The sequence below is a fragment of the Zea mays genome, chromosome 1 (assembly GCF_902167145.1).
Source record: "Zea mays cultivar B73 chromosome 1, Zm-B73-REFERENCE-NAM-5.0, whole genome shotgun sequence".
NCBI classification, from domain to species: Eukaryota; Viridiplantae; Streptophyta; class Magnoliopsida; order Poales; family Poaceae; genus Zea; species Zea mays.
In genome coordinates, this window is record NC_050096.1 from 34,852,983 (window position 1) to 34,924,826 (window position 71,844).

General features: G+C 45.2%; 4 protein-coding genes across 4 annotated transcripts; 2 read left to right on the forward strand and 2 right to left on the reverse strand.

The window, feature by feature from the left end:
• Positions 1-15,980: 15,980 nt before the first annotated feature.
• LOC101060998 (phosphomevalonate kinase) lies at positions 15,981-25,750 on the reverse strand. Its single transcript, NM_001368240.1, has 10 exons — positions 25,576-25,750; positions 25,320-25,470; positions 25,130-25,227; positions 24,882-24,994; positions 24,708-24,760; positions 21,307-21,699; positions 21,105-21,206; positions 20,148-20,375; positions 19,749-19,871; positions 15,981-16,531 (listed from the first exon to the last, which is right to left on the reverse strand). Exons 1-10 carry the CDS (start codon positions 25,581-25,583, stop codon positions 16,265-16,267), a joined length of 1,536 nt encoding a protein of 511 aa, NP_001355169.1. The 5' UTR covers positions 25,584-25,750; the 3' UTR covers positions 15,981-16,264.
• A 9,994-nt stretch (positions 25,751-35,744) lies between these two features.
• LOC103633673 (serine/threonine-protein kinase WAG1) lies at positions 35,745-37,804 on the forward strand. Its single transcript, XM_008655386.2, has one exon. It carries the CDS (start codon positions 35,829-35,831, stop codon positions 37,416-37,418), a length of 1,590 nt encoding a protein of 529 aa, XP_008653608.1. The 5' UTR covers positions 35,745-35,828; the 3' UTR covers positions 37,419-37,804.
• A 7,841-nt stretch (positions 37,805-45,645) lies between these two features.
• Positions 45,646-47,296, forward strand: LOC109940890 (ADP-ribosylation factor 1). The gene is made up of 4 exons (XM_020541248.1): positions 45,646-45,806; positions 46,111-46,170; positions 46,252-46,380; positions 47,201-47,296. Exons 1-4 carry the CDS (start codon positions 45,657-45,659, stop codon positions 47,294-47,296), a joined length of 435 nt encoding a protein of 144 aa, XP_020396837.1. The 5' UTR covers positions 45,646-45,656.
• Positions 47,297-50,668: 3,372 nt separating this feature from the next.
• Positions 50,669-51,657, reverse strand: LOC100282472 (ufm1-conjugating enzyme 1). Its single transcript, NM_001155381.2, has 2 exons — positions 51,253-51,657; positions 50,669-51,143 (listed from the first exon to the last, which is right to left on the reverse strand). The coding sequence occupies exons 1-2, from the start codon at positions 51,583-51,585 to the stop codon at positions 50,928-50,930; spliced, it is 549 nt and encodes a 182-aa protein (NP_001148853.2). The 5' UTR covers positions 51,586-51,657; the 3' UTR covers positions 50,669-50,927.
• Between the last annotated feature and the right edge of the window lie 20,187 nt (positions 51,658-71,844).

The window sequence follows — 71,844 nt, forward strand, 5'->3', positions numbered from 1 at the left end:
TCGCCTTGCTCTCTCGCTCTTTCTAGAAGCTTGAGCATGACCGCCTTATCTTCTTGGCTTAGGCGAGCGTAGAGTTGCACAAAGCTTCTTTCTTCCTCCTCATCCTCATTTGTGCTTCCGCTATCATTTGCATTAGCCACACAACACATGTGGGAATCGAAATGGGAAGACAAACCTTTTGGAGAGGTGGATTCATCGCTTGGTCTCCACCGTTCATTTTCTTCTTCTTCCTTGCAAGGGTTAGTATCACAAATACTAAAGGAAGTAGAAGCACAAAATGAACTATCATGTTTGGACTTATTAAATTTGCTTTTAATTCTAGTCCAAATATCATGCGCATCATGGATTGATTCGTTATAATTTGATATGAAGGCACGATAATCTTCTTTGCTAATAGAATTAGTTAAGATGTCAAAAGCTAGATAGTTTAAGCGATAACATCTTTGATCCTCCTCGGAATTAATTTTTCCATTGAAATTAGAGGAAAAATACTCTTGTCTATAATTTGTTCTAATCGTGGATCTATGGTTCTAAAAGCATTTATCACACTAGTAGACCATGAGTCATAATTAGAACAATCATCAAATAATGTTTCAAGAGTTACCTCTTTTTGAGTTACGTTCGATGGAGGAGTCTTCTTGTTCTTTTGGGATCTTCTACGAGCCATCACTTCGAGTTGTTAGACTCAAGATGAAGTGCCTAGCTTTGATACCAATTGAAAGTCGCCTAGAGGGGGGGTGAATAGGCGGAACCTGAAAATTAAAACTTTATCCCCCAACTAGATTCGTTGATTAGTGGTTAGAACAAGATATACAAATATAGGAGTATATAAACTAAGTTCTTGCTTGAAAAGAGTATTGCTAAATAATGCGGGAGTGATAAATCAATACAACTAATAAGTTATAGAATAACAAAGCAAGAAGCCTTTAGATGAGAAGAGCACTAGGACAAGTTCTTTCTTGCAACGTGTTGCTTCACTAAATGGGAATTTAACTTGAAGCAACACCAAATGATATTAGCAAATAATGGTGCAAGAAAACTTAGAGCAAGGGAAAACAAACAAATCACAAGTAATAAACACAAAGGACACGGGTGATTTGTTTTACCGAGGTTCGGCCCTCGAAGGCCTAGTCCTCGTTGAGGAGTCCACTTAAGGACGGGTCTTTTTCAACCCTTTCCCTCTCTCCCCCGATCACACAAGGATCGGCGAGCTCTTCTTCTTCTCAAGGATCACTCTCGATCCCACAAGGACCACCACACTCTTTGGTGTCTCTTGCTAGCTTTTACAAGCCTCCAAAACTTTGGAGGAAGTCCGATGGGAGTCAATACTCCACGCACAAATGAACACAAAGATGTAGCACACACTATCTCTTAATGAATCTCACAAGGCGCTAGGGCTAAACTCAATTGAGTAGCTCTCAATTGCTTGCTCTCTCTTTTTTGTGGCACTTGTGTTGGTTGCAGTGGACTAAATCTTGTGTATAGGATGGATCAATGAATATATGTAGTTGGGAGGGCTTGAGTATGTCAACTAGATGACTTGGAATGTTGCTTGGGCTCCCACACCTTGAAGTGGCCGGTTGGGGTGGTATTTATAGCCACCTTCCAATTTTGTAGCCGTTGGAGAAGCTGCTGGCGATGGGCGCACCGGACAGTCCGGTGCACACCGGACATGTCCGGTGCGCCAGCCATGTCATCCTATCCGTTGAGATTGGAGCTGGTCGACCGTTGGAGGCTTTGTCCTCATGTGGCACCGGACAGTCCGGTGCAGCACCAGACAGTCCGGTGCCCCTCTGACTTCTGCTCTGACACTCTGAATTCAACTGTACACTTTGCAGAGTCGACCGTTGCGCGCAGATGACCGTTGCTCCGCTGGCACATCGGACAGTCCGGTGTACACCGGACAGTCCGGTGAATTATAGCGCGAGTGCCTCTGGAAATTCCCGAAGGTGGCGAGTTTGCGTTGGAGTCCTCTGGTGCACCGGACATGTCCAGTGGTGCACCGGACACTGTCCGGTGGCACACCGGACAGTCCGGTGCGCCAGACCAGAGGTGCCTTCGGTTGGCCCTTTGCTCCTTTGTTGAATCCAAAACGTGATCTTTTTGTTGGCTGAGTGTGAGCCTTTTACACCTGTATAATCTATACACTTGGGCAAACTAGTTAGTCCAATTATTTGTGTTGGGCAATTCAACCACCAAAATTATTTAGGAACTAGGTGTAAGCCTAATTCCCTTTCAGGCGGCTGTCGAACCCTTCGGGGGCCAGCCTACGAACCCCTGATCAGTAGTGGGCGCGGAGCCCGAGTGGCCTGAGGCGGCCGTTGAACCCTTCCGAGGGGCCGGCCTTCGAACCTCTGACCAATAGTGGGCGCGGAGCCCGAGTGCTCTGAGGCGACTGTTGAACCCTTCCGAGGGGCCAGCCTTCGAACCTCTGATCAGTAGGGGGGCTCGGGGCCCGCTTCCTTCGCGGAGAAGGATCCCTTTCGGAGTATCCCCTTTCACGATCCCTGAGGCAAGAGAGAGAAAGAGGAAGTGGAAAAGGATACGAAATCGAATGACGTGTCGCACCTTTTTGACTCGGTCATTATGGCGGAGGTGAAGCGTCGCCTGCTTCGCCCGCAAAAGGTGTTGCCTGTCCTGCCGCAGAGTTAATGCGACGGGACGAGTGGTTTGCGGGGCGGCCGTTGTGCGTTCGCGAGCCGTTCGAGGAACGGGCGTCTCGCATTGAGTTTTGAATCTCGCGGCGGGTTCGGGCGAAGCGTTGAACGGGTCTCGCCTGGGCCTCTATATATTCGGGAGAGGGACCGATGACGGTTCTTTACTCTGCTGCTCGCCTCCCACTTAGGTTTTCGCAACCCGAGGGAAAAGCCAGAGAAAGGAAACCGCACACCCAGTCCTTTCCGCCGCCACCTCTTCTGCTTGGTGATTGCCGACCGGGTGACCATCGTTTCGCCGCGCGACCCGTGGCCTTTCTCCACCGGTCTTGTTCCCCGTAGCCTGAGCTAGCTAGGGGTAGGGTAATGATGGCCCCCCTTGTGACGTGGTCGGTCCGAGCCCTAGGTCGGGCGAGGCGGAGACTGTCGTCCGAGGCCAAGGCTGGGTCCGAGCCCTGGGGTCGGGCGAGGCGGAGTTCGTCGTCTTCCGGGGCCGAGCCCGAGTCCGAGCCCTGGGGTCGGGCGAGGCGGAGATCGTCGTCTTCCGGAGCCGAGGCCGAGTCCGAGCCCTAGGGTCGGGCGAGGCTAAGTTCGTCGTCTTCCGGAGCCGAGGCCGAGTCCGAGCCCTGGGGTCGGGCGAGGTGGAGTTTCCTATGGCGCCCAAGGCCGGACTTGGCTGCTGTCAGCCTCACTCTGTCGAGTGGCACAACAGTCGGAGCGACGCAGGCGGCGCTGTCTTCTTGTCAGGCCGGTCAGTGGAGCGGCGAAGTGACTGCGGTCACTTCGGCTCTGTCGTCTGAAGGGCGCGCGTCAGGATAAGGTGTCAGGCCATCCTTGCATTAAATGCTCCTATGATACGGTCGGTCGGCGTGGCGATCTGGCCAAGGTTGCTTCTCGGCGAAGACTGGGCCTCGGGCGAGCCGAAGGTGTGTCCGTCGCTTAAGGGGGTCCTCGGGCGAGACGTGAATCCTCCGGGGTCGGCTGCCCTTGCCCGAGGCTGGGCTCGGGCGAGGCGAGATCGTGTCCCTTGAGTGGACCGAGCCTTGACTTAATCGCACCCATCAGGCCTTTGCAGCTTTGTGCTGATGGAGGTTATCAGCTGAGATTAGGAGTCTTGGGGGTACCCCTAATTATGGTCCCCGATAATAGAGGACACACTATTGTAGATGATATTGTTTATAAAGTAAAGTTTGAAATAAAGGATGAGATAGAGAATTAAATAGAGGATAGATGGCCTCATGGTTCAAGACTTGAAGCCATAGGCAGCTCTCATTTTTTTGTTGTCTATTTTGCTGGCCCAATGGAGAGTGATGGAGAGTGGCCACGCTGCGCATGCGGAGAGGCTCACGTTAATTGTTGGTGTGGCCGCGATGGCGTGGGGAATGGACGCGATTATTCTCGCTTAAATATAGTAGAGATTTTTAGCAATTTGTGTGTTGGCCTGTAAAAAACAGAAACTTGAAGCATTTCTCTTCGTATGCTTAAAATAAAAATGTTGCTTTTAGTTATCTTCGCATGTTCTATTTGTCACTTCTCATATCCAGTTTGGCAGAGCAGCTTTAAGGCTATGTCTAACAGAAGCTCTGTCAAACAGTTTTTACTAAGTTTTGTTTTGCTGATTTCCTGAAATAAACTAGGAAGCCAGGAGCTGAAAATATACCTTCTCTAGATTTGCTCCATGCTTAGAGTCACTGTATGCATAAAGTTTATTCTAAAGAATCAATTTTAGTCATAAAATCACTTCTCGCAAAGCATGAGATCATCCATAGGAAATCTAGAACACAAGGAGCTATAGCTCTACCAAATTACTGACCCTTGCCTACCAAACAATTATATGCTCTTTATACAACTTCATTTGCCTGTGTTGTCGTCAAGCCATGTATCCACAAAATATATATTATTGTGGATATATATGTCCTCTAAGCAACAATATACTCACGGCACTGCTGTTAAATATGTTGTAGGCACCTAGAGGACATTGTTGCCATTTCCATCCCACCGGACACAGGGTCTCGTCCAATCTTATGGTGGATACGCCCATGGCCATAGGCAGTAGCGCCTATCGGTTATTTGGAGGGGGTGATAATCGATCAGATACCGGCCCTAAAGGTTCCTTACATATATAGGTAAAGCATGGTAGGACAACTATCTAGTTAACATGTCCCATCAAAGTTAGACAAGAGTCTATTTTACTGTGGTGTAGCTTTATCTTGAGACTTGATACAACTTTTTAAAATTTGGTCTCCCATATATCAATATGATGGTTGTTAAATTGTGCGAGCGATGTGCTTGTTGTTTATCTCGAGTTGGTATGGGACACACATCAGAAAAATTACCAGGATCGTTTCATTTAAGGCGTGCTGGTCAGAGGACGGTGATCCGGTTTGATGAGCATATTTTAGATGATTCCGTACTAGAGGAGATTTTCAGAGTGCTACTAAATATTTAGGGCATGTTCGGTTTATACCTAATCCATATAGATTTGAGACAGGATTGAGTGAGATTAAATCCTAAATAAATTATAATCTTTTTATTTTTTAATCTCATTCAACCCATCTAGATTAGGAATAGCCCAAGAAGACCTTAGGAGGATTATTTCACTAGTACACAGAAGTTTTATATGACGATTGTGAACCTATTTTTACTGACGTTTCTTAGAACCGTCGGTGCTAGAGGCTAGTAGAAATCATCATTTTTACAAGCGAGTAACTGAGGACCGCCAGTGAAAATCGATTTCCACTGGCGATTGAGTTAATAAAACCACCAGTGAAAATCGATTTTCACTGGCGGTCAATATAATAAAACCAATAGTGAAAATTATTTTCAGAAACATTACACGGGTTTTAAAAACAGCAAAAAAATATTTAATTTAAGGAGAGGATTCACCTCACCCCACTCAACCCGTCTACATCTACATCGAAGTCGCAAGTCGCGGAACTTTTCGCACACTACGCGGTTGTTAGGAATCAAACCGCCGACCTCACCCTCGCACATACCCCCCGCTATCACTCAACTTATGCCATGCGTTGTGTCTAGTTTGTAGTTTTTTCTCCACATATTACAAACAACTTAGTGTAAATTGCTTGTTTGAGACTGTAAACGAATTTAAATAAAAAGTTGTTAACTACAAAGTTGAATAACTTTTGAAGTTCTACAACTTTCATTTTGACACTTTTTCATCCAAGATCGTTTACAAAATTTAAAATTTAAATTTGACATATTTAGATTCAATTTTTGAGAACCGAAATGAGTTCAAATAAAAAGTTGTCAACTACAAAGTTTCATAACTTTTAGAGATCTATATTTTTTATTTTGTGGTTTCATCATACGGTCTTTTGAAAAACTCAAAAAATTAAGGATAAAAATGATTTCTAGTGGCGGTTTTCTTAATAAACCGTCACTACAAATCATGGATTTTTATAGGCGATTTTGTTAAAAAACCGCCTGTAGAAATAATGATTTTTAGTGACGGTTTTTTAAAAAACCACCACTAAAAATAGTACATACGGTTGATAACCAAGGTTGATAACTGAATCCGACAGTAAAAAATATATTACCGCAGTCTTTGAGACTTTTTGTACTAGTGTTTGATGTTACGGTGCAGAGACAAAAATACGCACCAACATCTTTTATCCTTCGCGTTGGGCCCTGCCCTGACATGGGCATCCCGTTCAGCGAATTGTGACGTATCTTCGCCACAAGTCAGAAGACTCGAGGAACGAATCTACTCAGCTATTGGATTAATCATACGAAACATATATAATTATGACGCTGAAAGGTGGCGGCAGGCATGCTTTGGAAGCTCCTAGATAGAGAATTTCACTCTATATAGTTCACCTTCTGCATGTATGCTTGCTGGTACCATTTTGTAATTGTTCCACAACGCTATAGCTTTCTTTCTAATTCCGCCGAGTCGCCGAAAGATTATATGCTCCAATGCAACTTGTAGGATTTTGTGTATCGCATCATCGTTCACTGAATAACAGGATGAGCACACACTCAAAACGAGTGCTTCAGTCGGTTAAAATTATCGCAACCTCCCTCCCCCCCACACACACACACACCACCTTGTTCCTAGACTTTTCATATATTACACTATCCCCAGCACCATTCTGTACAGATTTCTCTAAAAGTATATCTCATTCTCCATACCTAAATACCTATTAGAGACATATTTTGCTTTAAATTCTTGTGTGTACGTACGTATGCCATATCCTCAAATCTTTTGTACATTAGTTTTACTAAATCTTTTGTTTAAAGTATTAAAATGAATAAAGCAAAAGAGAGATTAAACATGATTTACCTATAGTACATGGAGAAACATCATCTATATTGTAGATTACTGTTTAGAGAACGATGTTGAAGAAATAGATGAGGGGCCTCTAAATATAAAGTTCAGAACCCACATAAGTTGATAGATATAACTAAAGTTCCCACATAAGTTAATTGACTATAATGTATTTGACTCTATTCGTTTCTTCAATAAAAATGTTATGCTTATATTAAACTTCAAAATTATATATATATAATCCATCAGTTTAAATTTTACAAAAAAAAGCACACAACCAAATCACCAACACATTCATAATCTTCACTAAATCCAGCAAACAAATTGCACCCAAACTTACCACAGCATCATTCAGATCGCTGGATAACCTCCTATCCTTTACTCAAATTCAATGAACATTATTATTTGGATCATCTGTTATCCCTCCCCGCCCCCGCGACCCCACTGCCCCATCATGTCTCCCCCTCCCCAGACACCGCCGCCCATCCCCTCACTCAGCGTCGCCGCGTCGTCGACCCCTCCCCTTCCCTCTCCAGGATTGTAGTGTTAGCTCGTATGATATAATATTTCAATCAAGACATATAAATCCATCTAAAATAACAAACTAAATAATTTATTAACATGAAGTATCAAACATATCTTACAACTCTTTGTTAGTGTCATGTGTATCAGATTCATTGAAAAAATCGTAGTTAATAAACAACAAAAATATATACTTATCACTTCTGTGTGTATGTATATTTGCTTTGAAAATAATGGCACTATATTTACCTTGAGCTTGGATTTTATGTAGAGAAAGTTCATTTTTGGCTGATCAATGCTCGAGTTTGTTTTTTGCCTATGCAACTTAAAACTAGGAATATGTGAGCACTAACTATCAATATGGAACAAAGTTGCCCATATAGTAGTTGTTTTTTCAAAATAACAAAAATATATTTTACTCTCTAAAAATAATTCTAGCTCTTTGTGCTCTGTTTAGATATATTTATTTTTTATTCGTTTCAATTCCTAGTATTTTATTACTCGTTCTTGTGTTCCCAATTACTTATGTCGCTTTGCACTATACTATGTGTAATGTTAATCAAGAACTATAATATGACACCAACCTTGCAAGTGCTATGTTTTACCATTGTCACACTCGGATTTAAGAACAAATCTAGATGTATCTCTCATGTGTGTTAGGATCAAGTTTCACACATATGACGACAGTACAAAAAGCAATGTCACATCTTTATTAATTAATACAATTTCTGTACAAAATATCTAAATAGATTACACCATATGACAACAACGATCCTCCATAACCATAGTTGACTGGGAGACGATGATCTAGATCTCTCCGAACTTATCTTCCTAGCGATTCTCTTCTTAGCAGTACCTGTTCTTGACCTGGTGCGATTATATCAAGTGTGGAAAAAGTGTAGTGTAAGGCTTACCAAGAAAAATGGTTAAAGTTGAGCATTGCTTTCAAATTAAGTTCGTTGAAATTTTATTAGCAATTACTAAGTATAAGTAAATACCATCCCAATTAAATAAGAGATCATGAATAATAATAATTCCCACAATGCAATGCATGACCGGTAAATTTAATTCCATAAATTACTCATGTGAGGGTCCGAGCTACTCATAATCGTGAGTATGGTTGATATACCAGTTTTACAATATGCAGAGGTTGCACATCTTTACCCATAAGTCGTGTATCCTGTTTAGCTAGGGTTTGCAAGGCCCTAGATACTTCTGAGGTTATTGTCTAGGGATCCACTACGAGACCTTTACAAAGTTCTAGTAGCTCGAGAAAACCCTCTACAGTTTCAAACGGAGGCGGTATAGGAATCCCTCATCTGAAAAGCTATCACAGACAGTTCTGACCTGAGGACCTCCTATACTTGCGGAAACTCCTCCTCGCTTGCTCGTTTCAGGTAAGGTAATCTCTCACTAACTTTCCTAATTAATTGACCAAGGGCGTCCCGTTCCACCCTTGTAGTAGCACTATTGTCTCAAGTGCTCGCTCCATGTTCCAATTAACAAAATGATCTTACCATGAATAATAAATAATGCATTGACAATAATGATAAAGCATGATCATAATTTAGATATAATGTTGATCCCTCAACTAGGTAGAGCAATAGCAAGACTATCCAATAATTCATTTGTATATAAGGTGTGGGGTAAACAAGACTAGGTAACTGATTAGGTCCCATCAAGTTAACCTTACAGTGCAACGGTGATTAACAGAAACATAAATATTATTAGATTAAAGAATGTGATCAAGGACATAACTTGCCTTTTACTTGCAATTTCAACTACTCAGTTGTTTCTTCAAAAGTTGGGCTTTAGATTCCTCGTGACCTCACTTCTACTCATGGCAATACATACAATTAAGTAAATAATGGATACAATAACATTACACCAAATATAGAAACGAACCACACATTAGTATTCTACACGTTGCTATGAGATCGTAGCTTTGAATAATACTAAGACTAGGAAGAGGTAGAATTAAATATCATGCCTTATTTTTCAACTATACCTAAAATTTATCATGCATAGCTTGTCACCAAATGTGATATTCCATAGCAATACAATAATTTGTAGGCTCTACAAAATATTTAACAACAATATATGTTTCTTAAGTTGTTGAATGTTGTGTATTAGTCTAGTGCTATAAGAATGTGTATGTGGAGTAGGTTCCTAAGGAGCATCAACTAGATCCTAATCAGCAACATGTTCAGGAACCACATCATGCATGTGTAATGCATCAACATATATTGAGTGGGCCGAGAGGATGCGTTAGCAACAACCATGCTAGGAAAAATTTCTACAGGAGCAGGCGATTTTGGCTCATTTCACATTGGTGCGGGAGACCTAGAGGAAGCAACAAATGCACCAAGTGCATGGGAGCAAGTTAGGGCAGGCTTGGGCCCATGCAGTTTGGATGTGGATGTAGTGATACCCGACACAGATTACCACGACACAATCATTTTCTATCGTGGCCATTGTAGAGAGTGAGGCAATGTGGATCCCACTGATGAGTCGACCGATTTTTTGCATCAATGATATTAGCAGGCAATATATATGAAAACAATCATAGTTCTCATTAGTATTACTATTGTCCATCTACAACTTGCGCAACTCAGAAGAACAACCAAAATGAACCTAGGAGGGATGGGAAGATGAATTTGTGGAGATTGTAGAAGGAAAAATATTTTCATCAAAGACAATGTCTCGGGAGATATAAATGCGGCTAGAACCTATGTCTAGACACTTGTACCCTTTGTGAAGTAAACTATATCCAAGAAATACACATTCTTTACAGCAAAAAACAAGTTTGTGTTCATTATAAGCACGAAGATGTGGCCAGCATGCACACCCAAAAAAATTAAGCATGGAGTAATTTGGATGAATATTGGGTGAATGTTCTAATGAGCACTTGTTGTCTTTGATATGAGTAGGAAGACGATACATAAGATATGTAGCTGTAAGAAAAGCCTTAATCCTAAAATTTTAAAGGAACATGCGCATGACCAAGAAGAGCATGGCTGGTTACAACAATATGATGGTATCTGTGCTGGGTAGAACTATTATGTTGATGTGTTTGTGGACAAGGAACATGATGTGTGATGTCACGCGAGCGGGAAAAAGTGTTATGAATTTTCTAATATTCCCTCCCTAGTCAGATTGTATACATTTAATTTTGGTGGGAAAAAGACGTTCGACATGAGTTTGAAATTGAACAAAAATACGATAAACTTGAGAACAATCAACATCAAATAAATCCAGCAAAACTTACTAAAATCAATAAGAAAATTGATGAAGTATTTAAAACCTCCAACAGATTGAGGTGCAGGGCCCCAAATATCAAAAAAACATTTCTAGAGGAGAGGAGGACCAATAAATTGAACTAGTGTAGGGTAACTAATGACTTTTTGCTAATTGACACGTATTACATATGGATAGAGGAGACTTACTAGGACAAAATTCATTAAGGTGCTCATCGATGTTGAGAAGAAATCAAAGCCACATCTTGTTTCAAATCCTAGATCCAACTTTAGATTGGGGAGAAGGGGGTTTAGGGTTAGGATTTGCCTTGCCCTCCATGAAGCGGGGATGCAAGAACCAACGTTGGCCAAGGATGACCTCCAATCCATTGAAGTATCCTTTTGCCTAGGATCGGAGGATCCGTGTTATTATAGCATAGAGAGCTTCGCCTCCTCACCGCCTCCAAACTTGCCTGATATATCTGCCTCTGAAATCCCCACCCACCTCGTCTTATTCCTTGCGCGTCAACGGCGATGGCTTGGTCGAACTAGCTCCACTGAAGTGGACAAGATAGGTAATGTATGCGCTCCTCGGAATATAGGGGAATGTCTCCAGACCTAACGGGCGCCTGCTCGCTTGAGCCTAGCTAGCTTCACGACGACGATGGCCAGATCGCCCCTGTGTGTTTAAGCGGGCATGAGAGGGAGCGACTTGAGGGGGAAGACAGTGAGACCAACATACTCTCTTCAAGCAAGCGTGGGAGGGAGAGCGGACGTAGGCGGCGGAGAGGGAGCGCAAAGGAGACTCCACATTTACCGAACCACGATGAGCTCCTATATCGTAGAGGAGCCTTTAGGCTGAGTGCATTAACACCATAAACGTTCATGCTTGGTAAATTTTGGGGAGATTCATTCTTCTATCCCCTCCAACATGGTACTCTAAATATAGAGGATGTTCATCCATTCTATATAGAGAGAGTTTCTATCTACTCTCCTCTTTCTATTTTAATAATTTAAACAACAGATTAAGCAAAACTAAAATATGTATAAGATATTTGAGGGTACGATAAATACGTACCTACAAAAATCTAGATCAAAACATGTATTTAATATAAGTATTTATGTGTAGAGTTAGAGATATAGAGCACACTATTGGATAGACAGTGAGATATAAAGAAGAGAATCCTTTAGATGAGATCGTAAATGATAGATATAGATGAAATATAGAGGACGTTGTCGAAGATAGTCTTGCTTTGATGTTGCTGGAGAGAAAGAAGAGGCCAATATACGCTAAATTTAGGGTACCAGACGCTCGCTGGAGGCAGCCTATCGCTGCTCAACATCCTGCATACAATATATATACCTCGGAAACAATATGATAATCTACTTCGGTTGCATGAGTCAACTACGGAGGTCGCGTGAGGCTAGCTACCATCGCCTCCTTCCATGAGACGTTTTCTACGAAATAATACTCGCCATATATTCCTCTTGTACGTAAGCATATCTTTCATGCAGTGATACTCTTCAGGAAGCCAGCAAAAGATTTCCATGTAGTATTTAGTTCTCCTGGAACGACGAAAACGACGAGCACCACGTACGTCCCTTTTGATTCACCCAATCCAACAAGTGCTCCGAATGTACTTATAACGTACCATTCCCTTGTACCCATTCATATGCATATATCTTATACTTGGTGAAGGGTTGGCACCAAATATGCATGTTCCCCAACCTGCCGTCAGCTTAGTGAGTTCCACGTTTGCAAATAAAGACCCATCGTCTCTTATGCGTATTATTTGTTAAAAGAGCTTGACACGGCCGGCTTTCCTTCACCCTTTCTCTTCTAAAATACTCCCAAGTAAGTGTCAAACGTCGTAGCAAATGGTATGGTCACTACTCGCTCTAGGATACTGATTTAATTTCACCACCAATTATACTAGTTTGAATGTTTGTAAATTATAGCTGCTTTATATATGATTATATTTTGCAACCACTTCGGAAACACAAAATAGCATTATATACCACCAGAGAGTGACCACATGAAATTCTAGGTTATAGATTATATAGTCTGAATTATATATGAGATTAAATAATCTAGATTGTATAATCTAGATTAAATAATCTGGATGTAATTGGTTGGCAACTCAGCTTATTGGAACTTTGATTATTGATTTTAGTCATGTGTTGTGCCATTGTGTGGTAGGAGCAAGAAAAAAATAAATGATATATCTTGTGTAAGAAGTGATAATAGTGGGTAATTTCTTCTGAGTTCTGAAGTTGGTATGGATATTAAGTAGTGTGTATTTTTTACCAAATAAGGTAGAGTAAGCATCTGTTGAGCAGCGCTTATGGGATTTATGATTATCTGGCCTCCAAATTATATAAACTGGCCTAATAATCTTTCTGTTTAATTTGTTTCTCATCTAGATTATTAATGAATTATATAATCTAGACAATGGGTCTAGCCAACTGAATAAGGTCAAGCCAGACAATATGTAGCCTTAATCCTACCTTTCAACTCTAGACCGACCTTTGAGAGTTATTTTCCACCATCCTTTTTCCTCCTCCTCTCATTTCTCCTATGGTTCCACACACCTCCCCAGTTGGACCGTGAAGTATAATAAATTGCGTAGTTACAAGAGCATCACCATTTTTCCTTAAAAAACAGAAACTTGCCTCAGAATTTCACAGAACTATGCATCTCTTTTGATATGCCCGAATATGGTTTTAGAGTATAGACGTAGTGCCGTTTAGAACGCTGGTTCGTCAGGACCACAGATTCATGCAAAAAGAGCCACCCTAGTACTAACAGAAGTCACACATTTTAAAAACGAATTTCCATCGATTGGTGAATGGCGAATACCTGGCATTCCCTGGCCTTCAGCGTTTCCGAAAAGCCAAAGCCAGATTCATAGCCGACAAATAAACAAGCTGGCCTCCGAAAAGCCATAGATCTTCCGGATTTCCTCACCCAAATTAAGCCCAAAGCGAGCCCTATCCAAGCTAGGATAAGAACAAGCATGCCGACTCTAACATAGACATGCTGAACTGTTTTGGTACAGTTTCAGATACCCACCGTGTGCAGTGCAGATAATGCTGAACTGACGTTTAACGATAAAATATGATCTTGTCACATAAAAACTGGAGGGTCCGACCTTAAACTAAACATGATCAGTAACAATTATGTAAGTGGGGAAAGCTAATTAAGTAGATGAGCTAGCAGACCAGAGCTCGAGGATGCTGAAAGTGTCAACTTAGCTTGTAGCAAAGATCGGTATGTAGATGTAGCATATGAGTTCCCTCCACCGATTGAGCCCAAGAGGCTCCTCGTTGATAAATAGCCGAATAGGCAATCGTGCTGTTGAGCCAACCCCGCCCATGGATTAAGTGGATTTGAGCTACAACAATCGGGTCACGCATTACCCACAATTTTTTTTTGTTGCTTAAAATCTGACCCCAATATGGAAAACCCATAAGAAACTTGACCTGACCCGTCCAATGGGTAGGGTCTTTTTCCGCGTATGCCATTTTTCTCCATTACCGGGTAGCAGATGGCAAGACATGTCACTAGCTAGGTCGCGAGCACGAGAGTGTGCTTTGGTACCCTCGACTTCATCACCACCATCGAGGGGATGTTGGCGTAGGTGGAGACTTTCTTGCAGCCATGTCACCAACTTTGACACCATCACTGAGGCGCTTGGGTAACTACAGCTCCACACCTCGGAGACCCAAGCTTCCGGGAGCAAGTGGCTCCTGGACCTGAACAGTGAGTGCATGTGGCGCCAAGTTCACGCTTTTATGGGACCCCGACTGTCCTAGGAGGACATGTGCCTCATCCAAGTCTCGCTCGCCAATGCGTGAGCACAACTCTCCGACTGAGCACCGCTCTCCTCGAAGGTCCTTACGGGAAGCGTCCCAGCGCTACCGCACGGTATGCCAACTCCCACGAACATCGAGTTCGTGTCAGCGGCCAACTATGTGTCGGAGTCGATCCTCAACCTTCTTATGGAAGAATTGGGATCCTCTAACACGAACTCAAGTGAAAGGATCCATCACTCCTCACGCGAATGCTTTATGACCGAATCACGAGATGGCAATGTCACTCCCACGGACGGATCCTAGCTGCAGCTGAACCGGATGCAGGAGCGACAAAGGGAGCTCGATGACGCGCGCTGCCAAATTGAGCAATAGCGCGTGAAACTCGAGCGTGAGCTCAAGCATTGCCGAGACGGAGGGCACGCACGCACCATCGCCTGTGACGTCAATCAGCGGATCATAAAGGACACGCAAAGCCCCCACTCTTATCACGCGTAAGCCACAACGTTGCTACCGCGGCAGCCCTACTTCGGGGGCTCTCGTAGCCGGCTACGTCCGAGGAATGTAGAGCTCGTGAAGAGGTCTGCGCGCTTCCTGAGCACGCTGTGATGCAGCAGACAGACAGAGAGCTCCATGTGCAACGTGAGCCTGGCACAAGTCAACGCATGTCTATGCCGCTACATGACACGAGCACATCCCTGCAACAAGTCTCGAGGGCATCTCCCTAAATCCTGAACCCTAAAACTCTAAATGCATGAGAGACCAGTCCAAGTGGTGATACGAGGGCACCTCCCTAGATGCACGTCAACTCGTCCAACAGGACAAGAGAGAGAGAGGGCCTCTCATAGCTACCATCCCCAATGAGGTGGTCCCTACAACGGGCGAATACGAGCCCTGACTCTCCAATGGCCCAGGGTCTTTTCCTCCCACATTCGAAATTCGAAATGTGACTTCAACCATCATCTCCTCCGCCTCATCTCGTGCAGCTTATTTTGCCTGCATCATATTCATAATGTAGAGTGAAACTTATTGGAGGGTAGAAAGATAAACAGTGGTTTTTACTTAATAGATTTTATTTAGAGAAAAAAACTCTTGGTCGGATGCCAAATTGAGAAGGAATGTCTTAGCTATCTTAGGAATAAATCAAAGCAATTGATCAGTGAATAGTACTCCCTCCGTTTCTTTTTATAAGTCGTTTCCAACACACATTCTATAAATAGCGGCGACATCTAAAACGAAACGGAGGGAGTACTGGCATGAGGAAAGCATAGGCAGATTAAGCAACATTCCACCATGCTTGGTAGGTGGCCACTTCCAAAATCCAAAGCCAACTCAAGTTGTTTGTTTGGCTTTAATTCGAAACGGTTTCTATTGTTTTCACAATATTGTGTCGAAACAGTTGGCTACTGACCACTGACCACGGACAGACTTATAGCCGCGACCACTACCTATCATGGGATAAGGTCAGATATCAAACATTAACACATGCCGAATTATCATACAAACCGCAAAAGTTACAAATACAAGGTTTACAGTATGAGTTTGTTGGATACCTTGACATTTTCTCACGTACATTCCATAGCTATAACTACAAGCACTAATTCCATGGAAATCCATTGAATTCCTTATTTTCTACACTCATGAACAGTCATTGTAAACAACGTGCTAACTTGCTGCAAGTGCAGCACTTATTTTAACCACGTACCTCCTAGCATTCGGCACAATACATAAATAGAATATTAACAGTAGAATCAATTAATCTGAATGGACGATACAGCTGCCGATACCTCCCTTGTTCTTGGGTCAGCATCTTCCAATGAGACACCACGGCAGTCTTCTCGAACGAGAAGTGGCAGAACGCCAGCAGAGCTCCAAGCATTTGCTACAGCATTACTTGCATCCCCCAAAGTCACTGAGAATACTGCATCGAAGCCACCAGCTCCCGGAACTCCAGCAAGTAAAACACCCTCCATATTCATAGTGGCGTCAAGTAGCCGTGTTTGTGAATCTGGCTCAATCTACAAAATTAGGGCAAAGATATCAAACAAGGTTGAATAAGAATATTGACCCTATTATATCTACAATTTCATAACTTAGTGATCCATGTTGCTGTGATTATGCCCTGCGAATCAAGCTCCCTGCCCATTGATCCATTAAACAAGGCTGGGTCAATGGGGGCGTCGATCTCGCTCGTTCTGGGCCTTTGGCTCCCCCTCCGACAGGGACACGTTGTGGTGCATGGCCTCTCGAGCCTGAAGGGGACCTGGCGATCGATCCATGGATCCATCCATCCATCCAGCTGCATTATGAGCTGCAACCTCCAGCAGGCAGCCGGAGAGTAGGGCATCTGTTCTACCTGATGGATCGATCGGCCAACTCTCTATATGAAGAGAAAAGATACATATAGTATATATATATAACAAAAATGTACAAGTGGCTTGTCTGCTTGAGTCCTCCTTGTATATTGTCTGAACTGAACCACCGGTCACCTGATCCTTAGAACTTAGAAGGATGGGAGACTCATATTCTGCTGATGATGATTGTTGACACCTTTTTGGAGGCGCCAATCACTCAAAAGAACCAGCGGCGGTGCTCTCTGGTCAGGCGCGGACGGTCCGCGCGCAGGGGCCGGACGGTCCGCGGCCTGGCGCGAGGCGGTGGTGCTCCCTGGTCAGACGCGGACGGTCCGCGACACAGGGCCGGACGGTCCACGACCTGGTGCAGGGGCTGGCGATCCCTGCCTGACGGCCGGACGGTCCGCGCTCTAGGGCCGGACGGTCCGCGCGTGCGCAGGGACGGCGGAAGATCGCCGGCGGTGCCTGGATCTCGCTCCCGGGAGGGACCCCGTCGGGGAGAAGAGATCCTAGGAGTTGTCTAGGCTCGGGCCGGCCGACCTAGACTCCTCTAATCGACGTAGAGTCGAGGAGAGGCAGAGAATTTGGGGATTGGAATACTAAACTAGGGCTAAACTAGAACTAGACTAGAACTACTCCTAATTGTGCTGAAAATAAATGCGAGATAGAAGTTGTATTGGTTCGATTGTTGGGGGTTCAATCGGCCGTAGCCCTTCATCTATATAAAGGGGGAGGTCTGGATCCGTTTCCAACTGTTTCCCGAGTTAATCCCGCGGTTTTAGGTAACAAATCCCGCGAGAAACTAGGAACCCTAACTGACTCTGCGCGCGCGCGGACCGTCCGCGCCACCACCGCGGACAGTCCGGACCGCGGACCGTCCGGCCTCGGGGCCGGACCGTCCGCACTGCTCTTTTTAGAGCTCAACATATGCCCCCCTGCCTTTTGGTGAAGGTTGACGAACCAAAAGCATATGAACTAAACCTGATGTAGGTCACCGGCTTTTCGATATGGAGATTATTCAATAAAGCACCAATATAAAGGCCGTTTCGGATTGTATCTTTCTCGGCCATGACCATTTGATCAATGGATCAAAAGGAATAGAATGGAGGTGCCCCCCAGTCTGGATAGACGAAGGGACTATACATGTACCATGGATTCATCATCGTGCCATTCCATGTTTGAACAGGATAATATACCGACGATGAGTAAATAGGTGGAAAGTACCCTGGTCTCATAGAATGAATAGACGATGCTTGTTGTGTCGCCTTTCGGGTCGTTTCGTTTGACCGTTTTGTTTTAGCAGGTGACCGGGGTTTCTTTGTTGACCGATCACGTGGAACAGTCTTTTTGCTAGTATTTTTGGAGAGCAACTGATCAAAAGTAGGATCGGCTTTGATCAGCCGATTATATGTGCTTTGACCTTGCGTCTTTTTCCTTGCTTTGTGTAGAGGTTGACGCCTTTGGTCATAGGTGGACTGTCCGGCTGAGTTAGCCGGACCGTTTGTCTGAGCACCGGATTGTCCGCACGTAGGTGCCGGACCATCTACGATGCTAGGGCTAGACTGATGTGTTTGGTTTATTAACTGTGCCTGCCCCCCGGCGTCTTCGAACCTTTTAGCCTTCTCGTCCGAAGCCTTTCGAGTAATCTTCTTTTGTGATATATCTGACATGCGAGGATTGCTGATGACGATGCCCTTGCCTTTGCCTTTATCGGCCATTTCGGGCCGAACCAAGACCTTTTTGCATGTGAGTTCTATTGTATTAACAGGAAAGGGTTGTGTGTCTACTTGCATCTCCTGAAAAGCCAATCGACCCTCATTTATGGCCGATTGTATCTGTCGACGAAAAACATTACAATCATTGGTGGCATGAGAAAAAGAATTATGCCACTTACAATAAGCACGCCTCTTTAATTCATCAGGAGGAGGAATAGTATGAGTTAATTTAATGTTGCCGTTTTTCAGTAACTCGTCAAATATTTTATCACATTTGGCAACATTAAAAGTAAACTTAACTTCCTCTTGTCGATTCTTTCGAATCGACTGTAAAGCAGAACACGCTGAAGGTTTAGCCTGTCCCGGCCAAACCAGTTCGGCGGTGTAAACATCCGTGGATTCATCGTCCGAATTATCGTATCCCACTAGATGCATCTTATGGCTAGCCGATTTTGATGTTTCCTTACTTCGGCTTTCACAGGTCATAGCCCGCTGGTGTAAGTGCACTAGTGAGAAGAATTGGGTGCCATCTAATTTTTCTTTTAAGTAGGGTCGCAACCCATTGAAAGCTAGCCCTGTCAGTTGTTTTTCTGCGACATGAATCTGAAAGCATCGGTTTCTGGTGTCCCGGAATCTCCGGATATAGTCATTAACCGATTCTTCAGGCCCCTGTCGGACTGAAGCTAAGTCAGCCAATTCTAACTCATGTTCTCCTGAGAAGAAGTGTTCATGAAATTTCTGCTCTAATTCTTCCCAAGAGTTAATAGAATTTGGTGGCAAAGCTGCGTACCACGCAAATGCAGTATCAGTAAGGGACAACGAGAATAAACGAACGCGGTAGGCTTCCCCATCAGCCAATTCTCCCAAGTGTGCTATGAATTGGCTTATATGTTCGTGTGTGCTTTTCCCACTTTCACCAGAAAACTTAGAGAAGTCTGGTATTCTAGTTCCCTGTGGGTATGGCACGGTGTCGAATCGGTGGCTATAAGACTTCCGATACGATTGCCCTGTACCTGACACACTAACACCGAGTTTGTCCTTGAACATCCCAGCTACCTCGTCTCTGACCCTCCCATGTTGCTGTGATTATGCTAAACATCATACTGAATATACTTCTTTGAACATGCTATACTACAATACTTGCAGTTCTGTAAAGGAGACCTTACCGGAACACCGGCTGCTATGCCCATCTCTCGCATGTGAAGCCTTATCTCAAGGCAAGCATCCCTTGCAGCCAACAATGATTTAATAATTAATTCTTGATGTTGGTTAGTAGCCACCTCTGTCCACTGCAGAGAAGAAAAACAGAGAATTCAGTTAAAAATAATTAAAGATTAACGCTTCATTTTTCCACAGATACGAACATATCACGATACATGATGATTAAAAAATGGGAGGACTAGCTCTGGTCAACCCAAAACTAAAAGGCAAAATATTATGGTTTATCCTAACACTGCCTTTTCGTTGTTCATCAATCTATTACTACAAACAAATGCTAAGTTGTTTTCAGAAATTGGATAGTGTGATATAATAAATATAAGTATATAACCTAATTATGCAGTTACCTTCTCATAAGTGAGATGGCTACAGGATAGCACTACCGACTCATATGCCTCTCGGTGATTTTCAGAAAGTCCTTTTAAGATTCGCAGTTGGTTCTCCAGCGCTGAATTGGCAAAGGCCAGTTTACTCCATGTATCTTTGCATTTCTCAGAGTCAGACTTCTGCCACCGTTTCACAGATCCAACCATTGATGGAGTAGATGATCCTCCGGTTCCAGGTTCCCCAAGGAGCTAGCACAAAACAAAGAAACATAAGTAGAAAAAAATGATGATATGACACAAATTCCTCCGGAGGCTCACACATGTGTGGGGTCTGGTGAAAGCATAGACAGCATAAACCGACGCAAGTCTTTCTCCTGCAAATACGGAGAGGCTACTCCGAACCCAAGACCTGGTGACTCCGAGAGACAGCTCTCACCACTGCACCAAATCTACCCTTCTGACATCAATATTAGCATGGTAGGGGGGGGGGGGATTATGCAGGCATGATGTATAACGAAGGTCATGCAGCACCAGCTAGATAACATCCAAGGATGTTTGATGCTCTGATCCTTCTGTCTGATCTCCATGCAGCAATGGTCTATAGAGCTGTCCGGTCCAGCTGTTTCGAAAAGCTAGATCCATCAAGCCGCTCGCCCAGTGGGACGGACACGCATTGCTACGATGCAATTGTTGATGGACAGGAAGTGACATGCATCACACATGCATAGAATTTTTTCCAGCATGGTTGTGAGAGATAGATATGACATGAGGTTATAACAGCAGTTTCATCACACATACTAACACTATCAGCAAAGGCATGACCTAATGTCTATAGCCTATAAGCATCATAGCACTGCAGTATCTAGTAAATAAACTGTAAATCCTACACCACTAGTAGCAGACCAGTAGTTATGGTGACAAGTAAAATGATTTGATTGTCATTTTGGGGGAAACAGCCATTGAGGCTTGACGACTTACAAGGGTCATCAGAGGAGGTAATGAGAACTGTTTATTCTCATGATCCCACCTTTGTGTAACAATATCTGATACTACATCTGGGAGGAAAGTCCCACCTGTAGCCTGTAAATATTGTAGTCATAAATTACCAGCTCTTCAAATGTAGTGAGATATACTGACAAAATTCATGAGGTGCAAGCCATCTGCCATTGAGGTTTCTTACCTGAGACGAGAGTATTTCTGGAGAAAACCTTACATAGCGTTGACTCCCATAGACAGCAGCACTAACATCAAAACCACTGCCAATTTTCCCCTGTGCTATACAATGTGCACTTTGGGCAATAGAGTGAACCAAGTCAAGTTCTCGTGTAGTTGTATTATCACCAGAAGATTGTCCTGGACATGAGAGGCTAACGACACCAAGATAGTGAAGAAGAGCTGCAACAACTGATGTGGTCATGGCAGCTGATGACCCAAGTCCAGTTTTGGCTACTTCAGGTTTACATTTCTCTCCAGTCATTGTTCCATTAGCAACCTCTGAGTTAAATGTGATTGAAGAGAATGGAGGCAATGAAAGCAGTGCCTCTGGAGTAAGAGGGAGACCGCGTGCTTCAATCTGAAGAAACAACAGAAACCAATAAGATATAGTATTTTCTAGGTGAGCTCTAGTTGTAAACATGAACTAGATCAAACAAGGATATTATGTATGTGTATAAGAGATATTTAGTATGTAAAGAAGAATATATTCACATGCTGCGATTTACTAAATAATGCAAGGAGAATAACTTTTTTAATGTTTTACAATGCTATATATATCTGGCAGTCTAATCATCTATTTCAAAATTTTACAGTTTGTTATCCCTTTGAAGTTCATTGAACCTTAAGTTTTACATAAGAACGCTGTCATGAATGCATAGAGCATAAAGGAAAATAATAATCTTCAACTACGCAAATTTTATAAGAAAAATAAATCAAACATTGCATGCACACACATCGTATGTCATATAAATATGTACACCAACACATTAGCTTTGAGTTCTGCATCTCATTTCGTACTTTGTAGTAAGAAGTGCATTGTGCTAATTTTGGTCTAAACTAAGCTCTACTTTTATCACGAGTAAAGTGCATTGGCGGTCCACGAACTTAGTATGCTATGTCACTTAGGCCCCCAACTTAGAAAACCGGGGAAACAGGTCATCAAACTTTGTCGGTCCATACAAAACCGTCCAAAGCCGGGTTTACCAAACCGGATGCCGGTGTAGCATGCCACATCGTAGCCACTTGAGATCCCGAACTTAACATGTTGTGTCATGTAGGTCCCTAAACTTTCATTGGTGTGCTCTAGCGTGGTATGACACATGACTATTATGTTTTAAATGAGAGGTATACACAGTGACGGTCCTGACAAATCAGGGGCCCGGAGCCAGACTTAATATAGGGGACTTACTATAATATATATAATACATATTGATAATAAATATTTAAAAATACATCAAACAATTATTCATCGTAAGAAGAAAAAAAATACAAATATATGATTACCTTAAAATTGTCTTCTAACATGTCTCGAAGCGAAGTCATTAATGATAGCATCAATATCAATTTCATCTAATAATATTTTCTCGATGCATAAAATAGTCAAACTATTTAGTGTTTCTTGGGACATTTTAGACCTCAAATAATTCTTCAGCAACTTTAACTTTGAAAAACTTCTTTCAACTGATGCAACGGTGCTGAGCTGCTAGACGGATGAATACTTACAAGAATTAAAAAACAAAATTATAATTGAAGATACCAGGACGATGCTTAGTTATCAGGATGATGTTGCCGTGCTGGGCTGCTGGCGCCGGCTGCCCGGCTCTCTGCTGTGGTCCACCGTCTGCGGATGACGGATTGACGGTGATGCCGTGGTGTAGCCGGACGCCGATGCGGGCGTCGAGGTGCGCGCGCTGCCCACTAGGGCCGGCACCAGTGAGGCAGCGACGGCCGCCGGGCGGCGATAGAAGACTAAGCGCAGCCGCCAGCCGCAGGTACGGCCGTACAGAATTGAAGCGACGAAACGTTCTGCGTTTCCGTGATTTGTGCCTGTGATTTGTGCCTGCGCGTTCTGCTCTTGACGTTTTGTTTCCATGAGCCATATGGTGACATAGTCAGGGTGGGGCCCATCATTCCGGGGGGGCCGGGGCGACCGCCCCGCGCGCCCCCCTCAGGGCCGTCGCTGGGTATACATGTTACAAAGGTACATCTTTATCTTATACTCCCTCCGTTTCAAAATATAATTCGTTTGACTTTTTCAACCCCAACTTTGACCACTCGTATTATTCAAAAAAACATGAAAAAACGAAAAAATAAGTCTATATTTAATAATAAACAAAACTACAATGAATTTTTTGGTTTTTCCCATAATTTTTTGAATAAGACGAGTTGGTCAAACTTGTGATAAAAAAAACCAAACGAATTATAAATTGGGACGGAGAGAGTATACCTTAGCATCATTTAGTAGTGACAATCTTCCCACAAATTTCATACTCGTGCATGTGTGCAAGCTTGAATCTAAATCATTAAAGCGCACATGTAGAGGAATTATCACTACTAAATCAAGTTTTATGGTGCTTATTCAAATCAAATGGCAAAGCTTAAAAGTTGGATAAGCAACATAAAATCCAACCCAAGTTAGCACTTCACACTAGTGTGAAGTGTTACCATGCTTAGTTTCTCTATGTTTGTAGATTTGTCATCAATTACCAAGAAGAGGGAGATTGAAAGATCCTTGCTTTATTTTAGTGAATGAGTGACAATTTAGTCGGACTAATATGTTTTTATGTTGTGATACATAGGATTTAGTCTACATGTACACTAGGGTGAGCAACTCTAGCCATGGAGAAGAGATATTGAAAGATTGTCACTGCTAAATGATGCTAAGGTATATAAGATAAAGATGTACCTTTATAGCATGTAAACCGAATGTTAACGTCGTGTGCCATGTTAGAGCACATTAATGAAAGTTCGGTGACCCAAGTAACACAACATCCAAGTTCGAGGACCCATATGACACAACATGCCAAATTCAGGATCCCATGTGGCTCCGACGTGGCATCCGGTTTTGCAAACCAGGTTTTGAACGGTTTTGCATGGGTCGACAAAGTTCGAGGACCTATTTTTCCGGTTTTCTGAGTTGAGGACCTAAGTGACACAGGTTCGAGGACCACCAATGCACTTTACTCTTTTATCACAATAGCTATGATCATCGTCGAGGGAATAGAGAACCAAAGCACAGTACAAAAGAGTTCACACTTTAAGTTTTAAATTAAACTCTGGTAAGTGTTTTATTGTTTTAGTAGAATTTGTAAAAAAAGAGAGACAGACCCAGTGCCCAAGACTCCCGCATGAGTGGAGTCTGGAAAAGGGATAACCGACGCAAGCCTTACCCCGCAAATGCGGAGAGACTCCTTCGAACCAACGACCTAGTGACTTAGTGAGACAGCTCTCACAACTATACCGAGCATGTCCTTCTTTTAATATAATGTGTAGATATTAGAAAACATATTCAAGATTGACTAGTTCATTTTTTGCAAGAAGCTAAGATATACATCTGAGTATGCTTGTACAATTAAGAAGGTTCACCTGCTTTCTATAAGAATAGAAATCATTGCATCCAAGAATTGTAATGTTCAGACCTGCAACAAGAAGTTGAGACATATTACCCCAAAAAATGATATGCTCGAGTAGTATACATCAAGCAAGTAACCCGATGGGGTGATTAAGAGCAGCAAAAATAACTAAGAGAAGCTTCACAACCTTGCAGCAGCAACTTATCTACTACATCCTTCCTCTCCTTATCAATAATGGTCGCTTTAGCAGCTGCTACCGAGAATTGTATGGCCTGCTCCACAAAAGGGTTTGTAGATTCCCTGAGATGCAACAGTAACGCTGTCAGTGACATTACCACCAGACTCAAGAGTTTCAGAGATAGTATAAGAAAACAAGAGCACTTCACCGCCACGAGATTGCAAATTTGCAACCATTAAAAACGATGAGCAACTTGCCTCGCAGACGTCAATTGCAGCGTCGACTTCGTTAGGGACAGCTTGTATGTGGCCTCCCGTGAGAGCTGAGGGGAAGTCACTTTGACATCCGTCCACGCCTAGCATCGGTGCAGGGGTACACAGGGTGAGGAGCAAGAGCAACACGCTATAGCTTCTGAGACTAGAGGGATGGCAGTTGAAGAGCGCTCACCCAGGCCCAAGCGTCGGCGGGGAGGCTGTCGCGGAGGGGGCGGACGACGGCGTAGAAGCGGGCGGTGGTGCTGAGGACTAGGCCGGCGTTGGGGCGCTCCAGCACGAGGTATCCTCCCGCGATGAGCACCTTCCCCGGCGCCGACGCCACCCTGCGACAACGCCGTCAGATCGGAGCCCAGAGATAGGTAGGTAGATGCGGAACCTTAGCGTGCGAGCGGGACAGTGAAATGACGGTGCTAGCGAGTGCTCCTCACACTTCCATGGCCTTCGACTCCTCGGCGGCCGAGACTCGATCCGAAGGTCGCCTCTACTGGAAGCTTCGCGGGAGTGGACCGGCCGAACGGCTCGGCAGAGGAACGCTCTGGCGATCACGGCGACGGCTGGGCGCGGGGCAGCGGGTGGGAAGCGTGCGGGTGCGGAGGAAACGAGGAATCGGCGATGTGGTCGGGGCCGCGCCGCGCGGCGAGTCTGACGGCCCAGGTGGCCGTTCAACTGGACCAGACCTCACTTTCGTTGAGCACGTGGGCTGAAAGCGACTAGGCCGGCGCGGGGTTTTGGCAAACGTGCGAGTCGGCCGGTTTTGGCAGATCATGGTATGGGCCGTGCGAGTTGGCTTGGGCTGGACTTCCGCTAGTGTGTGCTTGTCACTGTGTCCGTTTCCGTCTGCTTTTTTATCGGAATCCTCGCATATGCTATTTTCCTTTCTATGATGAGGGGGGAAAAGGACTCATAAATTTCAGCTGCTTGAATGAATTTTCAGGTAAAAATTTTAGACAACCAACTAGTATAATTCAAATGACAACTCACAAGAATCAAATTACAATTTTTCTGTAGTCAGACGATCGATTAGAAAATTACATATTGCCTCGTAGTAGCAATGAACAACAAAAGATGAGGCACCTAACTATAGCAGTGAAGAGAAAGGACTGAAGTGTTGCGTGGCAGCAGATAGGCTGCCTGACACTGACGGAGCCCTATAGAGACAGATCCGATCCAAAGCAAACAGCTGCCTGGACTGGAGTAGGTACACCAATGTCTGGTTATGACGCAGTTAGTTAGAGGAGGAATCTCACAATCTCCCCTGCACGCGAACCACCAGCAGAGTCGGCCCCTCCTGCATGCCACCAATCCACCATCCAATTGGTCATGAACCATCTCATGCGTGGTCAGGTCGATCGTTAGCTGCGAATCAAGCTCCCTGCCCATTGATCCATTAAACAAGGCTCGGTCAATGGGGGCGTCGATCTCGCTCGTTCTGGGCCTTTGGCTCCCCTCCGACAGGGACACGTTGTGGTGCATGGCCTCTCGAGCCTGAAGGGGACCTGGTGATCGATCCATGGATCCATCCAGCTGCATTATGAGCTGCAACCTCCAGCAGGCAGCCGGAGAGCAGGGCATCTGTTCTACCTGATGGATCGATCGGCCAACTCTCTGAATGGAGAGAAAATATACATATATATAGTATATATATAACAAAAATGTACAAGTGGCTTGTCTGCTTGAGTCCTCCTTGTATATTGTCTGAACTGAACCACCGGTCACCTGATCCTTAGAACTTAGAAGGATGGGAGACTCATATTCTGATGATGATGATGATGGATTGATGGTGATTGGGGACGTTGCCATATTTTTTTTTTGTCGGGGAGCCTGTGGGGCTGGCTGGTGGAGTAAAATAGAATAGAAGGGCCATGGCATTGCCATGTGAGACAATGTGGCTTTGTTCCCAGTTGAATTATCGCTCTAACAAGTCCGTCCATCAGTGCCTTTATTAATTCAGAGTCAATCAACAACCGAAGTCCTTGGCTCTGTGTGCGGCTCTGTAGGCCGGAACTATTGAATTTACTTGGGAAAAAAACAATTGAAGTCCTGATTTAGAAACTGCAATTGGACTGCTGAATTAACCGTCTTCCGCTTATATATCCACGGGTAGTGAAAGAGTATTATTTTTTCCCCTGATATTTCAGTACGGATGCTAAGCGTGATAGTTTGGTAACCTCGTTTTTTTTTTCAAAGGGTTTTCATTTTTCCAAGAAAAATTAGTTCATTTTTCTTTAGAAAAAAAGAAATCCCTTAGGAAAGGCCAATTGCATGGTTCATGAACATAGGTCGACAACGATTGATTGGTTGTGCTCTTGTGCCGAGAGAGAGACGATCGATCGAAGAGTTGGCGCGGCCTGGGCGGGACGAGAAGGCTAGGGAATGATGGATGCTCTGAGCTTTCGTCGTCTCATCAAAGTTTGCGAAAGTGCTAAAGGATCCCTTGAACTAACCCTTTTTTCAAATTAATGCCCGCCGCTTTCGTTGCCGCTAGCTGCGTGCTAGACGAAGCAGATGAAAAGGAGCGCGCTCGTTGTTCGATCGGTTCACAAAGGTGCATGTGCGCTGCACTGCACTGCACCCACAGCTGTAAAAAAAATATACTATAGGCCTGGGCCGGCTCTGTCGCAGGAATGCCTGCACGTCGCCACTCGAGTCCACCGTCGTTTTTTTTTTCTGCTTGATGAAATAAAGCCACATTGAAGCCATGATGGGAAACCTGCTGGGATCTGCGAGTGTGAGTGTGCCTGGGCATGATGGTGTGGGCAATGATGGTTTGATCTTTGATTTATCACTGCGCTAGGTTACTAGCGAATCCTAGACACCGTTGATCGATCGATCGATCGATCGGTGACGGTCGGTCGGCAACAGCTGCTTGTGTTGAGGCCGTGGATGCCGGCTTTGTTAATAACCAAATCCACTGAATTGCGTGGAGCATCAGCTTGTACTACGCCTTCCCATCGAGCTCAGGCGGCCGGCCGGCCTGCCGATCCCATGCTCTTCATGCTATAGCGCGGCCGCGTACGTACAGGCCGGCCGGGGCGCGGGGGAGTGGAGGCAGGCACACGCCTGCACAGACGTACGCGCCGCGGTCGCCGGCCGGCCGATCGATCACATGTTCATGCTCATGCTGTAGCGTGGCCGCGTATGTACATGCCGGGGCGCGAGGGAGTGTGGAGGCAGGCACACGCCTGCACAGACGCGCCGCGGTCGCCGGACGGCCGGCGCGCGCGGCGCCGCGCGGAGGACAGGCGTGCGTGGCCGCGCGCGCTTCGGTGTCGACGCGCGCGGCTGGCCGGCCGGCCAACGTGCTCGTACGATACATCCCGGATGACCAGCTAGTCAGCTACCACAACATGCATGCACCGATGCACACGAGCGCGCCGAGTGGCTAGCTGGACTACTGGACGAGGTCGAATACGTGCGCTACACGACGTCGTCGTAGTCGGCCCGCGGCTTGCCGGAGACGCACGCATACGCGTTCGTCGCGTCGCATTCATAGAAAGCGCCACGTACGCAGCAACGCATGTGGTGTGCACGCGGCAGAGTCTGGCAGACGCGAGGAAGGCAGGCAGCGTCCGATGATCGAGCTGGGTGCACTGGTGCAGGTCGTCGCCTGGTGTATGAATGAGTGATCTATCGTCTCGAGCTGATCCTGAGAGAAGTTCTTACTAGTAAAACTCCAAGCGGTCTAGAGAGAGAGAGTGGCTCAAGTGTTCAGTACTTCGGTCTTCAGCAGACAGCAGCAGCTAGCTGGCTCTGTCCGGCAGGCGGGCGTGCATCTACAGGCGTTTGAACTCAGCACTAGAACAACACGATTTCGTGCAGGGATCGGAGAGATCGAGAGCTGCGCTGCTAACTCCAGTGACCAGTGCCCATCCTCCTAGCTATAGCTATAGCTGTAGGTCTTAAACCTTTCTTGCTTCACCGACAAGCTAAAGGCTCCGGCAGTCCGGCGTGTCCGCGTGTGTACGTGTACGTATCATCTACCGGTTGTAGCACACCAGGGTTTACCCGTTTCATATTCATTTACCGCCCACGGCCGCCCCAAGAATGGGAAACTCAAACTCTGGCGAGAAACCGCCGAATTTCGTCAAATCTCGAAATAATTGAAAATTTAAATTTTAAACCACCAGTTTCTCGGTCGGGAAACTGCTAATTAGCACCGAGAACCAGCCTTTTGTCACCGAGAAACTGCCTTATGTCATGGAGAAACCATTTTTTCGGTAAATTTCGGTGTACATATTTTTCAAATTTGAAAAAAAAAGAATTTCGGTGAGAAGCCGCCGTGAAACCAGTTTTTCCGATGAAATTCGCTGTTTTTACCAAAAAAATGATTGGTTTTTAAAAAAAACCCTAAATATAAGATATATATATATATTACTATATTAAGTACTAGTTTTAACGGTCGTCCCGTGTTAATAATTTTCAAAAAAAAACTCTTACATTTCTTTAGAATCAACCCGCACTACTATAATTTCTTTTCTATTACTATAATAGAATAGTTCATGTAAAAAAATAAGTTGAAATTATGTATAAGTGAGTGTTTAAAACTTGGTTGTTGGTGCCACTTTCACACTCACCTAATCAATATAAAACATATATTTTGTGTTTTATTAAAATAAAATTTATCATATTATATATATATATATATAAACTGTAGCAATGCACAAGTATATGACTAGTATGTGTATATATAAGAGTACTCAGAAAACATTTAGTATTTTATAACGATTTTTCTAGTATTTATATTTTTTCAAATTTATCAAAATATGAACCAATCTTTGGGAAAATTGGTCGAAAAATCCGACCTGGCCCGGCCGGAAACGAGAAACCGGCGATAAACCTTCCCGACGGTTTTGTAAAACCTTGAGCTATCTTCTTCTCACCATCTATTTGAAACTCTATTGTATAAATAGTGTCATTTAACATTACGTGTCTCCTATTTTACCCTATATCTACTAGAGACGGTCTTGCACACGCGGTCAGAACTCAGAAGGCATCCCTTTACGTTTAGGAGATGGGATCGAGGAGCAGATCCTGCGGCAGCTAGCGACACGTACTGCTATTACCTTACCGCAAGCTGGATGGCTGTGCTTGTGCTCGGCTGCGCTGACTCGCTGACTTGTGACTTGTGCGTGTGGAAGACGGAACTCGGAAGGATGAAGCAGCCAGCCTGACGAGTTCCATCTCTGCACGGATTCGCCTTCCCCCAACATCCTGCACGCGCGGATGCGCCGATCGACACAGGCAAAGTCATCCTCACATGTGTGGGTGACCTTGGGCTTTGGAAGCAGCAACGACTACAGACCTGAATCCGTGCGAGCCACCGCCATCGCTCTTGAATTTTGTGTTTAACCTCAGCTGCTCTTGCGTCACCCACCCACCACATGTACGTGTACCGGCATCTTTCTTTCTTTCTTTCTTTCACACAGAATTACTGTACAACGCTGCAGGTTCGGTTTTACCGGTACGCACGTACACGTGACGATTAGACTATACTCCGGGCTGAAATGATGCTATACGCGCGGCTTCCAAGCACATGTTACTGTACTAAAATATTACTAGACAGCAGGGCGGGCGGTTGACCCCCTCACCCTCACGCGGGCCAGTTGTTGGTGTGCATTGGTAACCCCGCATTATTAAGGTGCAGGCGTCGTGGCACGCTGGTGTGTGTGTGGGCTTCGGTAGCTGTTGCACGCACGCGGCGTGGCAAGATCGGAGATCGCGCTGCGGGGGGTAATTTTGGCTGTGATAAACCCGTTTGGTCGGTTGCGACTTGCAGGCCGGTACTACTGCTAGCTACTAGTACTAGCAGGCCCCAGCTAAGATCCCAACTGTCATCGTCCTGGATCATCCTCAATTAGAGGATCTGCATCAGAGCATGTACAGTTGTGTTTAATGTGGGGGCTCTTAAGGTGTTTTAGGGGGTTATTTGTAAAAAAATCTTAGAGCCGTCTCTCCGTGAAGAGACGTCTCTGGCTCGTAAACCAAGTAACAACAGACGCCTCACTTCCCACTGTACAAATTTGTCGTCTGTTCTATTGATCTGATGCTATAAAAATACATTTAATTCTGTATTTATTAATAGACTACGTTTATAGACACTCCATTGTACAATAGAGTCTCTTAGTTGTCTCCTGTGCTTGGAGAACCGTTTTGGTGTCTCTCCATTGTACATGCCCTCACTACTTCCACAGAGTATACTAATAGTCCGTCTGTCACTTCACGCTTCGGCGCCAGCTTGTCTGGCTATACGATCGATGCTCTGTAACAGTAGCAGCCAGTCTGATCGAGAGATTTCCTGTGGACATGCCCCCCCCCCCCCCCCCCCCTCCCCGGGATGTTGTACTTGCGCAGGGTTTTTCTTTCACCGCCTCGCATGCGGGAAGCGGAATAAAAATCAGGGAATCTTGCCGTCCAAACCCAACAGAAAATGGAGGGAGCAAGCTGCGCGTGCGCCATGCAAGCTGCAGGCAGGGTGGCGATCACGGAACGGAATCTCGAGGGCTGGACGGCGCCGGGAGATACTACTACCATGCATTGTCCAGGCATCATCCATTATTCGTCCATGCATGTCCGAGCGTAAATTGGGATGTGTGTTTCCAACGCGCGGTAAATTTGGTGTGTCTTTTTTAGTCTTATTTGGATATAGTCAAATCCGCATCATTCCACATATATGTTATTACAGTGGAACGTAAACTAAATTCTATCTCAATTCAACCGCAACACATATGGATTCAGGTACATTTGACAGTCACGACACGAAACACATACACTTACGTTGGCTACAGTAATTCTCGTCGGCTTGCACAAAAACAATAATTTATGCTCGTTAAAACAATACCAAAGTAAGTTAATTTAACTTTCGTCGGTTTCCGACCTAGACGGCGGAATTTAGCCATCTTTGATCCGCATTCGTGTTGTCGTCGTCGTCGTTGCCTCGCGGTCTATGCACCGCTGTGACTGCAGTTGCACGTGCCTCAAATGAGCTGTCACAGGCTCACAGCCCTAGATCGCCAAACTCAACACTATGAACAATTAACAGTTCAGACATACAATTCATTCTAGCGGCAAATGACGTCATTAAAACTAAACTTTGTGATGATTATAACATAACAAATTTTGTAGCTTGTTAATAGTAAGTTCTGCCATTGTGCCGTCGCATCCCCGCTACAGGTGCCGCTCTGCCCTCGCCTCTTCTTCTGACAAGAAGGTAACACGTGATCTTAACTATTTAAATTATGTGCATATAGATATTCAATTCCAGTGTTTCACCCAACATAGTTTATGTATGAGTGCTGATGGAAGTTATGCATGAATAACTCTTGCTTATGGTTACAGCATAATTACAAACAAACAGGGCCTAAAAGGTTTTTGAGCTCCTTAGAGCTTCGGAACACCACATAACAACAATGTCTATAAGAGCCCTATAAGGGCTACTAGTTGGGACTGGTAGGTTGCACCAGCTCTGGCGCAGCACAATTTCCGTCCTCGAGTTGTTTAGTCCCGACTCAAAGCTAGGAAGATGTAACTGCCAGCAGGTCTAAGTTATTAGAAGGGAAAGGACAAGCGAACGAGTTCATGCATCCACCACGCCCCTTGAAAGATGTCGTGTTTGGCTTTGGTAGACGGGGGGCATCATTTACTAGAATTGGGGCTTTTTACCTGCTTATCCCTGAAGCCTCACGTTAGGCGGGGAATAAAAGAATTATTAGATTGTTCATGAGTCTTGACACGTACGCACCGCAGTCAGAGCGAACGACGACCGACCAGGCGAGCATTGTGATGCATTGCACCATTGTATATTTTTCTATACACATGCATGCCGCCTCTAACCTAGCTATACAACTCGATGCATCTGCGTTATGATCGATGATGCACCATCGTATATATTCCGCGCGCGTACCGGAAGAAGTTGACTTCATCAGAGTCAGACTCAGAGTTAGAACGATACTAACGCAGAGAGTGTGGTGTGGTACACGTAGGCCGGCATTACCATGCACCATACATTTATGCTGCAGAGAATGAAATAGACCTCCCAAAGTAACACTGCTGCGTACGTAGTAGGGTAAAATTATAATACGATCGAGATCCTCGCGTATATGGCTTTGGAAGCTTCACCTCTTGCCTGGTTGGGACGTCAATCGATCCCACTTGAGGCCTCGAAACACGGATGGATCGGAGCTAGCTAGCAGCAGCTAGGTGTGGCCGATCATGTCGATGCGACGATGCCCCCATCTCACGGTCGCGCGCGGCCGCCGGGCCCCGGTCATCCCGTGCGAACTGCAAGCTCCGAACTATGCAACATGTCAATCATGCGTGTGCGACTGATCTCGATCTGCCATCCGAAACCCCATTCATGATCCGTTCCAAAGTGCAACCAAACCGGGCCCCCGGCCGTATATCTAGGCGATCGAGCCAGTCAGATCAAGATCACAGATCGATCGGCGTCGCCTGCCTGCCTCGTCCCATCGTCATCATGTGCACTTGTGCTCATCAGTTCAGCAGCGAATGACCGGCCGGCAGTTGATGCGTACGTGCAGATCGGCCGCGCCGCGCGCGGGAACGAGCCGGCCCGGCCGCCCGTCAGCATCTTATCTTCAAAAGAAGCTAGCGTGCTAGTAGCAGGCAGCAGCTTGCCTGACTGTACATCGTACGACTTCAGTTCTCAGCACGGCCCCGCTGGACGGATGTAGCGTGGAAGATCGGGCGGTCGTCGAGGTGAGAGGTGCGCAGTGTTGTTCTCATCCGGAAAAGTGGCCGGCCGGACAAGAGTTCCTGTGGCATGCATGTTCATGGCACACAACTGTGGTCGATTATGAGGACCGAGGGGCGGGCGACCAGAATCCCTATAGATATACCCCGCGCGCAGCAACAACAACGACGATGTTCAAAGCGCTATTTTGTACTAGATGTTGGTGCATCTTTTTTAGTCCACCATTTAAGGTGTGTTTAGCGGGTTAAAGCGGGTTAGAATGGGTTCAACCCACAACAACTCATGTTTGGTTCAAAAGGCTCACGATTAGATTGGTTCTACGTCGAAATACTTATTGAAAATATGGGTTATAGTGATTCCTAAAAAATAAGTGAACTATTTCAACCCACTCCTTCTCCACCCTCTGGTCACACATGCCTTATTCATTCGAGACCAGCACAGGAGCGTGTCGCCACTACCAACCTGCTGGGACGAGGGACCCTCGCCGGTCTACCCTCCGATGTTAATCCCCCGCCTGCCTCCCGTCGTCAGTCCCCCGCTGGCCTACCCTCCGATGCTGGCATGTTCTATAGTAGGCACAACCGCGAGACTTGCTAGTGCTGTCGTCGAAAAGGTAAAGGTCAGTGTTCGTCACCGTCTAGAAAAGTCTGCTAGTGATGGCAAATGTTATAAATTCACTTAAATGCATCTTGATGTTGTTGGGATGTTCTTTTAATTATGACTAAAATGTAACAGTGAGACCTCGTCACTAAAAATTTATGACTTAGTCAATAATGTCTTTAATTTATTTATATATTATCCTTATGGATTCCTCAAATATTAAAATAGTATCAGTTTCATTTATTTTGAATGATGTTATTTTATTGAATTGAAGATATCATCCTAAGTGTGGTAATATGACCAGGAAGGTGACCATATTCAGTTCATCCTTCATTACAAAATAAACAAGATATGGTGCAGCTCTAACCCACTTTAACTCTGTAATCAAACGAGAAACTAGGTTCAACCTATCACTGAAACCAAACAAGGAATGAGTCCGACCCAATCTAGAAAAATAAGTCGGCTCTGACCCAATCCATATCGTTCCGAAATCAAACACATACTTAAATTGTAAGGATCTGAGGACAATGAAGAGGAAATACGACTGCGTAAGCCTAGTTACGTGGACACCAGGAAAGAGGGTCACCTGAAGGTATAAATCTAAAGTTTGGATACTTCAAAGACATTAAACTCCTAAAGCTTTTAGTCCCTACAATTTCCTCCGGTTTTGTGGCCCCTAAACTAGCCCTAAGAAAAAATTATAGGCTCATACCAAATAAACTCCTAAAGCTGAAGAGCTAACGCTATATGTAAAGAAATTTATATCCATCTATAATAAAAAAAGAAGAGAGAACAAGTTTCACCAATATTCACTCTCTCGTGTATTTGTCTTCTACACGATATAGACAACCATCTACAGCATTTTTTTCACGGGAGCGAAGGGAACTGGATATGAGGCATTCAAGAGGGATCCGCAAGAGGGCCGTTTCTTGACACAGGGAACCTGGTTCGATAGGCTCATCGGCCAAAAAAAGGGAGATCGTTCCTGCGCCGACCCTGGTAGCTGCTTTCGGGCTTTGCTGTCGCTGCAAGCCTGCAAGTATCCAACTTTTAGACCAGCAAGCATAATCTGAAAATCACAGTCCAAGGAAAACATATGCCCAAAACGAGCTGTTCTCTCTCTGCAGTCTGCACCAAGACGGTGAAGTGCCGATCACCCACAGGCTTGCATGACATGGGCATCTGGCATCTCGAGACCGTTGCGGACCCGACCTCTGCAGCAGACGGCACGGCCCACGCGTCTCGCTCCCGTCCTTCTCACCGACGCCGGCCTTTATAAGCACCCCGCCCCGCTCTCACTCGACTCGGCCAGACTCGCATTCGCCCGTCCGTTCATTCCTCTCCTCCCCGCCTGTCTCACTCTGCAACTGCATGCACATGGAACTAGCGCCGCCGCCAATGGGGGACGTCGCCCACCACCACGTCCACGACCCCGCGTCCTTCTCCCCGCTCTCCTCCGACGCCGGCCTCTCCCCGCACTTCCCTCCCGCGCTCGCGGACGGCGGCGCCGGCGCGCTGGACCTGTCCTTCACCTCCACCGCCTCCGCCTCCACGTCCTCCTTCACCACCGCGACCACGTTCAGCGCGCGGAGCTCGCTGTCGCTGCCGTCCTTCTCCTCCTCCACCTCGCTCTCCCCGCGCCCGCACTCCTCCTCGGCGTCCCCGCACTGGGCGCACCTCGCCGCGGCGCGCGCCGCCACGCCCGACGGCGTCCTCCGCCTCGCGCACCTGCACCTCGTCCGCGAGCTGGGCCACGGCCACCTCGCGCGCGTCTTCCTCTGCCGCCTCAAGAGCTCCCCGCCCGCGTCCCCGCTCTTCGCGCTCAAGGTCGTCGACCTCCGCGACGACGACCCCTCCCGCGTCTCCCACGTCCTCGCCGAGTCGCGCGTCCTCTCGTGTCTCGACCACCCCTTCGTGCCCACGCTCTACGCGCGCCTCGACGCCGGCCGCTACGCCTGCTTCCTCATGGACTACTGCTCCGGAGGGGACCTGCACGCGGTGCTCCGCCGCCGGCCGGGCGGCCGCCTGCCCGTCGCCGCGGCCAGGTTCTACGCCGCGGAGGTGCTGCTCGCGATCGAGTACCTCCACGCGCTCGGCTTCGTGTACCGCGACCTCAAGCCCGAGAACGTCCTCCTCCGGGGCGACGGCCACGTCGTGCTCTCCGACTTCGACCTCGCGCTCCCGGCGTCCGTGGAGCCCGCCGTCCGCCTACGGCAGGTGCGGAAGCAGAGCCGCCGCAGGAGGATCGCCCTCCTCCTGTCGTGCTTCTCTGGCCCCAGCAATGGCGGCGGCGAAGACGAAGAGGAGATCGACGGCAAGGAGCGGTTCGAGTTCGTGGCCGAGCCGACGGCGGCGAGCTCCAAGGACTGCGTGGGCACGCACGAGTACCTCGCGCCGGAGCTCGTGAGCGGGAGCGGCCACGGCAACGGCGTCGACTGGTGGGCCTTCGGCGTCTTCCTCTACGAGCTCGTGTACGGCCGCACGCCCTTCAAGGGCCACACCAAGGAGGCCACCCTCAAGAACATCCTCTCCAAGCAGGCCACCTACCCTCAGCTGGACGGCGAGGCCGACGCCTCGCAGCTGCGGGACCTCGTGGGGCGGCTGCTGGAGCGCGACCCGCGCCGCCGCATGGGCGCCACGCGCGGCGCCGCCGAGATCAAGCGGCACCCGTTCTTCTCCGGCGTGGACTGGGCGCTCATCCGGTGCGTGGCGCCACCGGTGGTGCCGGACAGGGACGCCGCGGCCCCCGTGGGCGGCGGTGACAGGAAGGCGGCCAAGCTCGGGAGCTGGAGCAGCATGAGCAGCAACCGCGGCAGCAAGAAGCGGAAGAGCAGCAGCTTTGGGAGGAGATCCACATCCACCTGCGAAGAAAGGCAGGGGGTCTTCCGCAAGCTCATGAGCTGGAATCAGGAGAGCCGGTCCAGCAACAAGATCAAGACGACGACGAGCAAAGTAAAATGAACGAAACGAAGTGTTCTTAGCTTCTTGGTGTGATTATTCGGGGTTGTTTGATGGAGGGTTTTCGTTCGTTTAGTGTCCGGCCTTAGCTTACTTATTACTTTTTTTTTGTTAGTACTCTACTAGCAGAGTACATGCATAGAGTGGGTCAGTGGTGTGGCTGTGGCGTGGATCAGATTATTGATTTGGTCGAGCTGTACAAATAGCGAGGCGATGCATGTCACTGAGCTGATCAGTTGACAAGGTGGTTTGGACCATGTTCAGGCATGGAGAAACTTCATCCCTTGTTTAGTACTAGTATAAAAGAAAAAGTTTAGCTTCTTTTATGTTACGTATGCGTGCCGATATTATACTATATATGTGGGAACTGGAAACCAAAGTTGTCATAATTTGACTGATTGAGTCGTAAATATTTTCAACAGATCGCTGTCATGCTAAGAAACAAACTCGATCGGACAGAAGCGTGGTTCAGTAATTTCAGGATTCGGAGCTATAGCGGATTGCTACTCTCTCAGAGTCTCAGTCCACATAAAAAGGACAATCTAATGTGGGCAGAGGGATTAGCTTATTTATGAACCAGATCCAGGCAGGCCTGCAAATGGGGTGTGTATAAATGGGTATTTTAGGTGGGTTTAAGAAATGGTTTTGTTTTGGTGGGTTGTGATGGGTTTTAATTATTAACGGGTTGGGTTGGGTGGGTTTATTTTATATTGCGAGTCAAAATGGTGGATACCCATGGGTATAGATGGATTTGTATAGGTATGGGTTTCCATGGGTATTCACCAATCAGACTACCACCTTAATCAGTACAATTTTATTTCAGGTTTAGAGAAGTCTTTGATTTATTTAGTCACACACAACACACTATACTATACCATTTTATCAGTACCATTTTATTTAAAAATGTGACCAACTATAAAGTTGCATAACTTTTTGATATCTACAAATTCTATTTTAATAGTTTCTACATCCGAGACCGTTTACAAAATTTGAATTTTAAATTTGAAAACTTCACACGAATTTTTCAATGATAAGATGATTTCAAATTAAAAAAGTTGACAATTACAAAGTTTCATTACATTTCAAGACCTACAACTTTTATTTTAGTGGTTTTTCCATCCGAGGTAGTTTGAAAAATTTAAAATTCAAAATTCAAACATAGTTTTGCATGGCAAGATGATTTCAAACCAAAACATTGTCAACTACAAAGTTTCATAACTCTTCAATACCTACAACTTTCATGTTGGTGGTTTTTTCTTTCGAGGTTGTTTTCAAAATTCAAATTTTAAATTTTTTAAATTCAGGCATAGTTTTCGTTGACAATATGACTTTAAATGAAAAAGTTGTCAACTACAAACTTTTATAACTTTTCAAGATCTACAAAGTTTATTTTGGTTGTTTGATCATTTGTTCATCTCACATGATAGTTCTAACAATATGCACAAATTCTATACATATCTCTCGTAGTTCCATAAACTATGAGAGAGATATAGGTTTTATGAACAAATTTATTTTTAGTTTATCATATGAAAAAATGTTCAAAATATAAAATGTACATCATGATGAGTTATACAAATTTGTAGTTGAAAACTTTTTCATTTGAATTAATTTACTGCTTTAAAATATGATTTTTAAAATTTGTATGCAGTTGGCTTGATGTGAGGCAATAAGCTAAACCCACGGGTTTTCCATGGGTTTCCACTCAATTACGAGTTAGTTTGGGATCAATAATGTTATTGGATGGGTTGAGTTTAACTTTCCTCTAGTATTTTTGGTTGGGCGTGGGATGGATATCAAAGTAATTAGATTTGGGTTGGGTGGGAGTAGATTGGATTTTTTGCCATTAACAGGCCTAGATCCAGGTGGGTGAGCGTGGCTTCCAAGGACGGAATTGAAACGAGGGCGTCGTCACTTGGCGGCCGCGCGCCTCGACGGCTCGGTATGGGACGACGGTCCACCAGCGCAAGAAAGCTACGAACTCAGTCCAAAAGGCAAAAAGCACAGAAAACCACACTACTAGCTTTGTTGAATTCCATCGCGACGCCCAAATAAGCAAATCATTGGCGACGGGCTCGTGCATGAACGCAGTGGGGCGCGGGGCACTGCACTGCACTGAACCACCCACCCCATTAATATGCATGTCCGATGGATCCCATCCCATCCAGCGAGAAGGCAGGCACGGCGCGTCTGCCGTTCACGTTTACATGTCGTCCGGTCGCTGCAGGCGCGCTGTATAGCGAGTGAGGGGAGGCGGCGCATGGCTAGGAGGACTAGGCGCACGAATCGCAGCGCCTGCGGGGCGCCACGTCGCCGCGAGGTCCCAGCGGCCAGCGGCATGGCATCGGTCGGTCGGCCGGCCGACGCGGGAGTTGGGCGAGAATGCGAGATGCGATGCGAATAGAACTTGGGACGGGAGAAAAAAAAGGTGGCTTGGCTTGCCATGACCGGGAGGAATGCGGAATGCCATTGCCATGCCAGGGGGAGCATGCATGCGGACATTACAAGGGAAAAAAAAAGGCTCGAAAAGGGGACGGGGGCGCGCACTTTTGCTCGCTTCTATGCGAGGGAATGCATGCAGTGGAGTGGCCGTATCTATCTACTACTACTAGTATCCTCTACTTATTACCACCTTTGTCTTCGCCTGCTGGCTCCCTTTTTCGTCTTCACAGCCGCCCCTAACGAAGCACGCGCGGCCTCAGATTCGTGCGAGTCAGTGAAGGAATATATGACGCGGTTCCACTCCTGTTACATTACATTACTCGGGAGAGGCTGAGGCGCGAGCGAGAGGGGGGTGCTGCCAAACTCACAATCGTTGCCACATGAATGCTAGCTTGTAGGATGGCTTGCTATATGCTGTATCGGAGATGGGGAGCAGCAGGGTTGGGTTGGGTTGGGTCAGCCCGCCCGCCCGCCGGAATTGACAGTCACCCGGTGCCAGAGACGACGACAGTTGGAATCTGAACGTACCGTTGGAAAAACAAAAAAAAACTTACAGTACGTACCGGTTCTAGCTGCTCCCAGCCACTAGACTGTGAGTAGGAGGAGTGAGAAACAAACAATAAATCGCGCCCTCGACTCACAAAGTCCAGTTCGGATGCATGGTTTCTGTCCATCGACTTCCTAAAATACAGATTTTCGGATTTTCTTATCACACGGACGTACAGGCGCCGCGCAGATGAGGCGAGGCCTGTCGAAATCCAGGTGCATGCATTGATGCATGTATGCATGCGCCCTATGGATCGTCGGATGGAGTCAAATAGATCGTCGGATGGGGCGGGCCGGCACCGCGCTTTATTCCGGGCGAAGCGAAAGAGAGCAAGCTCGCGCTCGCGCGTGACGTGCACTCCGTTTAACAACAAACGCGGCACGGAATGGACGTCTGCCTCCTGCCCTTTCTCTCTCTCTCTATCTCTTTTTTCTTTCTTCTCAGCCCGGAATGTCGTCGTCTTTTACCGGCACCACATTCCGCCGCCTTTTGGACCAATGCAGTGCAGGCCGGGCTGCCTTTATATACCTCCGTCTCGGTCGGTCCTCATGCTTTACCACGTACTACTACGTCGTATGCTATTACTCACCTGTCATCATCACAAAGTAATTTCACAAGGCCCGGCGGCGGCAGCGGGGTGAGGGAGGGAGTCCGCGGCGGCTCAGGCAACTGGCGCCGGCATGGTCTGCGCGCCCACATGGGCTTGCATAGCAACTAGCCCAAGCCGTTTTGAAGGAAACTGGTTAACAAATTCAGCACCGTTAAGCACGAGGCATGCAGCAGCGCCACGATCTACCAATAATTCAGCGCGCAATTATGATAAGCCGATCGACGACGACGACTAATGCATCCATTCTATATTCTATCTAGTACTCTCTCTCTCTCTCTGGCTGGGATGCGCTAGCTGCTACCTGCAAGCGGAGAGCGCAGCTAGGGCCACTGCCAATCTGCCATCGAGCTGCGCAGGCATGAGGGAGGCACGGCGATCCGAGACGCGAGATTTCCCCCTCTCGCTAGTTTGGCACATTAGTAAAATTCATCTGATCATTTCTCGTGGGACTGCGCCAACTTGCCTTAAACATGTCGCGCGCCCCTGTCTTGGCGCAGGGCGGCACCACGACGTGCTGCCTTTGTGCGGGTTAGTTGAGCCAGTTCGTTTTGCGACCGGTTTGTTTATTCGGATCGGTAGACTTGGATGCATCAACGGTTCTGCATATGGCGCTGAAACAATGCAAGGCACGTCTGCGCTGGTCAGGTTTATCTGTGTGATCAATCTAGGCCGATGATGAGACGATGGGCGTAAAACTCAGCCACCTCTGCACCGAATTATTAGTACGTACGTACCTGTGCTTGCTTTGTAAGCATACATAGCGATGGTTCTGTAACTACAGCTACACGACGTACGTACACGTACGACCTTATTTTCTCTTGCTTGTTTCCTTGCATTGTGTCACGCTAACAACCAGATTAATTGGCCATCGATCCCGCAGCAGCAGCAACAGAAAAGGTGCAAGTTGAAATTAACGACCGACCACCAATGTTATGAGCTTGCGCCCCTAATAACTGTACAGCGAGTTAGGTAGTGTTTGGTTACTAAGGACTAATTTTTAGTCCCTCCATTTTATTCCACTTTAGTCTATAAATTGTAAAATATGGAAACTATAACTCTATTTTAATTTCCATATTTGACAAGTTAGTGACTAAAGTGGAATAAATTAGAGGGACTAAAAATTAGTCTCTGAAACCAAACACCCCCTTAGTTGAGCGAGCTGCTGGGGGGAAACATGCATAATTAGCTCGCTCGCAACCGTAAGGATTATTATATATATGTGCTGCGGCGGCAGGTGTAACTGAAGTTGCCATCCGCCCGTCGCTCTCAGCGCCATGCATCTGTGCGCGCCTAACCGGACAGGCAGGTCTCTGGTGACCACCCACCACTACCGGAATTCGAGGTTTTGCCGAGTGTCTTTTGTTGGGCATTCGACAAAGCAGGCTTTGCCGAGAACCGTACTCGGTAAAGTTAGGCTCTCGGCAACGAGCCTCTTTACCGAGTGCTGGACACTCGACACAAGACCCCACTCGGCAACGACACATTTGCCAAGGGTCAAACACTTGGTAAAGGTAGCGCTCGGCAAAGGGCCGTTAGCGGTCGTCCTAAAGCTGACAGCCGTCGGTCTTCACCGAGAGCCGAGGATTGGCACTCGGCAAAGAGACTTCTTTGTCGAGTGCCAAAACTCTTTGCCGAGTGTCCGAAAAAAAGTACTCAGCAAAAAAGGTTTTACCGATGCACTGTTTGCCGAACTCTGTTTGCCGAATGTTTTTAATGATTTGACGAGTACCGTTTCCGGTAGTGCACTAGGCGCGGTGCAGCGCCGAGGACAGGCAGGCAGTACATGCATGGTTCAGCTCGTGCGAAAGCCAGCCTCATCAAGGGTGAAGACTGACTGCCACGCGGGAGCGCGAGACGCACAAACCATGCATGTCAGGATGACCGGTGAAGCTGAGCTGTAAATAGCTGCCAACAAACAAGGCCCAATAGTCAGTTAGTGATGAGAAACCACTTATTTAGGGCCCAATAGAAGCTTTTCTAAGCCTACGGTCTAATAATTTTTAAAAAAATCATTAGAGTCGGGGTATGCTTTCAATTCTAAAAATAGTAAAGCGGACAAAAAACATACAAACACGTTAATAATTGAGACACGACAATCCAATAAACGTGGAAATATTTGAAAGCATCTAGGCTTTTGGTGGTTTCGTTGATTAATGATGATACAAATTTATTAGGACTAACGTGTGTTTTTATAGACATTTAAAGTTAGAATGCAATGATGGTGATTGTTTACAAAATCAATGTTTTTCATGCCCTTAAGTATTTAACTCGTTTCGACAAGATTGACGAACTAGTATTAAGTGTCGGTTGGAATTGAGAAACTTAGAGTAGTTTACTATTTTGTTTTTCCTTTAATCATACTATAAAGAAGGTATGAACTAGTAGGGACGTTGGGGGCCGGGGACGTGAGAGGCCTAGGCATGAGATGTACTTAGATAGTTTTTGGTTGAAGAGCTAAGTAGAACGGAGTCGTTTTGTCACAGTTTTGTTGTTGTTTGGTTACAAAGTAATTAGACTGAATGACTCCAATTAGAGAATATTCTCCTCAGATCCGGAACCATTCCGCTCCAAAAAATCAACCGAACGGAGCCGCTCTGTTCCCATCCCGCTCTCACAGTCACGCTCCGTTCCGTTCACTCTGCAACCAAACAAAAAACAGAACCGCTCTGTTCCAGATTACCAAACAAAGAACATAGCGGCTCCATTCCTAGAATCAGGGATGGAACGACTCCGTTCTACTTACTCCTCAACCAAACACTACCTTAAAGGGGAGCGAGATGCCCTGGGGATTTATACTGTTTGGTGCCTCGAGGGCCTAGACAGTCAGGTGCCTCAGAACGTGAGGGGCCTACCGACTTGCAGTGTATATACTACCATTGCAGGGTTGAAGAGTGTTTGACTTGCGCATAGACTCCAGCTTCCGTAATACAATTAATTTATGTGAGCTTCCGTAATACAATTAATTTATGTGAGTTTCCTAAATTAACAGTGTGCTTTTTATTTGATTAATTATATAATCAGATGTATTTATATTCTAGTAAAATGATGTGTTTCTTGTCTGTGTTATCTCTACTACTAATTATGTACTTACTGTAGGCGTCCACACCCGGATGTGGTGCACGTTCTGCCGCACCCCGCATCCCGCCCGCGGCCGCACCCCGCCCCGCATCCCGCCGGCAGCCGCACCCCGCCCCGCATCCCGCGACGACAACCTTCTGCACGCGGCCTTCCTTGAACGCCCGGACGCGCGACCATCCTTCAACGCCCGCACGCGATCCAATCAACGTCTGCGCCCGATCTGCCGGATCCACTCTCCATGGAAGGTCGCAGATTTACTCCCATGGCGTTGCGCCCGCATCCTGCCCCGCATTCCCCGAGCGCGAGGCGCGACGTCGAGCTGGAGGAGCGGCTGGCGCGCATCCGTGGCGAGGTAGCGGCCTGGCAGGCCAAGGCTCTCTCCGAGTAGCGGCTTGTCGCCCTGCACGCGTAGCTGCAGCAGACCGCGGCCACGGCGCGGGCGACGGTCGAGGAGCTCGTCGCCGCTGCGGGCGACGCCGGCTAGGCGGAGTCGTCGACGTTCGTGGACACGAACATGCAACAGCTCCTGCGTGGTAACCTGATACCCAGAGTGACCTCCATTGGTAAATTACAGATCTCTCATCCGGCTAAACATCTAAATGACACTGTGATTGTTTCACAGTTCAAAATTTTCTGTACGGTGAACTGCTATCTGAAATATAAACTTCGTAATTTAGTCAGAAAATGTATTTTAGCCTCTTCTGAGTTTGATATTCGGCATGTCTGGTCTCACTTTGTAACCCAAGGCCAAACTGATTCATCGATGTATTGTAGCCCGAGAAGTCTAACTTATTCGGCCACGCGTGCGATAGAACACGCGGTAAACCATGCCTCTATGCCTTGCACACGCATGTCTCACTATCGCTATTTCTGCAACCTTTTCGTTTCTCTTCTCTGGTCTGTTCATGAGAAATGGAATATCGTCGCATCGAGTTTGTCCATCCTAACAATGTTTTCACTTTGCAGGCAAGTCTGACTTTGAAAGGATCTTCAAGGAAGTCTTCGAGGACCTGTCAGACAAGAACACGGGGATCCTGGACATCAACTCCCGCCACGTCGCTACCCTCATGGTTTACAAGTGAGAATTTCGTTTCTTATTAACTGCTTTGCTTCAGTGTTGGATCAATGACCTGTATGTGATGTATGTGTTGACTACGCTTCCCCTTTCTCAATTATGGCTTTCACCAGTTCAATCATCAGGCAGTTGGTTGGACCTCACAAGGACCCTCCTTACATGAACACCATCACCGAGAAATAGATGTAAAATTGCCCATGCTTCGTACACATTTTCTTTGGGGGCTATGTTCCATTTTCAATTTCCTTATCACAAATGGGAGCCATGGACATCATGGTCGATCAGTTCGAGCACTGTGCATCTGCCAAAATATTCCAGATATTGCACCTAACTGAATTCATTTCCATTTTTTCTTAAAACATTGTCCTCAAGTATTTTTATGCCATTTGTCCTTGTTTAACCTGACAAAATCATCTGCCAAAATTTAAGCTGGCAGTCTAACCTGGGAAATTTTCAGAGTGCATAATAATGTTTCACTTTGCCTGCAAATTCATGTGTGATGATATCTCTCTGATGCTACTACTAGGTTTCAATGTCGAGAAAGTTCAATACAAGAATGTGATGTTTACTGTTTGGGATGTTGGTGGCCAAGAAAAGTTGAGGCCCTTGTGGAGGCACTACTTCAACAATACTGATGGCTTGGTATGTTTATTATTCTTTTAAGACCTTTATAAAATGATATTGATTGTTTGTAATTGTTCTGCTTGACGGGTTGGGTTATTTATTCTTCACTTCTTGAGTTTGTGGGGATACTCCTCAAATTATTTTGTTTGTCAATCTCATCACTGGTAATCTTCAGGGGCAGTTACTGTTTCCCTTCAGTGAAACATTATTATGCATCCATTGCTACTTTTCTTCCTCCAGATACCGTTTCAAATTCCAGAGTTTTTTCGGGTTTATGATTACGACATACACGGTGACTCTTTATGCATGTTCGGTGTTGCAGATCTATGTAGTTGATTCATTGGATCGGGAGAGGATTGGAAAAGCTAAAGCTGAATTTCATGTCTGTAGATTGTCGGTCAGAGCTGCTTATCGCTGAATTTAATTTCTTCAACCAAGTTAATATTGAACAATTCTGTTGCAGGCAATAATCAATGATCCTTTGATGCTTAACAGTGTCATATTGGTATTTGCCAATAAACAAGATATGGTGAGGCAACAATACGTGGTGTGGGAAACTTCATGTCTATTATCAAACAAGCTGGCATACATGGTAAACTCCCATTTTGGTTGTATCATATTGTCTATTACTATAGGGGCCGTTTGGATCTGTTCATTTTGGAGGAATTGGAATTTACTTAATAAAGTAGTCTATTTAGCTTGAAATTTGACATTCCACACCTCTCCAAAGCTCAGATATAAATCTATCTCAAATTCATGTATGATAAATAATTTTATGTACCAATAAAATGTGTTTCTACTCTTCAACTTATAAGATTCTCTTCAGCTCACTCCTCTATATTAAAGTTTGCTTTCACTCAATAATTGCTTCTACACTTCTAATTCGACCCTGCGATGTTCTGTATTCTACTATTCTGTATGCTGCTTAGAAACCCTCTGCTCGGGGGTTAGGTAATAGGTGACATTCCAACTCTGACGAATAATTTTTTTCAATACTCGATCTGTAATAGTATTTATTTTTGAATTCACAATTCTGGTTTGATCATAGTAGCACATGCTCTGTTCAAGTTTGGGGTTTAAATCTGCTTTAATTCCAACAGTATAATTCCCTGTTAAAAAATTTCAAATAGATGAGTATAATTTCCTTTAGCTAGGTTTTCTGCTTTCTAACTACATTTCAGCATCCACCATAGCTGCACACTTATACACACAGTACCTTCTCCAGCACGGGAATTGAATTTCCATGTCCCATCTTCTTCGTGTACTTGATCAGTAGTAGCCTCAGCATAGTGGCAACGAAAGGTTTGTGGGTGGCATTTAGAGGTAGGTTGCTTCACAGGAACTTTTCTTTATGGGATTTTATTATGTCATTCTTGTTTTTGTAATGACTACTTGAAATTGGTTTCGTTTAGGGTCGTATACTCATTTCTGTAATTTCAAAAACATCAGATGCTGATGAGATGCTGATGAGATGTGAATGGCTGACCTCTGCTTCAGGAGGTGCATAACTGGCGCTCCAATGTAGAGACGTAGGTCAAGACATGCCAGAATGTGAGTTCTCTGCTCTGCCCTTTTTCACTCACCTTGGTAATTCAAGGCTGCTGCTTGTAGTAATGAACACCCCATACCACCGGTGAATTGAATTGTGTTGCTTACAGGAACTCCAGGGTCTCAAGAAAGGACTTGACTCTGAAGTGGAACAACTGAAATCGGTGCGCCCTCCCATTCTGTCGACTTCTATTCCTTTTTACCTTTGATCTAGTCTAGCAGGAGAAGCACACCATCCTGTCATTTTGCTCGTAGGAATGAAGGCGATTAGGTCTGCGGTACAGGAAGAGAAGGGCAATCTACCTGCACAAAATACGACTTTAGAGACAGCTAGTTTTGTGTGAAAAAAGATCTATGTGATTACGCTCTACTGAGCCATGCTGTCGTGCAAGAAACTGCAACGATTTTCTTGTTTTGTAGAACAATAACAATACAGAACAAGCTTGGCAAACACCAGGCCAAGCACTGAAGGTTGCAAGTGCATAGGTCCCTATTTCACACACACTCTCTCACTGCTTCTTTTCATACTTCTCCTTTGGATGTACCATTGTATGTTTTTCGTATGATGCAAGTGCATAGGTTCCTATTTCACACACTCTCTCTCACCGCTTCTTTTCATACTTCTCCTTTGAATGTATCATTGTATGTTTTTCGTACGATACAAGTGCATAGGTTCCTATTTCACACACACACTCTCTCACCGCTTCTTTTCATACTTCTCCTTTGGATGTACCATTGTAATATTTAGTGTTACAGTGATATTATGCTACACGGATTTTGCATAACATAGTGATGCTTATTGTCTCGTATCTATGTTTTACACTAAGATTTTACTTCTGTGACAACGCACGGGCACGCACCTAGTATAAAAAATCTGTAAAAAAACTGATACAGCGTTCAAATGGTTATAGACTAATGATAAAGATTGTGAACTAAAACCCTCCAGTAAATAAATACCGATGATGACCAATAGCAGGTTTGATAGTACAGTGCTGACTGATATGACATGACGTAACGATAAATAGAAAACCACACGGTTAAAACCAGCCTCAGCAATCAGCACACACAAGCGAGATAGCTCGCTTCGATTACATGTCCAGTGAAGGATCAGACATTCAAGATAATGAGCATGGCATATCTAGAGGAATCATTGAACGCCTGTACAATAAACATGCAATTTAGGGCACGAGCCATCATCATGTATGCTTACAGCAAACAAGCTTTTGTCCATTGTTCCTTTATTTGATGATTTATAACAAGCGAACTCAGACCACGCAGACATTTGGCCTACTACAAAATGTCCATGATTGCCATATGAAATCTTCATCGCTAAATGGACCGTAGCACAAGGGCAACAAAACCGGAAATGGGCTCTGAGGGGTACTGACTGTACAAGTGCTAGTGAAGTACCTGCAGGCTGCAGCTTTGAAACCTTGTCGACAGCTTCGAGCTTCAGCATAACACTCCACATCAGCATAATTGGCGTCTAAATAGACATGGAACCTACTATAGCAAATCGGCGTATGAGACCTTCACTGGGACTGTGAAGTTCAGCCTCTGGAAACGTATATGGAAGACCTAGGCCCCTTTAAAATGCAAGTTTTTCATTTGTCTGGCCATAAAAAAAAACCGGTGTTAGACAGCGGACAATCTTACTAAAAGAAGGCTGCCCCATCCTGCAGCTTGTCCCATATGTGACCAGGCTGAAGAAACCATTCAACATTGCCTGGTAACCTGTGTTTTTGCTAGAGAAGTATGGACTCTTTCATTCAACAATGTTCAGTGGACGACTCTCTCACCTCAGCCTAATGACAGATTCCTAAGCTGGTAGAGAAGATCTCTTAGGACAGTTCTTAAGGAGCATAGAAAAGGATTCAATTCTATCATTGTTTTGGTTGCTTGGAAAATTTGGAAACACCGAAATGCCTGTGCTTGAGGGGAGGAAGCCTTCTGTTCTTGTTCTTCAGGAAGTTGCATATGAAGGTGCTCTTTGGTGTATGGCAGGTGCTGGTGCTCTTCAGGAGCTCCAGGCATGAAAATTCAATCTTGGAAATTAGTTTGTGGTGCTAGTGGTTGAGTGGTAGTTGTGTAGCCTGTGGCAGTTTGTTTGGTTTGGTGGCCCTGGGCCCGTCTCTTAAGCTCCATCTTCACAGGGATGGTTGACTAGGGTACATATGCCTTAGCATATGTATAACTCTCCATGAAACTCACTGCATCCACTATCTGGTACTCATTCAATTAATTTATAAAAAAATGAAAAGCCACACTTTTCTATAAGTAAATGTTGTGCAAACTTAAACTAATCTTGGAAAGTTTTATATAAATATCAAAACCATGGTTCTTAAGGCGGTAAGGCGAGATAAGGCGCCGGACCACCGCCTAGACGCCTAGGCGACGCCTAAGGCGAGCAAGGCGACGCCTTATCAACCTGAGAATCAGCAAAACAGCCCCATGGAGGAGGAAGAAAAAGAAAAAAAAAAGAAAAAAGGAGAAGGAAGGGGTAGGAGACCCAGCCCACCAGCCAGCCCATATAATCCTTCCTCTGGCAACCCTAGGTTGCCTCTCTCCCCCACCATTCAGCTGCCGCTGCCCCCGATTGAGCCGCCGCCGCCTTAGATTCGCCGTCGCCGCCTCAGATTCGCCGCCGCCGCCTTAGATTCGCCGTCGCCGCCTCAGATTCGCCGCCGCCGCCGACGATTTGGACGCTGCCGCCGCCGATTCAGCCTCCGCCTCCCTGGATTTGTTCTCTGCCGCCCTGGATTTGGCCTCCGCCGCTCCCGATTCGGCGCTGCCACCCTGAAACAGTGCCGCCCCTTTCCTTTCCCCTCTGCCCTATGCCCTCTTGCTGCTTCTTACCTAGGCGACGGGGACGCCTTGGATCTTTCGGGCACCTGGACGCCTAGGCGACGCCTAGGCATCGCCTTTAAAACAAGGATCAAAACCATTGTTTATATTAAGCGTTTTCTATTTACATCCCAAAATTGGAAATTTTGGGGCATGACAAAATCTCAAAGACAGCTAAGCACTGTGTCAAATCAAAAACAGAAGTTTTTAGGGAAATTGCACACAAACTTGTAGGGGTGTTTGGTTTGAACAATCAATCCATTCTAGATGATGTGGTGCATCATGAGTCCATTCCACAAATTTAGTGGAACGAACTCATTCCTCATATTATTACTAATTATTAGCCTATGAGGAATGAAATGGTGATGGAATAACTCATTCCATTCCACAAACCAAATAAGAAAGTGAGAAATGAAAAGGTGATGGACTACCTCATTCCTTGAACCAAACACGCTAGTAATCGATGAACAAATTCTATAACCGACCAATCAGAAAATCTGCACTAGTTTTATTAAGCAATTATGTTACCTTATGGTATTAGTCAAGTGTACCATAAAAATCTGCGAACACAATTTAGAAGTTGGATAGAAATTAGTACGCAGACAGCAATCAGCAGGTATGGAACATGTTTCACATGATGTTTAGATTTGCAGGTATCTCTCTTATTTGGCGGTTCACGGTTCACCGCCGAGTTGATTTCCGATATCGCCCTTAGCTCACCGGACACTCAGTTGTTGCAAGTGGCAACTACGAAGGAGGAGCAGCAGAGGCAGATGCCTCAGCCGGAGCCGCCTCGTCATCCTTGTGCTTCACCATGCCCGAGTCGACCAGAATCGGGACTTCCGCCGCGAGCCACGGCGCGAGGCCGAGGCACAGCGCGTGCGCCAGGCCGAACCTCGGGCAGTTCTTGGCCCACAGCGGCTTGAAGTGCACGGTGAGGCAGATCTTCCCACCGCGGTACATCTGCGCAAGCCAGCAACCATCCGTCACAGCGCAAGTCAACAACCCTCGGCGAAATCCAGCAAACAAGCATACATGCAGTATCGCAGTAATCAGTTGGTAGATTAGCTACCTTGTGAGTCTTGCCGTCGAGGGTGGGGAGCTCGATCTCGGGGGCGACCTGGGGGTAGGCGACGGGCATGTCGAACTGGAGAGGGAACTCATAGCGGCGGAGGTTGTGGACGTACCAGCAGGTCCCCTCCCAGCGGGTTCCCTCCGGGTTGGCGGCGGCGATGCGGAACCAGTCGTTGTCCTTGGCCTTGTTCACCGACGTGTAGGCGATGAGCGCGCGGTACTCCTCCTTGAGCCTCTGCCGCCACGCCTCGCCGTCCCGCGGACCCGCGCGCGTCGACAGCAGCGGGATCTCGCCCACCGTGCTCTTGGTCCCCTTGTCCCAGCCCTCCATCGATCCGATGCTGATGTTCGGCGGCGACGCGGCGGAGAAGAGAAGGTGCGCTGCGTGGGTCTGACGCGTGACGGCCGCGGCTTCTGAGAAATCTGTCTACTAGTGCAGGCAAATGGGTTGATGCCCACTAACCTGAGCCGGCCCATCTTAAAGTAATGATGTGTTTCGGGCTTCTTTTTCCTGGCGGACGGGCCCGCATTAGATGAATGTGCGATCTGCTCGGGCACCGACAAATCCACAAAGTTATGTGCACGCACTTCAAAAGAAAAGTGCACGCAATTAGTAATAGGCAACGACTGCTGTGCAAGCAGTCCTTCTGCAAGCGTGCAAGCAAACCATCTGATCCGTTAGATTACGATTCAACTACAGATACAACCATGGTTTGTTATGGAGTTTTTTATATAGATTATTAAGCTGGTGGTGGAAGAGTTTAAGTGTTAAATATGACCTACAGTTGGATCACGATCTAACGGATCAGATGGTTTGCTTGCACGCTTGCACGGAAAGACTGCTTCCACAACAGTCGTTGCCTTAGTAATAAGGGTCAATGGGAAACATGTCACCATGGGCGGACCCAGGCCCATGGCCACATAGGCCACGGCCCGGGGCGCAGGCAAAAAAAAAGAAATAGAAATTCTACGCAGACGTAGCCCACCGTGAAGACCCCGTCCTCCCGCCAGCTCACAGACATTAGAACCCTAGCCGCTAGCCCACCCGGCCGCCACCTCTGCCATCGCCGAGTCGCCGGCCACCGCCATGCGTACTCCCGACCTCCCATGACTCCGTCCTCGCCCGAGCCCGGCCAAGCATCGTGCGCTGTCGACGTCGCGCACTCGCGCCCTGCGGGCTGCGGCGGTGGCGCGGTGAAAGGGAAATAGGCTTTAAACCTTTTCCTAAATGATTTTGGTGGTTGAATGTCCAACACAAACAATTGGACTAATTAGTTTGCTCTAGATTACATGTTCTACAGGTGCCAAAGATTCAACTCAAAACCAATAAAAAGAACAAGACAAGGTTAAAAAGAAAGGAGCAAAGAGAAACCGAAGTGCTCCCTGGTATGGCGCACCGGACTGTCCGGTGTGCCACCGGACAGTGTCCGGTGCACCACCGGACCGTGTCCGGTGCACCAGGGAGGATTGCCTTCAAACTCTTCACCTTCGGGTTTCTCAGGCGCAGCCCACTATAATTCACCGGACTGTCCGGTGCACCACCGGACAGTGTCCGGTGCTCCAGAGTGAAGCGACTCTGAACTGGCCAGCTTCGGGAAAGTGGGAGGTCGCTCCGCTAAAATTCACCGGACTGTCCGGTGTACACCGGACTGTCCGGTGTGCCAGCGGAGCAACGGTCATCTGCGCGCAACGGTCGACTCTGCAAAGTGTACAGTTGAACTCAGAGTGTCAGAGCAGAAGTCAGAGGGGCACCGGACTGTCCGGTGCTGCACCGGACTGTCCGGTGCCACATGAGGACAAAGCCTCCAACGGTCGACCAACTCCAATCTCAACGGATAGGATGACGTGGCTGGCGCACCGGACATGTCTGGTGTGCACCGGACTGTCCGGTGCGCCCATCGCCAGCAGCTTCTCCAACGGCTACAAAATTGGATGGTGGCTATAAATACCACCCCAACCGGCCACTTCAAGGTGTGGGAGCCCAAGCAACATTCCAAGTCATCTAGTTGACATACTCAAGCCCTCCCAACCACCTATATTCATTGATACATCATATACACAAGATCTAGCCCACTACAACCAACACAAGTGCCACAAAAGAGAGAGCGAGCAATTGAGAGCTACTCAATTGAGTTTAGCCCTAGTGCCTTGTGAGATACATTGAGAGATAGTGTGTGCTTCATCCTTGTGTTCATTTGTGCTTGGAGTTTTGACTCCCATTCAAACTTCCTCCAAAGTGTTGGAGGCTTGTAAAAGCTAGCAAGAGACACCAAAGAGTGTGGTGGTCCTTGCGGGATCGAGAGTGATCCTTGAGAAGAAGAAGAGCTCACTGATCCTTGTGTGATCGGTGGAGAGAGGGAAAGGGTTGAAAAAGACCCGTCCTTGAGTGGACTCCTCAACGGGGACTAGGCCTTCGAGGGCCGAACCTCGGTAAAACAAATCACCCGTGTTCATTGTGTTTCTTGCTTGTGATTTGTTTGCTTTCCCTTCTCTAAGTTTTCTTGCGCCATTCTCCGCTAACATCTTTTGGTGTTGCTTCAAGTTTAATTCTCATTTGGTGGAGCAACCCTTCGCAAGAAAGAACTTTACTTATTGCTCTTCTCATCTAAGCCTTCTTGCTTTACTATCCATATATCTAGTAGTTGTATTGTTTATCAATTCCGCATTATTTCATAGCAACTTTGGTTACAAGCAAAGGACTTAGTTCTTATACTCCGATAATCATATTTCTTGTTCTAACCACTAATCAAAGGATCTAGTTGGGGATAAAGTTTTAATCTACAGGCTTCGCCTATTCACCCCCCCTCTAGGCGACTTTCAATTGGTATCGGAGCTAGGCACTTCATCTTGAGTCTAACAACTCGAAGTGATGGCTCGTAAAAGATCCCAAAAGAACAAGAAGACCCAGGAGACCAAGGAGGTAACTCTTGAGATATTACTTTCCAATTGTTCTAATTATGATTCATGGTCTACTAGAGTAATAAATGCTTTTAGAGCGGTAGATCCTCAATTAGAACAAATTTTAGTCAAGAGTATTATTCCTCCTAACTATGCTAGGGAAAATGCCTCCGAAGAAGATTTAAGATGTATACGGTTAAATTATCTAGCTTATGACATCTTAAGTAAATCCCTTAGCAAAGAAGATTATCATGCCTTCATAATAAAATATGACAAACCCATTTGTGATGTGCACGATATTTGGACTAGAATTAAAAGCAAATTTAATAAGTCCAAACATGGTAGTTCATTTTGTGCTTCTACTTCCTTTGGTCTTTGTAATACTAACCCTTGCAAGGAAGAAGAAGAAAATGATCGATGGAGACCAAACGATGAATCCACCTCTCCAAAAGGTTTGTCTTCCCATTTCAATTCCCACATGTGTTGTGTGGCTAATACAAATGATAGAGGAAGCACAAATGAGGATGAGGAGGAAGAAAGAAGCTTTGTGCAACTCTACGCTCGCCTAAGCCAAGAAGATAAGGCGGTCATGCTCAAACTTGTAGAAAGAGCGAGAGAGCAAGGCGAAGCTCGTCAAAGGCTAGAAAGTATTCTCTCCATGAAGATGCAACACTTTGACGAGTTGACTAAAGAACATGAGGAGCTAAAGTGCTCTCATGTTGATTTGGTCCAAAGGTATGAAACTATTTCAATTGAGCAAGATAACGCTTTACATTGTATCGCTCAATTAGTAAATAGGAATACCTTGCTTAAGGACCAAGTAGAAAAGCTAAAAATTGAAAATCTAGCTTTTCAAGATAAATATGATATGCTCCTATGCTCTCATGAAAATCTTAGAGATGATCATATCATATTAAACATTGCTCACGAGGTTGTGATAGAAAACTTAAAATCCCAACAACCTCACTCGTGCACATGTATTCAAATTGATACTATATTACCATGTGCTAATGCTTGTTGTTTGTCGACAAGCAAATCTTCCTTTGAGCTAGAATTTGCAGGAACAAATGATGATTCATATCAAAAGCTCAAAGAAGAAAATGAGAGGCTAAAGAAGAGCTTGACACAACTAAAAGGGAAATGCATTGCCCAACCTTCTCAAGATAACCGTGATCACATGGTGAAGAAGCTTGAGACAGGAACAACCGTGGCATGCACTACATCCCTTGAAGAAAATGTCAAGGATTTGAGGATTGCCAAGAGGAAGAAACAAAAGATGAAATTCAACACCTCCTCCAAAAGCCTCAACCACGCCTCCACAAAAGGTAACATCCAAGGTAATGATCAAGCCACACTTCACATTAAGAAGTGTAGTGAATGCTTTGAAGAGGGGCACTTGATTAGGTCATGTCCCTACATTAAAAACGGCTTGATTATTAACAAGGATAATAGACTCTGTTTTAAATGCTCCAAGAAGGGACACTTGCTTAGATCTTGTCCCCATTTAAAATAAAAAGACATAGGGTTAGAAAAGAAAGTTTTTACTAACCATGTAGCAAGCAACAAACAAGGAAAGAAGAAAACTTCAAAACTTGAAAAACGCCTATGCTACACATGCCAAAAGAAGGGACATCAATGCAAGGATTGTCCCATTGGTAACAATTCCACTCCTAACTTGTCAATTGATTTTCATGTAACTAGGCAACCCAAAATTGCAACTTGTGCTAGAAAGGTAATGAGTTTACCTAGTGCTAACACAAAGGACTTTTGGGTTCCTAGATCTTTGTCGACTAACCTTAACGGACCCATCAAGCGATGGGTACCAAAATGTGCTTGATAAGCTTTGTAGGAGAAGGAGATGGTATGAAGCCTTGGGGTGCTTAAGAGAGTCAATTCAATTTTTGTTGACTCAAGCTACCGATATCCAAGATTGACCCAAGGTTATTTTAAATTGTTATACCTTAAACTCATATCATCTCGAGGGAAGTTGTTGATGTTGTAGGAAATAAAGAATTATCCTATGCCGAAAAGTCAAAGCCTACAATATGGAGGAATGCCAAAGGATGGTAACATCTATGCTTTTAAGTGCAAGTATCTTAACTTATCATTTCTCATGTGCCTTGTGTAGTCACATAGAAAAAGGAAGCACTTAAGATATTTTTAAATTTATGACACCATTCTTTGAAGAAATTCCTCCCATATGGTAGATTGCATATTCTTCATTTCTATATTATGACAATCTACATGCTTTAAAATTGTTGCTATTTCCCATGGCAAGGTTTACACTAATTATTCTATTATTGCCTTGTTCTAGGTATAGAGAGATATTTCATATTCTTAAAAGAGTAAAGTGTCATGTAAGGAATTCAAATACTTAGGACACTTATAAAAGGAAAATTCTCTCTATAGCTAGAAAAGTGAGACTAATGTTTTTATCTAAGTAATTTAAGTAGTCTCACTTATAGGAATAAATTTCTCTTTGGGGATGCGTAATTTATCATGTCAAGAAAAATCAATTCAATAATTTATGTTGTATGTTTTATTGCTTAAATTGGATATGATTCTTCTTCATTTATCGCTCTCCATGTTATGGATTAGATTTATTCCCATAGTATCAAGAATTTAACCATGCTTGTTTTATGAGTTAAAACTTAGCATACTTATTGGAATAATCTAGTTCATATTATAAAGTTTCCATGCTTTAGTAATCCACTTTTCATTCCTTATCAAAATGATTACAAAAGGGGAAACTAGTGCTTGTGCTGCTTTTAACATTTCTCTTGAGTCTACTTATGAAAATCTACAAGAGAGTAAGTGCAAGGTTAAAGCCACAAGCCTCAAAGGGTACTCTTCACCAAAAAGGAAGAAAGGTAAGAGCAAAGGTATGGGAACTCATCTCTTTAATATAGTTCCCTTCAATGGTTATTCTGCCTAAATTATCATTCTTGAAGAATAGATTCTTTGGAGTACTAAATTTGTCTTGATGTGCATTCAATCACATTCTCATAAATGCAATTATCCATTAGAATCTATTTCATACCTTTGCTATAAATGTTCTCATATTGACTTGCTTTTAAGTAATAATTAATAAAATTCAATATGAAGAAGCAAAATCCTATGTTTGATCAAATAGTTAAATAGTGCATATTCCTTTTTAGTAATAAGCACAAATGTTAAGGATTTTACTTCTTGTCTGTGTGACTTATGAATGATGAATTGTTCATATTTATTTTCTAAAAGTAATCATCTTTCATCATATACTCCCTTGCGCTATTAACATCTCTCTTGAGTATTTTCAATAAGCTTGGAAGGAAAAAGAGACAACTACAAAGGGAGGACACTCAAATGAAAAAGGAAGAACATCAAGGACAATAACACCTACTTGGACAATAAGGTCTTCACAACAACAATCGATGGTGTGGTTGTAAGCATTCCAAATCCTTTTCATTATGGAATTACCAGGCTTAAGTTGATTATTGCAAATTTTATAAGCCTCGATCAAGGTGTGTAATGGGTCTCCCTTTGTGTCTTTAAAGGTGAATGCATCAAAATCAATTCTTTCAATTTCTTGATGCATATCTTTAGGGGGAGTTCATTCTTATATTTTGATTATGTTGAGACTATTGCTTTATCTTAGTAATTTCATATAGTCTCTTGCATAAGAATAGTGTTTCTCATGAGGTATGCTACTACACATCAATCCATCTTGTTAAAATAATGTTGCTTTTATCAAGGATTGTTGCTCTCATTACTAAAGTAGCATGCTTATTGGATTCTCCTATTTTAAGCTTAATTCCTATATGTTACTCTCTTGATCGCATCCATTGTTTGTTTGATCATAGAATAACATCAAATGACACTTAGTGCCTCATATTCTTTCCAATTGATACCTCTCTTGATATGCACTAAGTTAAAAAGAGAATTCATGATTCATTTATACAATTTGTGATCCACTTAATATATGTTAACCATGACTTAGAAAAGGATCACCAGTTGTAAGAACTCTCTCTTGTGCAAAATATTTTCACACATTGTCATTGAGCATAGGTCTTAAGCAAACAAGACTAAGGACAAAAGCACAATGAAGAGAGCGTCTACAAGTAAAGGTACAAAACAGGTAAAACTATTCTTGTACCTAAATCTTCCTTTTCTATACTCTCTTTACATATCTTGTTTAAAAGGAAGAGAAAGCATGTCCATGCATATCCCTGCTTCATATCTAGTTTAACTTCTCAAAAATTCATTCATGCTTTAATGCATCTTTGTTGAAACTAGATAAAGTGATTTAATTGTCAAAGAGCTTAAAGCTTAACCTTGTAACGAGGATAAGCTGCCTTTATTCCAAAGGTGGATGGTCCTTAAGCCTCTTTGAAATCCTTAAGGGAAAATGCTTGAAATGTTTACAACATGCTTTCATAAGTGCATAAACTGTTATGAGCATCACACTTATACTATGACACAATGCACTTCACATTCCGTATAATATAGATATGTTCTCATTAACCTAATTATGTGCAATTATCATTTAAGGCCAAAATATATGTTCCTCTCCATGCACATATTTAGGGGGAGCAATCTATGTTATATAGAATTATGATCATGCTTAATTTGACATATCCTTTTGATCATATCTCTTTTATGTCTACGACTAATGTGTTTTCCAGTATATTCTCATGCTTAGTCATAGGATTGAAAGGGAAATGGAGTATTCGGCAAAGACGCCGCTTCCACTCAACTCCATCGGTATTATCCACTCTTTGCCGGTATTCCGCATAGTTCTTCACTTTGGTATAATCTTCACTCATATCTCTATTTCAATTGAATATTTCAATTGTTTGCCAAAGGGGGAGAGAAAGAAGAGGGCCTATATTTCATTACAAGTATCCGTTTTTGGCGATTCATGCCAAAGGGGGAGAAAGTATTGGCCCAAAGCAAAAGGACCGCACCACCACCCTAATTTTTACAATAAACAACTTAATCCTAGTATTCTCATAATCCTAGTATTGGCCCAAAGCAAAAGGTTCACCCTCAGCCAATAAAAAGACCAAGTTTTGGATTCAATAAAGGAGCAAAGGGGCAACCGAAGGCACCCCTGGTCTGGCGCACCGGACTGTCCGGTGTGCCACCGGACAGTGAACAGTACCTGTCCGGTGCACCAGGGGACTCAGACTCAAACTCGCCACCTTCGGGAATTTCCAGGGCGACTCGGCTATAATTCACCGGACTGTCCGGTGTACACCGGACAGTGTCCGGTGCGCCAAGGGAGGTCGGCCTCAGGAACTCGCCAGCTTCGGGAAACGCCAACGGCTAGCCCGCTAAAATTCACCGGACTGTCCGGTGTGCACCGGACTGTCCGGTGCGCCTCCGAAGCAACGGTCATCTCCGCGCCAACGGCTCTCTGCCGCGCATTTAATGCGCCCTCTGCGCGCGCAGAAGTCAGAATCGCCCATGCTGGCACACCGGACATCAAACAGTACCTGTCCGGTGTGCACCGGACACCCAGGCGGGCCCACAAGTCAGAAGCTCCAACGGTCAGAATCCAACGGCAGTGATGACGTGGCAGGGGGCACCGGACTGTCCGGTGTGCACCGGACTGTCCGGTGCGCCATCGAACAGACAGCCTTCCAACGGCCACTTTTGGTGGTTGGGGCTATAAATACCCCAACCACCCCACCATTCATTGCATCCAAGTTTTCCACTTCCCAACTACTACAAGAGCTCTAGCATTCAATTCAAGACACACCAAAGAGATCAAATCCTCTCCAAACTCCACACAACGCCATAGTGATTAGAGAGAGTGATTTGCTTGTGTTCTTTCGAGCTCTTGCGCTTGGATTGCTTTCTTCTTTCTTGATCCTTTCTTTGCAATCAAACTCACTTGTAATTGAGGCAAGAGACACCAATCTTGTGGTGGTCCTTGCGGGAACTTTGTGTTCCAAGTGATTGAGAAGAGAAAGCTCACTCGATCCGTGGATCGTTTGAGAGAGGGAAGGGTTGAAAGAGACCCGACCTTTGTGGCCTCCTCAACGGGGAGTAGGTTTGAGAGAACCGAACCTCGGTAAAACAAATCCGTGTGTCACACTTCATTATTTGCTCGCGATTTGTTTTGCGCCCTCTCTCGCGGACTCGTTTATATTTCTAACGCTAACCCGGCTTGTAGTTGTGTTTATATTTGTAAATTTCAGTTTCGCCCTATTCACCCCCCCCCTCTAGGCGACTTTCAATTGGTATCAGAGCCCGGTGCTTCATTAGAGCCTAACCGCTCGAAGTGATGTCGGGAGATCACGCCAAGAAGGAGATGGAGACCGGCGAAAAGCCCACTACAAGCCACGGGAGCACTTCATCGGAAGAGTCCCGCACCAAGAGGAAGGAGAAGAAGAAGGACTCCTCCAAACGGAAGGAGAAAAAGTCTTCCTCTGCTCACCACAAAGAGAAGAAGGAAAAATCTTCTTCTCACAAGCCGCATCGGAGAGGGGACAAGCACAAAAGGATGAGGAAGGTGGTCTACTACGAGACCGACACTTCATCAACATCAACCTCCGACTCCGACGCGCCCTCCGTCACTTCTAAGCGCCAAGAGCGCAAGAAGTATAGTAAGATCCCCCTACGCTACCCTCGCATTTCCAAACATACTCCTTTACTTTCCGTCCCATTAGGCAAACCACCAACTTTTGATGGTGAAGATTACGCTAGGTGGAGCGATTTAATGCGATTTCATCTAACCTCGCTCCACAAAAGCATATGGGATGTTGTTGAGTTTGGCGCGCAGGTACCATCCGTAGGGGATGAAAACTATGATGAGGATGAGGTGGCCCAAATCGAGCACTTCAACTCTCAAGCAACAACAATACTCCTCGCCTCTCTAAGTAGAGAGGAGTATAACAAAGTACAAGGGTTGAAGAGCGCCAAGGAGATTTGGGATGTGCTCAAAACCGCACACGAAGGAGACGACCTCACCAAGATCACCAAGCGGGAAACGATCGAGGGGGAGCTCGGTCGGTTCCGGCTTCGCAAAGGGGAGGAGCCACAACACATGTACAACCGGCTCAAGACCTTGGTGAATCAAGTGCGCAACCTCGGGAGCATAAAATGGGATGACCACGAGATGGTTAAGGTTATTCTAAGATCTCTTATTTTCCTTAACCCTACTCAAGTTCAATTAATCCGTGGTAATCCTAGATATACTAAAATGACCCCCGAGGAAGTTATCGGGAATTTTGTAAGTTTTGAGTGCATGATCGAAGGCTCGAGGAAGATCAACGAGCTTGATGATGCCACCACATCCGAAGCTCAACCCGTTGCATTCAAGGCAACGGAGGAGAAGAAGGAGGAGACTACACCAAGTCGACAACCAATAGACGCCTCCAAGCTCGACAATGAGGAAATGGCGCTCGTCATCAAGAGCTTCCGCCAAATCCTCAAGCAAAGGAGGGGGAAGGACTACAAGTCCCGCTCCAAGAAGGTTTGCTACAAGTGTGGTAAGCCCGGTCATTTTATTGCTAAATGTCCTATATCTAGTGACAGTGACCGAGGTGAGGACAAGAAGGGAAGGCGAAAGGAGAAGAAGAAGTACTACAAGAAGAAGGGCGGCGATGCCCATGTTTGTCGGGAATGGGATTCCGACGATAGCTCAAGCGACTCCTCCGACGACGAGGACGCCGCCAACATCGCCGTCACCAAGGGACTCCTCTTCCCCAATGTCGGCCACAAGTGCCTCATGGCAAAGGACGGCAAAAAGAAGGTTAAATCTAAGTCCTCCACTAAATATGAATCCTCTAGTGATGACAATGCTAGTGATGAGGAAGATAATTTGCGTTCCCTTTTTGCCAACCTTAACATAGCTCAAAAGGAAAAATTAAATGAATTGGTTAGTGCTATTCATGAAAAGGATGACCTTTTGGATTCCCAAGAGGATTGTCTAATTAAAGAAAACAAAAAACATGTTAAGGTTAAAAAGGCTTATGCTCTAGAGGTAGAAAAATGTGAAAAATTATCTACTGAGCTAAGCACTTGCCGTGAGTTGATTGACAACCTTAGGAATGAAAATGCTATTTTAAATGCTAAGGTTGATTCTCATGTTTGTAATGTCTCAATTCCCAATCCTAGAGATAATAATGATTTGCTTGCTAGGATTGAAGAATTAAACATTTCTCTTGCTAGTCTTAGAATAGAAAATGAGAATTTAATTGCTAAGGCTAAAGAACTAGATGTTTGCAATGCTACCATTTCCAATCTTAGAGATAAAAATGATATTCTTCATGCTAAGATTGTTGAACTTAATTCTTGCAAACCCTCTACATCTATTGTTGAGCATGTATCTATTTGTACTAGATGTAGAGATGTTGATGTTAATGCTATTCATGATCATATGATTTTAATTAAGCAACAAAATGATCATATAGCTAAACTAGATGCTAAAATTGCCGAGCACAACTTAGAAAATGAGAAATTTAAATTTGCTCGTAGCATGCTTTATAATGGGAGACGCCCTGGCATCAAGGATGGCATTGGCTTCCAAAGGGGAGACAATGTCAAACTTAATGCCCCTCCTAAGAACTTGTCTAACTTTGTTAAGGGCAAGGCTCCCATGCCTCAGGATAACGAGGGCTACATTTTGTACCCTGCCGGTTATCCCGAGGACAAAATTAGGAAAATTCATTCTAGGAAGTCTCACTCTGGCCCTAATCATGCTTTTATGTATAAGGGTGAGACATCTAGTTCTAGGCAACCAACCCGTGCCAAGTTGCCTAAGAAGAAAATTCCTAATGCATCAAATGAACATAGCATTTCATTTAAGACTTTTGATGCATCATATGTTTTGACTAACAAATCCGGCAAGGTCGTTGCCAAGTTTGTTGGGGGCAAACACAAGGGCTCCAAGACTTGTGTTTGGGTACCCAAAGTTCTTGTTTCTAATGCCAAAGGACCCAAAACAGTTTGGGTACCTAAAGTCAAGAACTAAATTTGTTTTGTAGGTTTATGCATCCGGGGGCTCAAGTTGGATACTCGACAGCGGGTGCACAAACCACATGACCGGGGAGAAAAGGATGTTCTCCTCTTATGAGAAAAACAAAGATCCTCAACGAGCTATCACATTCGGGGATGGAAATCAAGGTTTGGTCAAAGGATTGGGTAAAATTGCTATATCTCCTGACCATTCTATTTCCAATGTTTTTCTTGTAGATTCTTTAGATTACAATTTGCTTTCCGTATCCCAATTATGTCAAATGGGCTACAACTGTCTTTTTACTGATGTAGGTGTCACTGTCTTTAGAAGAAGTGATGATTCAATAGCATTTAAGGGTGTGTTAGAGGGTCAGCTATACTTAGTAGATTTTGATAGAGCTGAGCTCGACACATGCTTAATTGCTAAGACTAACATGGGTTGGCTCTGGCACCGCCGACTAGCCCATGTTGGGATGAAGAATCTTCATAAGCTTCTAAAGGGAGAACACATTTTAGGACTAACAAATGTTCATTTTGAGAAAGACAGGATTTGTAGCGCATGTCAAGCCGGGAAGCAAGTTGGAACCCAACATCCACACAAGAACATCATGACGACCGACAGGCCGCTTGAGCTACTCCACATGGATCTATTCGGCCCGATTGCTTACATAAGCATCGGCGGGAGTAAGTATTGTCTTGTAATAGTGGATGATTATTCTCGCTTCACTTGGGTATTCTTTTTACAGGAAAAATCTCAAACCCAAGAGACCTTAAAGGGATTCTTGAGACGGGCTCAAAATGAGTTCGGATTAAGGATCAAGAAAATAAGAAGCGACAACGGGACGGAGTTCAAGAACTCTCAGATTGAAGGCTTCCTTGAGGAGGAGGGCATCAAGCATGAGTTCTCCTCTCCCTACACGCCTCAACAAAATGGTGTAGTGGAGAGGAAGAATCGAACTCTTTTGGACATGGCAAGAACCATGCTTGATGAGTACAAGACACCGGACCGGTTTTGGGCCAAAGCGGTCAACACCGCCTGCTACGCCATCAATCGGTTATATCTTCACCGAATCCTCAAGAAGACATCCTATGAACTCCTAACCGGTAAAAAGCCCAACATTTCATACTTTAGAGTTTTTGGTAGCAAATGCTTTATTCTTGTTAAAAGAGGTAGAAAATCGAAATTTGCTCCTAAAACTGTAGAAGGCTTTTTACTTGGTTATGACTCAAACACAAGGGCATATAGAGTCTTTAACAAGTCCACTGGACTAGTTGAAGTCTCATGTGACGTTGTGTTTGATGAAACTAACGGCTCTCAAGTAGAGCAAGTTGATCTTGATGAGATAGGTGAAGAACAGACTCCATGCATAGCGCTAAGGAACATGTCCATTGGGGATGTGTGTCCTAGGGAATCCGAAGAGCCTCCAAATGCACAAGATCAACCGTCCTCCTCCATGCAAGCATCTCCACCAACTCAAAATGAGGATGAAGCTCAAGTTGATGAAGGGCAAAATCAAGAAGATGAGCCACCTCAAGATGATGGCAATGATCAAGGGGGAGATGCAATTGATCAAGAAAAGGAGGATGAGGAAGAACCAAGGCCGCCACACCCAAGAGTCCACCAAGCAATCCAATGAGATCACCCCGTCGACACCATCCTCGGCGACATTCATAAGGGGGTAACCACTCGATCTCGTGTTGCACATTTTTGTGAACATTACTCTTTTGTTTCCTCTATTGAGCCACACAGGATAGAGGAAGCACTTCAAGATTCGGATTGGGTGGTGGCGATGCAAGAGGAGCTCAACAACTTCACGAGGAATGAGGTATGGCATTTGGTTCCACGTCCTAACCAAAATGTTGTAGGAACCAAATGGGTCTTCCGCAACAAGCAAGATGAGCATGGTGTGGTGACAAGGAACAAAGCACGACTTGTGGCCAAGGGATACTCCCAAGTCGAAGGTTTGGATTTCGGTGAAACCTATGCACCCGTAGCTAGGCTTGAGTCAATTCGCATATTATTGGCCTATGCTACTTACCATGGCTTTAAGCTTTATCAAATGGACGTGAAAAGTGCCTTCCTCAACGGACCAATCAAGGAAGAGGTCTATGTTGAGCAACCTCCCGGCTTTGAAGACAGTGAGTACCCTAACCATGTCTATAGGCTCTCTAAGGCACTTTATGGGCTCAAGCAAGCCCCAAGAGCATGGTATGAATGCCTAAGAGATTTCCTTATTTCTAATGGCTTCAAAGTCGGCAAGGCCGATCCTACACTCTTTACTAAAACTCTTGAAAATGACTTGTTTGTATGCCAAATTTATGTTGATGATATTATATTTGGGTCTACTAACGAGTCTACATGTGAAGAGTTTAGTAGGATCATGACACAGAAATTCGAGATGTCGATGATGGGGGAGTTGAAGTATTTTCTAGGATTCCAAGTCAAGCAACTCCAAGAGGGCACCTTCATCTGCCAAACGAAGTACACTCAAGACATTCTAACCAAGTTTGGAATGAAGGATGCCAAGCCCATCAAGACACCCATGGGAACCAATGGGCATCTCGACCTCGACACGGGAGGTAAATCCGTCGATCAAAAGGTATACCGGTCGATGATTGGTTCATTGCTTTATTTATGTGCATCTCGACCGGATATTATGCTTTCCGTTTGCATGTGTGCAAGATTTCAATCCGACCCTAAGGAATCCCACCTTACGGCCGTAAAACGAATCTTGAGATATTTAGCTTATACTCCTAAGTTTGGGCTTTGGTACCCTCGGGGATCCACTTTTGATTTGATTGGTTATTCGGATGCCGATTGGGCAGGGTGTAAGATTAATAGGAAGAGCACATCGGGGACTTGCCAGTTCTTGGGAAGATCCTTGGTGTCTTGGGCTTCAAAGAAGCAAAATTCGGTCGCTCTTTCCACCGCCGAAGCCGAGTACATTGCCGCAGGCCATTGTTGCGCGCAATTGCTTTGGATGAGGCAAACCCTGCGGGACTACGGTTACAAATTAACCAAAGTTCCTTTACTATGTGATAATGAGAGTGCAATCAAAATGGTCGACAACCCCGTCGAGCATAGCCGCACTAAGCACATAGCCATTCGGTATCATTTTCTTAGGGATCACCAACAAAAGGGAGATATCGAGATTTCTTACATTAACACTAAAGATCAATTAGCCGATATCTTTACCAAGCCTCTTGATGAACAATCTTTTACCAGACTTAGGCATGAGCTCAATATTCTTGATTCTAGAAATTTCTTTTGCTAGCTTGCACACATAGCTCATTTGAATACCTTTGATTATATCTCTTTTATATACTATGACTAATGCGTCTTCAAGTCTATTTCAAACCAAGTCATATGTATATTGAAAGGGAATTGGAGTCTTCGGCAAAGACAAAGGCTTCCACTCCGTAACTCATACTTCGCCATTACTCCAAGCATCTCTCTATTCCTTGGGGAGAAATGAGAATTCAAAGCAAAAGGACTTCGTCTTTGGTATAATCTTAACTCATTTACTTATGACCAAAGGGGAAGATAGTACCTAAGGGCTCTAATGATTCCGTTTTTGGCGATTCATGCCAAAAAGGGGGAGAAATGAGCCCAAAGCAAAAGGACCGCACCACCACCAATTTCAAAACTTAGTGTTTTCCAAGAAGTATTTATCAATTGGGATCCTGTTGTGTTCAAAAGGGGGAGAAAGTAGTATTTCAAAATGGTATATCAAAACCCTCTTGAACACTAAGAGGAGGATTTAATTTAGGGGGAGTTTTGTTTAGTCAAAGGAAAAGCATTTGAAACAGAGGGAGAAAATTTCAAATCTTGAAAATGCTTTGCAAACTCTTATTCATTTACCTTTGACTATTTGCAAAAGATCTTTGAAATGAATTTACAAAAAAAATTTGCAAAAACAAAACATGTGGTGCAAACGTGGTCCAAAATACTAAATAAGAAAGAAACATTCCATGCATATCTTGTAAGTAGTTATATTGGCTCAATTCCAAGCAACCTTTACACTTACATTATGCAAACTAGTTCAATTATGCACATCTCTGTTTGCTTTGGTTTGTGTTGGCATCAATCACCAAAAAGGGGGAGATTGAAAGGGAATTAGGCTTACACCTAGTTCCTAAATAATTTTGGTGGTTGAATTGCCCAACACAAATAATTGGACTAACTAGTTTGCCCAAGTGTGTAGATTATACAGGTGTAAAAGGTTCACCCTCAGCCAATAAAAAGACCAAGTTTTGGATTCAATAAAGGAGCAAAGGGGCAACCGAAGGCACCCCTGGTCTGGCGCACCGGACTGTCCGGTGTGCCACCGGACAGTGAACAGTACCTGTCCGGTGCACCAGGGGACTCAGACTCAAACTCGCCACCTTCGGGAATTTCCAGGGCGACTCGGCTATAATTCACCGGACTGTCCGGTGTACACCGGACAGTGTCCGGTGCGCCAAGGGAGGTCGGCCTCAGGAACTCGCCAGCTTCGGGAAACGCCAACGGCTAGCCCGCTAAAATTCACCGGACTGTCCGGTGTGCACCGGACTGTCCGGTGCGCCTCCGAAGCAACGGTCATCTCCGCGCCAACGGCTCTCTGCCGCGCATTTAATGCGCCCTCTGCGCGCGCAGAAGTCAGAATCGCCCATGCTGGCACACCGGACATCAAACAGTACCTGTCCGGTGTGCACCGGACACCCAGGCGGGCCCACAAGTCAGAAGCTCCAACGGTCAGAATCCAACGGCAGTGATGACGTGGCAGGGGGCACCGGACTGTCCGGTGCGCCATCGAACAGACAGCCTTCCAACGGCCACTTTTGGTGGTTGGGGCTATAAATACCCCAACCACCCCACCATTCATTGCATCCAAGTTTTCCACTTCCCAACTACTACAAGAGCTCTAGCATTCAATTCAAGACACACCAAAGAGATCAAATCCTCTCCAAACTCCACACAACGCCATAGTGATTAGAGAGAGTGATTTGCTTGTGTTCTTTCGAGCTCTTGCGCTTGGATTGCTTTCTTCTTTCTTGATCCTTTCTTTGCAATCAAACTCACTTGTAATTGAGGCAAGAGACACCAATCTTGTGGCGGTCCTTGCGGGAACTTTGTGTTCCAAGTGATTGAGAAGAGAAAGCTCACTCGATCCGTGGATCGTTTGAGAGAGGGAAGGGTTGAAAGAGACCCGACCTTTGTGGCCTCCTCAATGGGGAGTAGGTTTGAGAGAACCGAACCTCGGTAAAACAAATCCGTGTGTCACACTTCATTATTTGCTCGCGATTTGTTTTGCGCCCTCTCTCGCGGACTCGTTTATATTTCTAACGCTAACCCGGCTTGTAGTTGTGTTTATATTTGTAAATTTCAGTTTCGCCCTATTCACCCCCCCCCCCTCTAGGCGACTTTCAGGCTATAAATACCACCCCAACCGGCCACTTCAAGGTGTGGGAGCCCAAGCAACATTCCAAGTCATCTAGTTGACATACTCAAGCCCTCCCAACCACCTATATTCATTGATACATCATATACACAAGATCTAGCCCACTACAACCAACACAAGTGCCACAAAAGAGAGAGCGAGCAATTGAGAGCTACTCAATTGAGTTTAGCCCTAGTGCCTTGTGAGATACATTGAGAGATAGTGTGTGCTTCATCCTTGTGTTCATTTGTGCTTGGAGTTTTGACTCCCATTCAAACTTCCTCCAAAGTGTTGGAGGCTTGTAAAAGCTAGCAAGAGACACCAAAGAGTGTGGTGGTCCTTGCGGGATCGAGAGTGATCCTTGAGAAGAAGAAGAGCTCACTGATCCTTGTGTGATCGGTGGAGAGAGGGAAAGGGTTGAAAAAGACCCGTCCTTGAGTGGACTCCTCAACGGGGACTAGGCCTTCGAGGGCCGAACCTCGGTAAAACAAATCACCCGTGTTCATTGTGTTTCTTGCTTGTGATTTGTTTGCTTTCCCTTCTCTAAGTTTTCTTGCGCCATTCTCCGAACATCTTTTGGTGTTGCTTCAAGTTTAATTCTCATTTGGTGGAGCAACCCTTCGCAAGAAAGAACTTTACTTATTGCTCTTCTCATCTAAGCCTTCTTGCTTTACTATCCATATATCTAGTAGTTGTATTGTTTATCAATTCCGCATTATTTCATAGCAACTTTGGTTACAAGCAAAGGACTTAGTTCTTATACTCCGATAATCATATTTCTTGTTCTAACCACTAATCAAAGGATCTAGTTGGGGATAAAGTTTTAATCTACAGGCTTCGCCTATTCACCCCCCTCTAGGCGACTTTCACGTGGTGTGGGCGTGCGGCCTCGTCTGGCCTCGCCCAGTCGGCAGTCGCCTGTCCCGCCGTCCAGCCACGCGCGGACGCACCGTGCGGCTTGCCACGCCTCGCTCGTGCCCGCCCGGCCACGCGCCGGCTCGCCCGCCCGACGCCCGGTCACCTCGTTCCACAGGTCCAGATTTAGATTTCTTAACTGTGACTTTTCTTCCAATTATTAATATTATTAAATTTATTTAATATTACCTTTCAAGTCACGTTCTTAATATGATTTACTTCAAGCTTATGAGACAAGAAGCACTGGTGTTGATGTTGACATGATACATTTGGAATGAGCTACATCATAACCTGTATGTCATCTTTAACATTTATTACAGCGTTGTTTCGCCATACAAATTTTTTATATGCTAATATTAGAGTTTATGGTCGTTTCGGCCCGGGTCTTGGCTAATTTCTGGGTCCACCACTGCATGTCACTAATTTTTTTTGAAAAATTGGAAACTAGTTCACTTTTATGCAGCTCCATTGCATCAAAATGAACTAGTCATCTAATTTTGTAAAAGTTGAGTGACATGTATATAATTAATCTTAATAATCAAGGGTACCAGGATTGAAAAAGTATAATAAGGTGATGTATGCGGGCTGTAAGATATAACACATCAGATTTGTGGTAATGTGGGAGAAAGAGAAATATAGAGGATGGAAGCGGTCTGCTCACTATATGTAAGGCGTAATCACCTTTAATTTAAAGATCAGGAAATTCATTTAATTCTCTCTATAGTGTTGCATCGATGTACATATGACTAGAGAGAGCACACCTTATATTATGAGACAAGAATAAAAAATAGTTACACCTTATAAAATGGGACGGAAGGAGTAGTAGCTAGTTGAAAGCAGACTGCTCATGGACTCCAAGACATATTGTGAGAGAAAGAGATGAACCAAGTATTAAATGTGACTAAACTTTTAGATAGCTACATGTGACATAGCAACGTCATAAAAACCTGTTGTGTGCTATATTATTAAACTTGCTCTTATAGTGACTAAGTCACAAAGTTATTTAAAAGTAGGACATAAGTATAGAATCAAAGTTATAGGTACCTAGAATGTGCTAGACTAGACCAAAGGCAATCCAGGGTCTGTTTGATTTAGCTTTTTTCTGATAGGTATTTCTTAGAATCTAGTTGTGTGGAGAATATGAGTATCATAAGAATTACGTGTAAAGAAAGACGAAGTGGTCCATAAGTTTAGAATCTAGAAGTGACAAGGTCCTCTTATCACGATCAATGACTTGGCCAAACATGTATTCACGTTGATTTTGGACGATTCTCATCGAATCGATTTCCAGGCCTCCCATGTGCATATTGTGCTACCGCTAGCTGATGAAATTGAGGGAGTGTTGGCAGACAAGGACGTACTGTAGCACACATGAGCCATCCGACACTATTCTGATGAGTGTGACGAGTTGCTGGTATCAAGTGCCGTACCCAAAGCTTGCTTCGGGCGCACGAAGTCCAGGCTCGATGGTCCGCGCAACAACTCTGACGATGACCCGTTCCAGTTTCGCTGCCGGCCTCGTCGTCAGCCGACTACTGCTATACCTAATCAAACCTACTAATCATTCGAGGCTCTCGGCAGGGAGGACCGGAGTCTGAGGGGAAACTCGGGAAAGGCGGAATGAGCTCGTCAACAAAGAAGCCTGGCCAGATATCATGCTCGTGCTTGATGCTCATGCCCAGGCCAAGTCAAACACTTTTCCGTCTCAGAAGAAGAAATGGCGACAACGGCAAGCGCTTTTTTTTGCTTCATGAGGAACGAAGAATGGTCGTGTAGTGCCAATGGATATGTGCCTTAGCACAGATATATATATTATTACGAGTTTCTTAACCAATCGTGTGAATTTTCACACATGCTGACGCTGCTACCGGTGCTTCCGCGTCTTCAGTTTTTTTTTTTAAAAAAAAAAAGCAGAGCGGCTGCAGTGGGATGTGAGAACGCAAAGATGCAATCCATGCTCCGTCGGTCCTACTTTTTCTTCGCGATCATGTATAGATGGCCATTTGGCACTAACACGATGGGCCGGCCCAGGCACGACACGAAAAAGCACGGTCCAGGCACGACCCGGCCCGGTTAGTATAGTGCCAGTGCCTGGCACGGCACGGCTATAGTGCCTTGCCTGGGCCACTATCTCGACCCGTAGTGCTGGCACGGGCACGACACGGTTACATTTTTTATTTTAAAAATAATAGTTTACATATATCAAGTATAAGAATTCAACATATAACATAATAAAACTACATCTGCACTGGTTAGATGGATGCGTTTAAGCCTCTTATGCACTAGGTTGTGAGTTCAAACCCCTAAAACTGTACATTTTTTGCTAAATTATACAATATAATCAGATGTGCCATAGTGCCACCGGGCCGGCCCGGCACGACTAGCAGGCTGACGGGCCGTGCCTGGGCCGC

Bases quoted from the DNA above. Each gene is read 5' to 3' on its own strand.
- LOC101060998 (NM_001368240.1), bottom strand. The intron at 25,228-25,319 runs GTGAGCGCTCTT...CACCGATGCTAG, and splicing joins CCGCCGACGCTTGGGCCTGG to GCGTGGACGGATGTCAAAGT. The intron at 24,761-24,881 runs GTTGTGAAGCTT...TTCTTGTTGCAG, and splicing joins AGATAAGTTGCTGCTGCAAG to GTCTGAACATTACAATTCTT.
- LOC103633673 (XM_008655386.2), top strand. From the start codon at position 35,829: ATGCACATGGAACTAGCGCCGCCGCCAATGGGGGACGTCGCCCACCAC.
- LOC109940890 (XM_020541248.1), top strand. From the start codon at position 45,657: ATGTGTGATGATATCTCTCTGATGCTACTACTAGGTTTCAATGTCGAG. The intron at 45,807-46,110 runs GTATGTTTATTA...TCGGTGTTGCAG, and splicing joins TCAACAATACTGATGGCTTG to ATCTATGTAGTTGATTCATT. The intron at 46,381-47,200 runs GTAAACTCCCAT...GGTTTCGTTTAG, and splicing joins CAAACAAGCTGGCATACATG to GGTCGTATACTCATTTCTGT.
- LOC100282472 (NM_001155381.2), bottom strand. From the start codon at position 51,585: ATGGAGGGCTGGGACAAGGGGACCAAGAGCACGGTGGGCGAGATCCCG. The intron at 51,144-51,252 runs GTAGCTAATCTA...TGGCTTGCGCAG, and splicing joins TCGACGGCAAGACTCACAAG to ATGTACCGCGGTGGGAAGAT.